We start from the raw sequence: 60,948 nt of genomic DNA on the forward strand, positions 1-60,948 counted from the left end.
ATCTTGCACAAAACAAGTGTACATTGTTAGCACTATTATAAACAAGGCCACGTCGTAAAACATGAAATGCAAATGAATCTCCCTGACCTTCCATTCAGTCGATTAAATCAAAAGTGCAGTGCAGAATGAACAGACGCAGCTCCATTAGTATCGGCTATTCATCAGCCCCATCTGATACACGCTATTACCATGACAAATCCATGTGGATGCTTGTGTGTGTCTGCACTACTTCGAAATCGATTCTAATACACCGGTGACTGGGCTGCGTGTCATCCCCTATTAATTTCACTATGCTGGCTAAACATGAGTTAAAAGTGACATCATCAAGCTTGGCTATTTTTCTTACGGCCCCCAATAAAAATGTCAATTATTGTTTGCGTGAAATTGCTCATTTAGAATTAGCAGAGACAATAAATAGTCTCTGTTTTTGTTTAATTTAAAAAGTTTATGTTGACTGTAAAATACTGAATAAATCATCTGTTAATGGGTTTCTCAAATTTAGGCGGTGCAGTTCATAAATTTCCCTCTTTTAGAAGCCAAGTGAAATAAACAGCCCGATTTAAGCTGTAATTATCTCTTTTAATGTCGACTGCAAACTTAAAACCACGTTAAAATTTAAAGCCGGACTGTTTTCCCATGGCCCTTCTACTTTTTGTGGCAAATATCATAAAGCTGCTATATTCCTTAAAAAGCAAAAAATACTTCCTGTCCAAATTCAATGTTCAGAGATTACAACAGAACTGACCTTATATGACCAGAAATGTTCTGATTAAACGAATCGGTTCAAAGGAATCATTCGTTTGCAAGTCGTTCTGATCACCATGTGCGTTCATACTGGCAAACTCGCTGTGTACAGTAAAAGGCAGATTCAACGAGCCAACTGCACAGCTTAAAACATAACAATGATGTAAGCCATGTTATTTTAAGGAACATTATCAAAAAAGTACTTGTATGAAAAAGAAACAATATTTATTTGAATAGCCGAGAAATACAGCTTGGAAAACATTAAACTGCCACTCTTCAGCTCCTCACTGTGCTTATCACGAAACAGCGCCTCCGTAGTGGTGTAATGCTGCAACTGCAGTTACAGATGACAGTGACTGCATTCAGTGTTTTTTTAAATGATGATTTCAGGAAACCTGCTTAAAAATTACAATTCCATTTGTAACACTGAAATGATTTTCTGCATTTTTAAATGCTGCATTTGAATTCTTTATGCATTTGAAATGCTGCTGTTGAATTCTTTATCGACACAATTTCTCTTTTTATCTACATCTTTAAAAACAAAAGCGTAAAAGATTGAAAAGAAACAGTATCAGCATTTAACAGTATGTGTCTCTGGAATCCAGGCTCAATTCTCATATTGTAGGCTAATTCTGAGATAAAAAGCATTCAAGTTTGATTTCAACCATTAATTTTGCTTTATTGTCCATTTTTGACAAGGCCTTACTCAGTCAATATTAAAGACATGTAAAAATGTTCTTCACACAAAGTAGGATGACTTACTATAGAAAACAGTAAATCACCAAAAAATTACTTTAGCTTGGGCCACATCTGTTTTCTTATTTCCTTTTTTAACACTCTCAAGGACAAAAATACACACTTTCAGACAGGTTTGTATGTATTTCGAGGGTCTGCCAAAAGTTAGTGTCTTTCCTGTTTTTTCCTCACTGTCTCCCACCATGCATTGCACTAATCTACAAAAGCAAAAATGTCATAGATCACGCTCACAAATACACCATGAAATGAAACTATTTTACGATGCATGAACTCCAGTCAGCAGTGACATTGTGGGATGACTCTCAGTCCCAAACACAGAGTAAGTACACTTCACTGTCATTTAATTATATAATGGTGAGCGTCTCTGAGCTCCATGTATCACCGGATGACCTTCGATTGATCTGACAGGTGCTCTCCCGGCTCCCACACCATGAGTGTTCTGGATTTATGGTGCTCTCACTGGAGCTTTTGTGACAAGGGCCGGATCCTCATTCCCAGTTAGATGGATTCAGATCTCCCTTTTACTCCCTTTACCTTTTACTAGCAAACATGCCTCGTTGGCCAAATGAGCTTTCACCACACGGCAAAGATTTTTAAAGAAAGGGTAAGATCATTCTGATAAATAAGCACAATCCAATCTTGCATACAGGATAAAAAAACATCTGGATTTCCATGGATGGGTAAAGTGGTTTGATCATTAATATGCAAATAGTTCTTACTGCAGAGGCAATACAAATTGTTGCCATGTTTTACTCACCCTGTCTCAAAGCATCCTCACGGAATATGACTTTCTTCTTGAAGAATAATGCAGTTGAAGTTATGATACCATCATTTTACTTCCAAGCGGTAGAATGGGAGTGAATGGGTGTTGACTTTTTAAAGCTCCAAAGAACTGCTTGACATGGCTCTGTGTTCTTAACAAAGGTCTTCTGAAGTGAACCGATGTGTTTGTTTAATTTAATATTCATATTGACGGCGCATTGAACATTGATGTCTAGCTTCCGTTACCCCCATGCTGCGCGTGAACCTGAGGCTTGTTTTTCCGGCAAATGGCGCAGGCATGACGTTAGTTCGTAGCCTTTTTTGTTTTTTTCCAAAATGACGCCGTCTCCTCTGCATGGGAGCTTTTGAAACAAGCATCAGTTTCACCCGCAACAGAGGGATAACCGAAGCTAGACATCAACGTTTATAGCGCTGTCAGTATGGATATTTCTCTTAAACAAACACGTCGAATGGCCTTAGAAGACTTTTGTTAAGACCACAGAGCCGTGTTGAGCAGTTCTTCGATCAATGGATGCACATTTTGAAGCGCCAAAAAGTCGAAGCCCATTCACTCCCATTCTACAGCTTGGAAGTAAAATGATACATGTTATTATAACTTCGACGGCATTATTCTTCAAGAAGAAAGTCATATTCAGTCAGGATGCCTTGAGGGTGAGTAAAACATTGGGACATTTTCTTTTGCCTCTGAAATGTACCTTTAACTGTAATTCAGCTAAGAACTATTTCACCCCATTTACTGCCTGGTTAACTGCTTTGTGAGTCGAGATACAGCATGCAAAGACAACAAAACCGTTTAGTCAATTTGCCCCTTTCTCTTTCAAAGACCCCTACACATGCACACACTGTCACTTTCCCCTAACCTTCTTCTAAAATAATGTTATCTGTTGCTAGACGGCAGCCGGCACCCAATCTGCATGTAAATGTCAAGTCATTTTGCAATTTAATGAGAAGGACAGAGAATCTCCTCTTTCCAAGCCTGTCACGGCTGAGGGACTTTCGTCAAACGCTCCCATCGATCTCAACCCACTCGGGCATCGGCGCAACGTAGGAGGGGTCAAACACCATCACACGCATCCATCACAACAAACATCCACGGCGGTCTGTAAAATGCCCGTCTTTTACCTTGCGGCTTTAATGAACACAGATGAATCGTTTAATGAATGTATAGGTGAAGCTGATAAGGGACATCAGTAGTGCCCTAGATTAAAAAAGAGCCTTATGAGCTGATTGTACAGACGTGTGAGATGGAGAATGTGCTATTTGTGTACTGTATGTATGAAAATTAACAACAGGGAATGATTGAAATGCGACGGATTTAAATCAAGAATGGAATTAAAATAGTTTAGGCTGAAATGAGATCATAATTTGAAAAACATCTAAAGATATGGTGGTATAACAAGCTGTGCCCTTGTTCTTTCCTGCCCTCGTTCTATGTACATATTCACTTCTAATGAGTTTGGTTAACTTATTAAACATTTAATTCTTATTTCCAGCTATTTCGTGATGCGCTTGTAACCAGGGGCGAGTCTGAGATTTCACCCTTAGGGCTCCTGAGTGAGATGCTGTGGCTCAGAGGAATATTTCTGAAGACCCAAAAAAAAGAAAGTTTGTAAATTTAAATCATGCCTTACTAACATTTTTTATAATAATCTGATAAAATGTGTCAGTAGATGAATATCAGTAGCAGCGAGTATTTTGTTTATTTTGTGATTTCACTGAAACGGTACCACTCTCATCCTATTCTTCTACTGAAGACACCTCACCTTAAAAATGAAATTCTGTAATTATTCATTCATCAAAATTTTGTTCCACACATATGAGCGCTCAAGTCAAACACGAAAGGAATAGTGACAGAGACATGACAGGGCACAACTTTTTAATGAGGTTGCTCATTCATATGAATTTCTGCTTTTTGAAATATATGTGTTGTGGAGCCAGTGGTGGCAGATTTAGAGGCGGAGTTTGGGGTGGAGCTTTATTTTTTATTTTTTCCTAATAATTAGTCCTTTTTGATTCAGGGCTGTTCCACAATTAATCGCGATTAATCGCATCCAGAAGAAAAGTTTGTGTTAAATAATATACTGTACGTTTTGTGCATTACGCATATTTATTTTGTAATTATAAACCCAAATAAACAAACAATATCTGTTTGTACATATATGAATATTTATACATAACTTAAATTATATATAAACCATTGGTATAAATAATGTTTATAGAAACATTTTATGATTTACCTCAAAAATAGCAATGTAAAAGTTTTAATAAAGCAATAACGAAGAAAAAGGTAATTATGAAAGAATTTCCATTCCAGGCTCAAATCCCTTTAATGGACAAACCTTAACGTTGAATAAAGGCAGGTAAGAGGAGGATTCAAAGTCAAATAACCTAGGATATCTTCATGCATTTGCTTTTATAAACCAACAGATTTGGCACAGAATTTTAAGGTTCCTGACTGTTGAGTTAATCACAGATGTTTAAGGAGGCTGTGAAATAAAGTGAAAGCCCCCCCCTCCCCCTAAATAGACTCATGGGCTGTTCAATACCTCCTCTGCCTCCGCGATTACCTGCAGAGGTTACACCGCATATTCTCCTCCGGTTCTGAGCGTGCCTGGAATGCAAGTCAGGGTTGACGCAAAGGATTAAGAGGCATGGACAGAGACTAGGGCTTGTGGAAAAGTGCATATCTTGGTCTTTTTTCTTCCTCTCTCTCTCTCTGTCTCTCTCTCTCTCCTCATATCTTTATCTACCTCCCTATCTCTCTCTCAGCGGTGGGGGCAGAGCATTGGATGTGCTGAGTTAGCTTACGGTAACGCAGCAGCAAAGTCTCAGAGGACCCAAGCTGTGAGGTCAGAACTCTCTTTCTCAAACAAACGGCATAACACTGCATCATTACCTCTGCTAATGCTGAGCCAGTGCAAAGCCGTCCTCCTCACACAGCTAGAACTGCAGCCTCACACCTCCTAGCTAGCAGCAATGTATGCAACGAGTGCAGCATTGAGTTTGAATTGGTCAGTGGACCTGTCAATCATGTTCATTGAAAATTCAATTTGCTGTCGTCCCGTCATGTAGTGTCAGTGTTGAAGTATATTGTCAATATTTGTTACATGCAAGTATGAATATATTTACTTTAAAATTCTGATTGTGTCTGTAATGACAAGCCCACTTTTTAGTAGCCAGTCACTACCAGTCACTTCAGTCAACCGTGAAAATATTTGTAAAAATATGTTTTATATTAAAATTTGATAGTACTATCTTGTAATGTGGCATTCAAAATGGCACCTCAAATGGCAGATCAGAGCAATACATAAAAATTTGGCCATATTCAAACGTATCACTCGCATCTGCATCACGGTTTTGAGATTACAAGCATCAGAGTTTACTTGCCATTTGACTTTCCAGACAAAATCTTTTGCCTTCAAATAAGTCCCAAGATGTACACCTATTGAAGAAAAAACATAATGTAAGTAAGAATAGAAATAGTAAGAAAATATGGTGTGATTTGTGTAAAGATATTTTGAGGAATTTAGGAAACCAAACAGTTCTGGGGCACCTTTGACTACCATTAAAAGTTTTGGTAGTGAAGAACAAGTCGAGAACTCTTGGTTGCAAACATTCTTCCAAATATGTTTCTTTGTTTTCAACCGAACAAAGAGAATTATACAGATTTGGAACAACTAGAGGGAGAGTAATTCATGACAGAATGATCATCTTTGTGAGAACTACCTCTTAAAGCAGATGTAACACACACAGTTTCTGCCAATCTCATATTAATCTTGAGTACCTAAATAATATGCATACTTTGTATCTTTGAAGCGCCTTTAGTTTGATCGCATTTATAAGAGACACATACATCGGATTATTTCCGAAAACAGGCGAGCCCTGAAGTAGTGCAGTGGGGCGGAATACAACACGAGCACACAATACATCATCCCTGAATAACTGTTGATTCACTATAAGTTTGTGTAGTTTACAAAATACACACACCGATTGACAACAAAACAGACATTTGACTTTTAATTCAATTACAGCGTGCGGTTCATGCCAAGCATCTTTCAGTGCTGGGACCGCTCCATCTTTCAAACGATTTGCAAATCCAACGTCATTTACAGTATGAGGTGCTAATTTACAGTATGAACACTAGAATCTTTAAATTGCAGAACATTTATAATATTACAAATTACTCCTGTGACTCCTCTAGGCGTGAACATGACACATTCAGTTCTTTCCAGTTGAAAAACTGAAACGATTAAAAAAACGCTGATGGCGTGACATGCATTTTTGAGTTGACCGGCGTGTCTGTTACTGTTATAAAGAAGTATCAATTCATTTCATGAACTCTTCCAGAAACTTTTTCCAGAAGTTGTTTTGATGACACACCACTTTGTGATTCACACTTCTAAATCCGAAAAAAACGTCTGTAGCAGTCCTCTGGTCTGTGCTTTCTTAATACTTCGTGAAATATTGGCGGTGAGACGTGACAGAAAGTCAGAAAATCTGCAAAAATACTGCTAAATCCTGTCACGCTGTTAGCAGTCACACTGAGAGACTACTTCCTGTGAAGGTGGGGGGGATTGTTGTACAGCTGTAAATGCAAGCACACGCACACAAGCCAATAACAAGCGCCGATCATTGCTGAAGACAGGCATGAATCTGTGGAGTCTTTAAGTGCTAGATTTACAATTACGTACAGACAAAAATTAATGACATAAATGACTGCCTCTTTTACATACACATAAACAATGTTTTATTGTGTTACAGTAGTTAGCTAGTAGTATGACAAATCAAATCAGTTTGATTCATATTAATTGTAATGCACAGTAAAAAAATGATTTGAGATTTTTTAAACAGAGTTATCTATTGGGGTTTGACCAAACTCCTCGAAAACAGTAATAGCATCAAGCAATAGCACAGAGGCCAGGTATATCCAAGGATAGTTAACGCACTTGATGCTGATGAAAGAAAGAAAGAAAGAAAGAAAGAAAGAAAGAAAGAAAGAAAGGAAGGAAGGAAGGAAGGAAGAAAGTAAGGAACAAAGAAAGAAAGAGAGAAAGAAAGAAAGAAAGAAAGAAAGAAAGAGAGAAAGAAAGAAAGAAAGAGAGAGAGAGAGAGAGAGAGAGAGAGAGAAAGAGAGAGAGAGAGAGAAAGAGAGAGAGAAAGAGAGAGAGAGAGAGAAAGAGAGAGAAAGAAAGAAAGAAAGAAAGAAAGAAAGAAAGAAAGAAAGAAAGAAAGAAAGAAAGAAAGAAAGAAAGAAAGAAAGAAAGAAAGAAAGAAAGAAAGAAAGAAAGAAAGAAAGAAAGAAAGAAAGAAAGAAAGAAAGAAAGAGAGCAGGCCTATTAAAATAATAAAAATAGATGTGTGGATAGAAACGAAAGGAAGAAAGAAAGGAACAAAGAAAGAAAGAAAGAAAGGAACAAAGAAAGAAAGAAAGAAAGAAAACAGGCCTGTTAAAGTAATAAAATAGAATTATGGATAGCGTGATAAAGCTGAAACATAGATTTTCATAACCCAGCTGTGCACAAAGACTTGCATTTTTAATTCTGTTAATAATGGGGTGTCATCGCTGTAGAAAAAAAACGCTCTGTTGTTAAAAACTCTATATCAAAGAAATATCATTTTTTTAGCAATCATCAACAGAGAGGGAAAAGGTTAATAACGGCCTGCGTTGATTGGGATTCCTTCAAGTGTCGCTTAATTGCAAGCTGTGTTCAATAAACTATTAATCAGACGTTGTGCTGAATAAAGCCCCTCCATCTGCATCACGCTAATTGAGTAGGAGGTGTCCCCTGACCGTTGGCCGTAAGAGCTGCAGCTCGAGATGGATGACTCTGTCTTCATGTGTGTTTCTATAAAGTATTGGTGGCTGTTGAAAGCCAGTAGCTTCTGCTGATATTTTGGGTACGTTTCAGGAAGCAGGGTGTTGTTTCCGCGTTTGTAACATCTGCTTACAATGTGCGTGTGGAGTTCAGATAAAAATAAGCTTAGATGATTCATTCGCTTCCGCCCCCGAATATCCGTTTTGCTAGCGAAAGCGTAGTAACGGAAAAGCTGTGTTTATTGGCACGTATACAATAAAGTAAATATGGGGGTTGTATGTTTTTAATTTGTGGGCTGTGTTTTCAAAATAGGCCATCTGTATTGGAATCAATGTTGAGTCAAGGCTCACTCTGGCTTTGCTATTTGTGTGGCACACTAAGTGCCTGTTCATATCGGTTACCGATTTTTTTGTCTTTAAAGCCAGCCCTGTAGGCAGCAGACAGCAAAATAGCTCACTAAGCTTTTGTTCTGTATGTGAGGAGTCTTCCTGTACCTCAACTGGCAGAGCGTTGCATGAACAGCGCTTAGGTCAAAAGTGCGACTCCCGGGGAATGCACTGTAAGTCGCTTAAGATAAAAGCATCTGCACAAATATAAAAAAATGTCAGATGTTAATACAGTGTGTGTGTGTACTTCAAAATCAGAAAGTACACAATGTTTGAAGGAACTGCTGATGATGCAATTGAAACTCCTCTGCTCTGTCACGTTCTAATCAGATAAGATGTCTATCGAGTGCGTACTGCCTATCTATCAGTCATCTGGGACATCCAGAACGAGCAGCAATTTTTAATCATCACTTTTCTGTCCATCTGTTCTCTCAAAAGTTGCCTGACTCTTGACTGTTTTCTACAGCATCCATTGCGTATAGACTTGTCACCTTCAGTGCGGAGCTTCTAGCCGGTTTTTGCCTTGTGCACAAGTTGTGCTGATGCACATTTGCAGCATCAACTAAAAGGTTATTTAAAAGACATAACATGCTATTTCTGTTTGAAAAAAAGGACTAGACTTTAATGAATATATTAATACTGGGACATTTTTTGCGATCAACAAAAACTGTACAACAGAGCCTTAACTACATAACATGAAATGAAAGGCTGGTCCCACAAATGTTTTTACGAGGTGGCTAATTCATATAAATTCTGTCGCACAAAAATTTATGATTAAAAACGGCATTATGAAGCCCCCCTAACCCCACCCCCTTAAATCTAACATCACTGGTTTGAAAGCAAGCAATGTATAAAAGAGGTAGAACAGACTTATACGAATTAACCTCCTCGTAACATTGTTATGAACTGTCGTGTGATTTTTTGGGAAATGATGAGTAAAAAGCTCAGTGACCAAAACCAGTGTTCAACTTTGAAAACAGATCACATTTATATTTATTTAATGATATAATGGCAATAATATTTGACCAAGTATATTATTAAACATCATTTAAAATGTTGTATGTTTATACATGTGTATTTGTAATGTTGGAATCTATTAATTTGTGTTGTGTGTATCTAACTTTCAATACACAGACAGAGTGTGTATGTACATTTATATATATACATTTCGGTGTTGTTTTTGTGTGTGAAATTCCACCTATAATCATTATGCAATCGTGTCATTCAATTGTGTCATTGGTGTCGACAGTAGCAATATAATGACCTGCGAATATATAACTCTGTAAAAATGAACACAGTAAACCAAAATGAAAATGTTAAAACAAACATGTTGTTTTGAGGTCAATTATTGTTCTTATAGACCACTCCGCAAGATGTAAACACTGGTCCAGAAGCGTTTCCGGTTTCCGTTTTTATTTATTTACTATTTTTATTTATAATTCTATTATTTTTAAATCTTTTATCATTAAATCTTATAGATATCCGTTTGACATTTTAAGTGTTTATTTATGTTCTGGTTGTGATTCGTTCAAACGTTTGTGTAATGAAACAGGAAATTCTTCTAGACCAGCGTTAAACAGCATTTATTACATCATCCGAAGTGGTCTGTAAGAGCTTTTGGTCATAAGGATCCTGAGACTGACATAATATCACAAACTGCATTAGTTAGACACATTTGTGCTCTCATCTACACATACTCACACAATCTCAAACATGTGCACAAATTATTATGGTTGACTCCTAGTTGGAACAGTAAATGAGAATTTTAAAGTGCAACTTCAGTAGCATTTTGTGATCTTGCAGGACTACACAATTCCTTACAAAGTGCCTTACCCCTTATCCCTTTAAGAATGCATTTTTTGTTGGTAATCCTCACAATTCATTTTAAAGCCAATGGCAACCTGGATTTCAAAACTCTCAGTTGTGTTCATGCACAAAGGGACTATTAACATCTTCAGACAATAAGCACATCACACAGTAAATTCCCTTAACATGAATTTTATGTTTTCAAGGTTACTTCACATGCCCTTCGGCAGTGTAATGCTCTCTTTCAATAGGAACTTGCTTCAACATTTCACAGCATGTTGATCAGTTTGAACAGACTGGAATGAGCTTAGATTTAGCTTTTAACAGGAAAATCTTAAAGGGAGTTATTCATTCCTTTGAGATCACTCTAAACATTAAAGTGTAATATTAGTTTGACAGTGGGAGACAAACATTACCATGTTTTCACATTTCTAGCAGTCAGATAAGAGCAGATCAGTAGAAGGGAAGGGTGCCAGCACTGTTTGGATACCAACATTCTACAAAATATCATCTTCAGTCATACAGGTTAAATGGCACAAAGATGATTAAACGATGACAGAATTTTCATTTTTGGGTGAACTATCCCTTTCATTCAGATAGGATTACAGGCCAGAATGCAGTATTGAGACTCTATCTTTATGGATGTTCAACAAACAGAGCAAGAGGACTCCTTTGGACTGAACTGCTGTACAGGCCTCGTGGGCATAACCAGATTGGAGTTGAAAGACAGCGAGGAAGGATGGTGGAACGAATAAGACCAAGACAAGAAAAAAAATACAGTATGTGGGTATTGAAGCCTAAATGGCTCTGAAATAAACCACATACATATGTCGCACTTAGTATTAGGAGATAATCGCAAATCAAGTCTCTATTGACCTTGGACATATGAACAATTTTTCCATATTTACATAACATTTTCCATTTTTGCTGTTTCATGAATTATTTTACATTTTTCCTAAACATAAACACACACATGCACATTTGCGCACACACACACACACACACACACACACACACACACACACTTTCACATTTTTATTGTAAATTGGGACATATAGATTTCTAGACTACCTGAAGATGTCCCCAAAGGAAAGATTTGTCATATTTAGCATATTTAGCTGGACAGTTATGTCCATAAACTACAACTAGGTATGTAGACATACACACGCATACACTCATAAACAAACAGCCGTGCATGTTTACAGGGCGAAATAAGTGCACAGTAATTCATACTAAACTCTCAAAGAAAAGAGCAGCAGGAGGGGATTCTGTGTAAAGTTTTTTTACTGAACCTTAAATATTCATGAATTCACCTTGAACAAACAAAAGGAAAAAGCAAAGTCCCCGAACGTCTGCCTCGTATTCTATCAGCATCTCTCGCTCCCTTTTAAGACCTACGTTCAACCTGCGCAGTCAAGTGTCATAGAATTGCCCTTGTGTTCCTATAAATATGTAAAAATACATATGCCAAAACAATTTGCATTCCTAAATAAAAATGCCAACACACCAGAGACATTGATATTAGAATATTGATACGACTCAATTTCCAAGAATGAATACCAGAAAGAATTAAATACTAAAGTAAAGGCACAGACATCAAAATGATGAAGCCATAAGCTGTCACGTACAGGTGGCATATAAAACTTCCCCTGTTGTACAGATCACTTTACAACCAAGACACCTTGAGAATCACATATCAGCAAATCCCCATCTGACAGAAACTGCTACACGACATACGGAGACGTTTTTCAATTACACCAAATTATACCTAATAAGCATAACACTTTGCCGTTCGATAACTTCTTAAGGTGAGCTAAAAGTGTAACTCTTTCTGACACTAAAGTCAGCAATAAAAATATCTGCGTGAATGTTAAGGCACCGCGATGCTGAAAACATGCCACTTACCTTAATTAAGCAATTCATATTTCCTGCATGGGCTTCCAGGGTGGATGTGACACAAAGTGAACCATCTCCACCCACCTGTTTCAGCATTCTGGGACCTTCACATTATGTGGGTGTACTAAATGGAGTGCATGTATTTGAGATCATGCATTTGTAAGCATATCTCTATGATGGCTAACTGATAAGATGTGAAGGGCCATACACTAGTTATACAGAATGCACGGACGATCAAGGGAATAGTGTGCACCGAAAAATTTGAATTCTGAAACATATGCATATCTTCACATTCAAGCTCATATTGATCATCATAACAAGACAAAATTACACAATAAAACAAGTAGTCCACATGAATTTATATTGACATATTATTATAAAAGACTTCGGAAGCCATATTATAGTTAATTTGTTATATTTTATAACAAGTAAATAATTATAAATGAAATGAAATATTCAATACTGTTAATAGTCCAGACCATAAAACAACAAAAATAGGTTATTAAAACTAAATGAGAATAAAATATTATAGGGTATAAATTTCTTCTGAAGCCATATTACAGGTTTTATGTGAGGAAGAGACCAAATAATGTTTATATTTTATACACGTATTACATTAATTAATTATTATATATATTTTTTAATTATTAGTATAATTATTACATTTTAAATAGGCCTATTCAATACTGCTAGTTGTCTAGTGTTGGGTACAATAAAACAAGGAATACTTATCAGGTTATTAAACTGCATACAATCAAATCATATATTAATAGTAAACGATTTGAAGAACTAAACCACAAATGTAAAACTGAAATAAGATTAGGCACAAAAGAATATATAAAAAACATTATTCATTTATTTTCTTAAGAAAGAAAAATAATAAAACTAAAATAAAACTAAAACTGAAGTAAAAACCTATACAGAAATAATAAAAAGAAATAATAAAATTACAGAAGCACATAACAATTGCTATTAATAAACTAAAATTAACAAATTTCATTAAAAAACTACCACGAAACTGAAAGTCAAACTCTTAAATCTCTAAACTCTTAAAGGGTTCATATGGCACGAATACGTATTTTTCTGTCTTTGGTGTGTTATAAGTTGCCTACTTAAAAAAAATGTAAGTATTAGAACAAAAGATTTTCTGTCTAAAAGCTAATGCTTAGCCACACCTCCCTGAAACGCCTCGTGTAACCACACCCCCACAAATCTACGTCAGTTCGTGGAACCTCATGTTCCAAATGAAAGAGGAGACACACGGTAAGTGGAAAATACAGCATTTTTTAACCTTAAATCGTGTATACACATTGCATTACATCTAAAACAAACGATAATATTAGTTTTAGCGATGTCATATGACCTCTTAATTTTGGTGCTCAGATCTTACTGGGCAGGCTTTTAAAACCTGAATATTGGTCACTGGTTTGCAACTCTTCTGAAGAGCTTTTTTTCTCCTTCTAACACTCTTGCTTTTCTCTGTCTCTCTTTAAGACAGGCCTCTTTGCAAACTGCCACGTCAACAGAAAGTGCGGTAACAGAGAGAGACGTTTTCTGTCTGTTTGGATCTTTGAGCACAGCCAACAAACCAACACTTAGCATACTGTTGTCTTGACGGGACACGCAAATACACAGCCCGTCAGAGGTCCACCAGCCGGCCTCGACCCAACAGCTGCGCTCTGCTGACAGGCTAACAGCTGCTGCCAGGGCTCACAGAGGAGAGCTATTGTTAAAGTAGCTTATTTCATTTCGAATTTGAGGTCAGAGAATATTGGGCCACGAGGAGTCCAACACCACACAAAACTACTGATGATGCTGTTCCAGAAGGACAAGCTGTTCACTGGACAGTAAAAAAAATGAATTACTTAAAAAAGGCTATTTGTAAATGTTTGCTTGTTAAAGTACTATTATCCAAACATATGAAATTATTTTTAGTTAACTATAAGTTGATTCCCCAAGGAAAAATGGAAGCATCCTGACCAATCCAAAACAGCAACAATGGCTTAAGGGCGGGGTTATGTGTTTTTGGCCAATTAATTCCATTTGTTACATCTCTCCTTATAATAAATGTGTTTAGTTTTTCTACTCCCTACCTTCTGTCCTGTCTATTTTGTCCTTTCGTGTTGGGACAGACTAACGCTGTGGTTTTCATTGGCCCGTTCAACTGTCAATCACTGACACATTTTGACCTCATCCCTGTGTCTTTACCAATACGGCGAACCACAAAGCCGAGAATGCCAGCACAAACATAGAAGGTCAGCTCATTTCATTCCTTTTTTGTATCCATTTGATCCGCTACTCTGTCCCATGTTTTTGATAAATGGTTAACATAGTTTTTTCATTCTATCTAACCTGGTAAAAATAAAATAAAAAATAAATTACTAGTGCAAGATTAGATCATATTTACAACATGAAGATAAATTATCCAGAAACACTTCCAGCAATGCAGGGGCTTTCTGTAGCATCAATTTTCTCTGGCCTGCAGACAGCGAGGTAGAGAACGCGACTGCATGAACTGCCAATTTGCTGATGCACCCCTTTAAATACCCACGTCTGAAAATCATTAATCGTTCATTAAACATCATTCGACAGCAGCCATTAAACGCAGTTCAATTGCAGCTCACTCAGCACTGATGCAGGTCGAAGAACTGTTTGTTTCGCACCGCGCACCGGTCCAGCAAATTACATTTTTTATATTCCTCTCATTTCTCACACTCTCATTTTTGTAGATTTGTGAAGGCAACAAGTTGAAGGGTAATTACCTCTTCATTATGTGGAGGGGAGAAAAGGAAAGAAAAAGATGTAGCCGTCTGTCAGCTGTCCTGGTCTGAAAGGTCAGTGGGAAAGAAAGGCCAGCGCTGACGTGTCCCGTTCAAAAACGCACAGCACGTCACGGGTCTTCATCACATCAGAGACAGTTCACTGCGCCGCTAACCAAACCTCGATTGCAATTCAGATTGAATCGCTTTTTGAATGGCATCTTTCAAGACAGTTAAATCTACTATGCAGAGGTTCTCACAATTATTTTAATGCGATCTAAATGACTGTTCTGAGAGGATCCACCAAAATCGCCAGTTAGCCGGGCTGTGACAATAACCAAGAAACAAACCCGTTATGCTTTCGGTATCCGACAACCTGCCAATAGCCGATAACTCTCGTGCAAACGATGCTTTTCTAATTACTATTATTGGGCTCTATAGGCTGGGCCAACACAGACTCATGGGAATTCGTGAACTGTAATCTATTAATCATTTCTTCGTGTCAGTCATCGTAACTTTTTCCGTGTCACCCTGCAGCACTTTCCATCTAATGTATTTTAATATGCGATATCTTTCATATGTATATACAGTATATCAACGCAATCTGGGAATTAACGGGAATTCATACCTATTTTACAAGGTGGTTCATTCGTGTGAATTCTTATTTCATTGGTATGTATTGTTACACTGTAAAAATTAAAACATGCTTTTAACTTAAAAAAATTTAGGTAACATTATTACACTTATTTATTTTAAGTATTTTTTAAGTATTTCTTTTTTGTGGAATTTACAAGACCCATGATTCATTTTTTACAGTGTATGATTAGACTTTTCCAGTGACGTTAACTAAAGGGGCGGGGTTGGGGAGCCATTTATCGTTGTTTTGCTACATCGTGAAACTAAATTAGCCACATTCCATGATATGTAACATCCACAATGTTGGAAATTTCTGCTGAACTTTAATATACAGTATATGTTTAAATATTTGAATTTGGACAATTTAGCAATAATTATTAAATGTGTTTTCCCAAATGTTTCTTTTTCTTACTTATGGAACATTGCAAATTATTTGTATGATGTAGAGCATCATACAAGGTGGTTGGAGGTCAGAGCCATTGGGGATGACAATGGGAATCTAACCTAGGGAGCCAAAAAGGCAAAAAACGGCCCTGGTGTCCATGAACACGAACGAATAGATTCTAAGTTTCGTGTCTATGCCACAAACTGGGTTGGCAGGGCGGATAATTAATGCTTCTTAGTTGATCGTCATCTTGTTAAAACCCCCTGACAGCTTTCTTAAGTAAATACAGTTAATCGAAACACACAGAGCGCTGTTAGGTAGGTGTAAAAAAAGATCAGGCAAATTTCTTCATTATCTTTTATAAAGACGTTTAATTCACTTAATAAATCTCATGTAGTTTTTAATTTAGATGAAGGCAAGAAAGATGGATTTAAAAAGCTAGGTTTAGAACAGCAAGATACGGCATTTATGTTTTTAGCAAAGGTAAAGCAGGGCACAGAGAGTTTATCTCCTTCTTACATTATCAGCAATGTATCTCAGAAGTATTACTGTAGATCTGTATCAGCTGGACCAAATTAAAAACACCGTCAAGGGCATGCTAGGGTATCCGTGTCTCTATGTGTGCGTGAGAGGATCCTTATCCTAAGCCAAAAAAAGCAAACACAAAATAAAAGACTAAAATGGTTTTTAAGGGAGAGTGTACCTAAATGAAAAATCTGTCATCATTATCCTCAAGTTGTTCCACACCTCTATACATCTTTCTTTATCTGCTGAACACAAAGAAAGATATTTGGAAGAAGGATTGAACCCAATCAGTATTGACTCCAATATTATGAAAAACTACCATCAATGGTGCCCCAGAACTGTTTGGTTTCAATTTAATTAATTCAACATATTATGACATTGAGATGATCAGATAAAATCCCTTATAGGCGAGAATTTAGGTAGAGAGGGAATTATTGTATGTCTTTTAAACCAGTCATTTTCTAAAGGTTAATTTTAGGTTAAGCATGTGATACTGTAGATGAACCTGTGCATCTAACATGGCAAATAGTTCACATAACAGAAAGCATCTAAACAAGTAACAGTAACAAAGGGGAACCATGGAATGTGCTTTTAATAATCAGCTGCAAGCAGCGATTCTTCTCCAATTTTAGGTCCCCACGGCCCCCCTTTACAGTACAAAGTTCTTTGTTCTTTTGAGACAAACTGGTAGTGTGTCTCACTTTGTACCAGCGGTGAACAGTAAATAAAACTCTCTTAGAATTGTGCCATTAATCTGTCCATACCTGGAGATCTGGCAGGGGACTGTTCCTCGGCAGCCACAGTAAGTACCTCAAATTGCAACCATCATTTGAGCCTTTATTTATGTCTCGGTGAGACAAAGAAAATCATGAAAAAGCTTTTCACACGCCGGTGATGTGACCGTACTACAGTGCCAATAGAATGACCCTATGTAGAAAACCTATTCATTATGTCATTTACATTCAAACAAATACGTTACCAACATTTCACGTAACCTGACATTTTAAGCCAAATCAGAATTAAAAATGATTAATGGGTTAAAATACTGCAGGGTTAACAGATGGTACTTTTCTCATTATTTTTACACGGCAAAATGCTAGATGTGCTACTTTACTGCTAAATCCAAATAATCTACCCCCAAAAGATTCTTGTTTCTGTCAAAAGAAATGGTTTGATCATCAATCAAACATGTTCCGAGAGGTAAATATTATTCAAACAAAATAGGTTGTTAAAAAATAGTTTTTTTATTGCAAATTCATGTGTTTTCGGATTCCGTTTGCTGATCCCACCTCAACTGTGTTTGTGCACTGTTTCGGAAAACTCAAAAACCGTGTCAGTAAAAATATGACTGACAAATGTTTATGTTTTCATCTCCCACATGTGTCCTACAGACCTAAACTACCCTGTGCAGAGGAGAGCTACATGAATGCAGAAATTCACTTGTCAAAAACCTCTTAAATCGCATTCGTGTTTCTAGCACCTTGTTTTCAGCCGAGACGTGGACTGATGGAATCTGAGTTATTTTTCAATTTTGTATCACCCATTTGGAACTGTGTTCTGAAATGTAGAAATTGTGTTCCGATGTAACTTGTTCACTTGACCGACACACAATCTGTGATTTCGCACCCTAGCTGCGAAATGCCTGGCAACAAAGACTGTACAATGACAGACACTGCAGGAGACGTTGGTTGATTGAACGGACCAACGAGCTGCAGAGAGGTCTATTGCCCAGTACTGTGCCCCCACCCCACTCAGCCCTACGAAGATGTGCCAGATTGTAGTGGCATGTGACAACGTATTCAGAAAATCGCCTGTCCCACCTGATGCCCCCTGATCATTATGATGACCCCCACTAACACTACAACAACACAATACCAGATGTGACCTTGTAGGTAGCTGCAACATGTCAAACATAGCACTTATGTTGCAGAACCGAGTTCAGATTTATCGTGTGTTATATTCTTATCCCATCCGTGGTCATTTGCATGAAAGGAAACTATAGGGAACCTACTATCCTGTTATATTTTAGCATTCCTATACTGTGAAAAATGGATCTCTCGTATTTTTTTAAAGCAACACTTGTAGTTTTTCGACCTTATAATAATGTCTCTAAACCGGACAAATTCTACCGCTGCTACTTGAGCAGCCTCCTAGTGGCTAAAACCCCACTCTGTAACTTTGGTGATCGATGCACTAAGCCCCGCAGTGTGATATGGTTTTCAAACAACGTTTCTGCATTCGCCGGTTTCATCAACATAATTCACAAATTCACCTGTATTGTGCTGCACAGGGGGAAGCTTATACAGTGACATTATTTATAGCACTGTTTACAGACAATTGCACTTATCAACCACACAGGGAACCGTTAGCAAACGTCTTATAGTGTTGCTTTAAAGGAGTAGTTCACCTTAAAAATGTACATTCTGTCATCATTTACTCACCCTCTCCCCAATTCTCTTGTAACCAATGCAAGTGAATGGGGGGCTGTTACCAACATTCTTCAAAATATCTCCTGTGCTGTTCTGTTTCCAACATTTTTCAAAAGATATGATTTTGTGTTCTGCAGAAGAAAAAAGTCATACAGTTTTGAAATGACAAGAGGGCATTTTGAAGGTTAAACATGTCTCCATGAGATGCTTTTTAGCTGCATTAAGGAAGTTCCCATCTATGACAGGCTTTACATTGGCTGCTCATTCTGGCCAATTCGTCCATTTCAAAAAGATTTTAATCATATTTTTGCAATGTAATAAACTAATTTAAAATGTTTAGCTAAATGTGTTTCCACAATTACACGTGACCACAAAACAAATCGCAGACATTATGCCTTCATATCGGTTTGTAAGGTCAAGAATTTTTTTTGAATAAAGTGATCCAAAATTAAATTAAAAATATGTTAACCTGTATATAAACTGTCTATATAAAATCATTTAATAGCCTATGTATTTGAAAATATATAGTATAATGTCGTATATTACAATGTATTGAATAATACAGAAAGATTGAAAAATCCCTATTGAAAAATATAAGAACTTGGTTCCAAAACATGAAAATGTATTATGTATTATTGCATTATATTTTCCAGTATTCCTATGTGTTTAGTTTCGTAAGGGTGAAGTGTATGCTTCACAGTTGGAAAGATGTTGATGCCAGATTAAAAAATGCTTTGCATTATGGCAGAAATATGAAATGTTTGCAGGCTGCAGACAAGAAATACAAATGAGTTTGTAGAAAATCACACTTAGGACATCTGAGTGAAAGGGAACACGTCTTTTTAGGAAATTTTTGTGTTTCTAAATTAATGTATTTTTCATAAAGATATTTATCGCAAATACACTTTTGATATCATTCCAATCATTGCATTTTTTCTAAATTTCTTAATTGATTTATAGCAAAAAGGGGCTAGTGAGCAACAGGCAAAGTAACATTTAAAAACCTTAGTAATTTTAAGTGAAGTCGCTTGTCTCCCTTTTCCTTTCACATCGATGTGGCATTGTTGCGGTTTGGACTTTGGCCCATTTGGCATTGAATGTTCTATTGCTAGATCACTGCGTGTGTGTAAAGGCAGACTATTGCAATGCTATTCTTTCTTGATCCAGCAAAACATTTAATAAAAAACGTCCAATATCCTCCAACATACGAGCAGCCGATAGTCAGTCCAGCAAAGTATTCTCTTTTGAAGTCTTAACTTTGTCTTAATACAATTAAATATTTTTGAAAACTGAAATACAACCGAATTTATGCCTTGAGTAACATCTTTACTGTCTTAATGATTTCCAGTAAATCCTTTAATAATTAAGACAATTGGTAGACTTAGATTTGTAGTTTTCCCAGCCTATTTATTTGTACCTGTGACTTTGATATTTCATTTCTGATGCATTCTAGCTGGCCTTGAGTTGCACAGTCACATGAGACAGATTTCTACGCAGCAAAGACTATTTGCAATGCATTTATAATAAATTACAATATTACCTCCCCAGCATAAAGAGATTTGTCTGCATTAAAAATAGCAAACCATACTCCAGGAACAAAGCTAGAGAAGGCTGTGATCCCTGAGAGGAATCCTCCTTATGGATTCCAAAGGCAGAGATGTTCTGCATGACTGTGCCATTGAACACATTTTATTTAACAGAAAAGAAGGGTTGATTTTCACTTTAAATAATCATTGGTAAGATCTTTTTAATTGGTAATGTAACATCATCAGTTTTCTAATTTGCCCGTTGCTTACAACAGTCAATTGGAATTGTAACTAGGCAGGCTTCAGCATTCCTGTCATGTTTTTGTTAGAGGGTTTGTATTGTTTGTTGGTTCGATTAATATTGGTTTTTAATGTCACGAATCACATTAAAGGGCTAGACCTAAAACACACAGGCCAACTGGTCAAGGTGCATTGAGGACAATCAACGTTACAGTTTGTCAGTAACAAATGGCATCCAGTTGAATGGTTATACATGACTGTTTTTGAAGCGTTATAATAGCAGGTCATAAAATATATCCTCAACATTTCTCAAGCCTTCTGGAAATGCATTTATCAATGAGAAACCAGTGGATAGCTGCCACACCGCCTCTGCTAGTTCGTGAAAGATGATTTGTTCAGGATTTTGCTGCTCAAGCTTCAACGGTTATTAGGTGGGACCAACAATTTCTTCAGTGGCTGCCTCACATTATTTGTTGAACATGGTGCTTCATCATTCATTTCCCCACCCTGCTCTGATATGAGATGTTAGAAAATCCCACAAGTTTCTCTATAGACACATTTTCATAACTAATGACAATAGGACTCGACAGACTAGCTAAAGACATATGTACTGTATATACATACACATATAGAGTACTGTATATCCTATTTTATAGTCCAAAACACACACTATGAGTCAAAAGATTAGCAAGAGATACATTAAGTTACATACATCCATGTTCACGTGTGTCAAATTGTATGTAAGATGTGAGTTTATTGTTTGTTTGTGGGATTTTGACCAGATTGTTTAATTCATATTTCTATTGAGTATTTGTGTCGAATTTATGTAAGAATTACTGTACATTAGCAGTATCTGTATGAGGTTTAAAGGTGCCGTGTAATTTTTTGGAGAATGTATTGACAGAAATGCAATAAAATATACATTACTTTGTCTTCAGAGGGATAGACCTTGCATAATGAAGCATTGTCTTTTTATTAGCTTAGAATGAGCTATTTCTATATACACCGCGGGTCCCTTACATAGAATTCACCATGTTGTTTCTACAGTAGCCCTAAATTGACAAACTGCTCTACAGAGCGCGTTTCGTAAATACGTAACCTCCTTCGGCTAAAAAGGAAAACGAAACAGCATCATTGTCTGTGAGGTTCCAAAATATGTTACAAAGTAAATATTTCAGTAATATCATGGATTACACATTAGCATTACTGGGAAAAGTAGTTTGATTTTTGTGATATTTTTTTATGTTACTGTTACTAATTTAAGTATGTTGTTTAAGTACGCCCATCTTTTGGTTTCACACTGCTTTATATTTCTTTTGTAAATGCTTTAGTAACAGGAATATTCGTAAAAATGGAACCATATGGTGTAATAAAGGCATCTACCAGCAAGGGCCAGCAAGGGCCAACAGGTACCATGCTAACCAGCCAAACCTTGACCTCTTGCTTTAACCAGCTACCATTGTAGTGCCAGTGAGACAAGAAGTGAATGCACTTTCTGACACTATCTCCCTCATTAGTTTCATATAGTCACACAGTTAACCCAGAGGTCGACAGAAGAAAGCGGCTGACAGGTGTCTGTCCTCTTTTTCTAAGTGGGGGCAAATGTAGCATCTGGTACAGAACTGCAAAAACTGGGCGACCAGGTCACATCCCATATGTTTTATACTCTTGTCTGTTTAAGGGTTTTCGGCAAAAAGGAACACTTAAATGTCAATGTTTTTTCCCCCACCAAATACATCTGTTTTTTCCTATTACCTTCTTTTAATTCTCTCTTTTCTTCATCTCCTCACATTCATTCTCTCTTATAAGCCTAGTACATGTTAGGCTACCAGGACTGTGTAGATACAGAAAGCACAATGCTGACCCAAGCCGAGCCATCCATTTATCCTGTCACGCCGCAGCAAACCAGACCACTATACCATGGCTGTTCTGTACACTAGAATGAGTCTCTCTCCTCTCCTCTTCTCTCTCTTTCTCTCTCTCTCTCTCTCTTTCTCTCTATCTACATCCAATTGTGTGGCCTAAACATTACGGTTGAGCGAACGACCTTGTGAATCTCAGAGCAACGAACATTGCCAGCACACCCACCAAACGCCTTCCTACACACATGCACCAAAACCCTTCTGTGCATTATTTATGCAGGAGACCATACACCGGATTAACAGAACGTTCCAGCTTCATCAAAAGACCAAGCAGAGAAAGATTCGCTATCATGCAGCCACACTCAACCGCTCCGACACAGAGAGAAAAAGCATATCACACACTCTCTGGCACACAGATCCAAAGAAATGCTTAAAGGGATAGTTCACACAAAAATAATACAAAAACAACTGTCATCATTAATTCTGAACGCACACGCGGTTATTTTCCTCAGAAAGCTTGTGTGAACTTGATTTCAACCAGTGCTCAAATATTTGTAATATTTTACTGTAAAAGGAGAATTTATCTAGAATCTAAACATAAATCCAGACATTTCAGCAGCAACAATATGAACAAACGATATGAGGTTCAAACTTAACTTCTGGTAGATCTCCGCAAACAATCTATAACTGTTGAGTAGTTTTAATGCATTATTAAAACGAATTAACATTGAATATAATTTATTACAGTTACTATACAATAAAATATGAATATAATTGAAATATGAAATAAATTGTTATATAATAAGCAAACACAGACCAGAAGTTAACTTCTGCCCAGCGCAAATCTGTTTCAAAGAATGAAAACACGTTTTGTTCGTCAGTATTTTACCGATTAGTTCTGACTTCTATCTCTTTTCTACTCTTTCTAAAAAAACTCTTAGCTCTATATACTGTGGTAGGCTATATGAGACCTCTTTTATTGCACTTATGCTTTTTGTTGTCCTTGTTGTCCTTGCTTCCATGTTCACCTCATTTTGATTCGCTTTGGATAAAAGTGTCTGCTAAATGACTAAATATAAATGTAACTATTATTTTGGGTGAGCAGGTTTCCCCCACCTCCGTTTCCCCAAACACGTGTTCCTTTTGCCTTCTCTATTTAACAAGCATGATTGGATTATAGACAAGAAATGAGTGACATCATGTTCAGCACATATTACGAATTGTAAAGGAACTTAAAGTCACCTTCGCACACAGTAAGCCGAAAATCCCCCTTCCCCAGTGTACGTAAGTTCAAACCACACCGCATGTTAAACGGCCCTCTGACGACCCTCTCCCTGAGGGACTTTTGACACCGGTCTCCGTGTGTGAGCGTGACACAGTCAAGGAGGGGGTAGGAGGAGTCGTGCCAGGGGGATTTTACACTGGGTTCACCCACTCGACTACTTCAGACAATGAATAAATAAAAGCCCTGCCTCTCATGCACTCTCATCCTAGATCCCCCTTTCATTTAATCCAACAGTGATTTAGAGAACGAGAGTGGAAGAGAGAGAACGGAGGGGAAGATTTCATTCATGCATTTTTTATGCATTTCTTTTTGTCTATAGCAGGGGCTGAATGGCTCTTTGCTAACAGTTAGAGAAAACCTTGCTTCGTGTCCTGTGGGTACATACATGATTGAGTTTGTGTGTGTCTGTGTGCGTGTGTGTGTGTGTGTGTACATGTAGACCGAACGTTGCAACGCTTAAACATTAAACACTTACAGCCACATCTTGTTAGTGCAAATGGGGCTTTTAGGGACATGAAACAACATTAACATCTTAAACACATGTACGCATGACATCTCCCTTTCCATTTTGTGTTTGACCTTTATCTTTTAGATTCTCGCACCATCTTTTCGAAGTTAAAGGAAATTTGTTTTGTTTTCTCTTTGTTAAGTGCTTTATTTGGCCCTGACTTTAGTTTTTCAGTCCAGAACTCTCTGACCACAGGAACACAGGCACTGGTGGGCTGAAAATCCACTAATTAGAGGGGAGGTCCAGTGAAGTAGATATAAACAAACACAATGTTCTGTGGAAGCTCGATTTTCTTGCTTTAATAGAGTTGTATGAGAACACAAACCATGCACCACATTGCGGTTAATGAAAATACAGGGTGAAAAAACATCCTTACACACACATATGTCAAATACATATAGACATGCATATTTACGTTAATGCGAACATTTTACAGATATATACAGGTATGTATTTAATATTTAAACTTTTTTTAAAACAATTCAATTGAATTATATGTGATAACCCGATTCTTATTTACAGTTTTATTTACATAAAATCATCCTACATAATGTAAAGAACATTGTGTAAAAAGATATCCCCTTGATATCTTTAATATTGAGTAAGGTGGTGGTGTCAAATAGATCATATTGAAATTAAGGTTTGAAATCAAACGTTGATGCTTGTGTCATTGTCACAGAATTGAATATGAAGACTTCAGCCTGGATTGGGTCACACGTTTTGATGTTGGCTTGCGTGTGTACTGGAAGCTTCCTTCACCAAAGAAAGTTTTATTCAAATCGTTATATAAAAATATATAACATTTATGCAATTATGTGACATAATTTAAAAGGATATTCTGTCCTCATTTATTCACCCTCATGCCGCTCAAAACTGTATATGACTCGTTTTTTCTGCGGAACAAAAATACGATATTTTAAGAAATGTGTCTGTGGTTTTGTGTCGATTCAACATGGGGACGATCTTGTTTGCTTGAATGTTCTTCAAAATATATTTTTTTGTATTCTGCAGAAGAAAGAAAGTCTTTCAAATGACTTGAGGGTAAGTAAAAGATGAAAGAACACCTGTTTTAACTAATACATAACATATGTCTATAGACAACTGATCACATGGGTGCATTACATATCCAATACTGTTAAAAAAATATATGTTAATGTTTTATGTATGCACTTTATTGTAGAGTTCATGTCTCAAATAATGTAACAAACAGAAATATGTTATTAAATATGCCCAAATATCAGATTATCTATTTAGGAAGCATTGATAAACACTGCGTTTATAGATATAAAATATAGTCTAGATAATCCAGCATGTCCCTGCATTTTCATACGTGGTTCATTCTAAAGGGACATGGGTGTATTAATTAAAATGTATCTTCCAATAACATGTCTGGACAACAGCACAGGGAGTTGTCACAATAACTCTTCTATTATTAATTATATCTGCCCGTCTTATGGATTTACCCCAAAGCTGTGGTCGGAGGTCCAATTGCACACGAGCGCACACACAGCCGAGGGAGATGTTGAGATATGTCTGGGCCAATAACTGATCCACTGCCCGAGGTACTGTTCACACCTCTATCACTCCTTATTCTCCTCTTAACATCTCCCTCCTTTGATCGTGTGCATCCCGCTCATTTTTGTATTTTTCATCTCACCCCTATAACTGACCAGCTTTCCTCCCCTCCATCGGTAAGACATAATGTGACGTGGCCATTCTTAATTAAATTATCAGAATGCAAGATAACACATCAAATTGGATTCATGTCTAACATGCCCAAAAGCGTACACGCGCACACATCCGTGCATTATCTCTCTGAGCATCTCTCCCCTGCGCAAAGTGCCTACACTTGTTAATCCTGACCTTAAAGACATGAGCGAGAGAGAACCTCTAATTTTGGTAGCGAGGAAAAAGGGCAATCGAACGAGAATAAGGAAACACCGCAGGGAGCCCGAAGCATGAAAAATGGATATGACGATTAGGATGAGGATAAGAGTCTCATTCTGTCTTTTACATTAACGCTGCCTTTATCTTTATACCACCACACCCCAATGTTCCTTTTTTACACTCGTGTTTAATCTTTACTTTTTTGTTTCAATAATTTCCACTTTCTTCTTTCCGAGTCCCTGTAGCTCGGATGGTAACGTAATGAGTTGGCAAAGCTAAGGAGGGGTGTGTGTTTACAGTTTTTCTCTAAAATTATCTTTAAACAGCAGACAGTGCCGGATTAATCCCAGGTAGTGGTAACTGGGATAAGAGCCTATATTATATATATATATATATATATATATATATATATATATATATATTACATCCCAAAGTATTTTAGATTACCAAAGTGATTACTTGGAATTTGAATGTCATTTATTTCATTTAAACATTCATATAAACTGTAACAGGCAATTCATGTAAACAGCAAGCTGTGATTCTCTGACTCTGACAATCTGCAAAAGCATCCTAAAATACAGTTATGCCCATAGGAATTTCAAGTAGATTTATTTAGTACTGTCCTGAATAGCCTATTCCACACAATGGAAGTTTACATGTAGTCTACTCAGAAGACATACTGACTAAATTTATACTTATTGCCGTCTTAAATCTTTATTGTCTATCGTTGCGTGAATGATCAACGACTGTTTTCATGTTTTGCGATAGTTGGTTACGACTGTCTTGTTTAAGTCATTTTAAAGGTAATTGCAACTTTTTACATTTACATTTATGCATTCGGCAGACGCTTCTCTCCAAAGTGAGTTAAATTGCTTGATACTATACATTTTTATTTGAGTATGTCCAATCCCTCGGATCGAACCATGACCTTGGTGTTGCTTACGTCATGCTCTGACCAGGAAAACTAGTATTTCAAAATTATTCTGAAGTATTTAGATTAAATTACAAAATTGGTGTAATCTAACGAAATACGACTAAGCATAGCATGTATTTTGTAATCTTTAAAGAAAAACATTTTACAAGTAACCTTTCGAGCCCTATATATATATATATATATATATATATATATATATATATATATACAGTATAATGTGTACTTGAGTATGGCGTTAAATCCCAAACTACTTTTATTCAATTAGTGTATTGAAAGTCACTTTGAATGAAATATATCTGTGAAAGGGTTTCCCGTGCTCTTTAAACAGGAAAGATGGAAAGCAAATGGGATTTAGAATATGCTATCCGTTCAATGGAATTTGCATTCATGGGCAATTTGATGTGAATGAACTGGTGCGTTCCTACACCCAAGCCAACATCAGCAGCACGTATGCTACGCAATTTAGTTCTCATTATAGATCCTTTAGGCCTTGGTCTCCCATTTATTCCCCCCTACACAATGCTTGCACCCTAAAATGGCATGATTTATTACTCTAAAGGCAAATTTAAAAAGTACACCCACAGTCTGATTTGGGTAATGTCAGCAACCGGTTTAAAATGAACCAAAAATGGTGTCTAATGAGCATTTTCATCTTGGAATATTTTGCAAAAGGGGACACGTTGTTGGACTTGTATAATTACTGCAAAGCCATCATTCATTCTCAAGCAAGCTAAAACACTTCCTTTGTGCAGAAAAAACATCTGCTCGGTGAGAAAACACGATCCTTTTAACACCTCGGCTCTGATTGTCAGTTTTCCTCAAAGAGCAAATTAAAGTTAAAACTTGAAGGCTGCCAAAAACGTCTCTGGAGTTAAAAAGTATGATTTCATCTCTTACATGACAAATTATTTTAGAAAAATTTTCAGGCAATACTTTTTTATTTAAAAAATCCTGTTATTTTAGGTTAATAATCTGAGTTCAAAAAAATCCAGCGAATACAGCGAACCTCATCGAGCACATGTGGCCTCTAGCTGTGAAACGGTGCCTAATTATAGATTAGAATATATTACTAAGATATGGCTTTCATATTAAATACTGCTGGGGTACAGTCATCATCACGATCGCCAATGTGTCATTTTAAAGAGCTTTTATACATTTCTGTTGCGAATTGCTTGGCACTTTATGATAGGACTGTTAAACAATGACATTTTCAGTAGACTAATCAAAAAAATTCATCAATGTTCACAAAGGCATCAGCTTTAAAAGAAATATTTTTTTGGTGCATCACTCTTAGATGTTGGCTGTTTAAAGCCACCAGAGGTTATTTTTCCACAGAAGCATATCCACAGTGGATTTACTCTGAGATTGTATGTATGTATATCTACTTATAGGTCACAGGGTGGAGTGAAAATGCTGCTCGAGTTGAACGCTTCTATTTTGACAGCAGCCCTTCAGCCCCTCTAGCACTGCATGTTTAAGCTCAATGTCGTGTTCCGCTTTCCTCTTTGGGCTTTCGAGCATCTGTTTCACTATCTGTATCACAGACTGAATCAGAGATTTCCAGATCAGGTCAGCTTTGGAGTGTTTAAGAGCACAAAAGATGTATGTATATATTTAGAACAGCTGTTTGGCATCAGTTGCGTGCTTTTTAAACGTAACGTTCAGTCATGGTCACTTATTTGAAATCTAACAAAGAAACATTAAATTAAATGTATGCTTTTGGTATATGCTTTTATTCAAACCAACAATAAATGTAAAGTATGCATTCTATCAGTATGTGTTTCCTGGGAATCGAACCCATGGTCTTTGAACTACCAGTTGAGTTACAGGACTGAAAGAAAAAAAGCAGCTTGCTTAAGATATTTTGACGTTCTGGGTTCTTGTAGCACTTCTAGGGCTGTGTGCTATCAGCACAAAGGTCATAAGGAACACGCAGACTGAGGAAATCTGTACATTTAATACAAGATGCTTTGGATAAAAGTGTGTGTGAATGTATGTTTATATGATGATCTAAGGAAGGACAGTTGAGGTTAAACATGTGTTTTTACTTGTTCGTGTATCTCTTGTTTTGCATTGTGAACACACAGGATGCAACACTGTCACAAACATGCCAACATCATCATGTGTACAGAGTGCAAAGTGTGCAAAATGTAAACGTCTGGTCAGTTTCTTTTGTCTCCAAATAGCAGCACAAACCACAAATGGCAAAAGGGTCTTAAAAATAAAATTACAAATTACAGGTAACAACAATTATAATTTTGACATATATGAATTGCTAAAGGTAAATAAATTAAAACACTTACATAAATACACTGGTATTCTTGCGTTTAATAATAATAATTGTACAATAATGCTGTGTAATATTTTTGTAGCATTTCTAATAACCACCCCATACTGTTAAAAATCATGGATGACAGTGATGTGATGCAATTAACATTGATTCTCCCCCACACACAGAGTATAACATAGATAGCAGCTGGCACAACCAGCGAGGAAATCATCTATTTCTTAGCTGAATGACATTGACATTGTCTATGTTTGACTACTTTGTTGTTAAGCTGAAAGAATGTCTGAATTCAGTCATGTGGAAATGGAAATTAACTCCGTAGGGGAGAAGAAACTTCACAGCATATCCAAATTAAGGTCAAGTTTTTATATATTTATTTATGTTTTTGGTGTCTGTGTGTGTCTTGATTTAAACTGAAGATGATACTAATTTCTCCTGCTACATTGTAAAGGCCACAAAACACATTTTATGGTGCACACGGAGAAATCGACAGTATTCTGCTTTCCTTTTTTGCCAGAGATTCACCGGTGCCATTTATGTACAAGTCTGTGAACCTTGACTGGCATCCCAGCTTCCGTTCTGAAAGATATTAGTCTCAAGTGGATTTCAGGTGGCACAATGAAATATGGACTGTCGGCTGTCAGAAGTGGTAGACTTGGTTGTGGGGCGCTTATAGATTATAGAAGTTATCCAAACATGTTTCTTTTAAACGCTGTTTGATACACAAAGATATGATATGAAATTCTTGCGACTTCACATGATTTATTGTGCTATTTGATCCATTTTTACTGTACTGTTACTGTAATAACCCTTATAAACTATTTATAATGTGGGTTTCTATTACAGTGAGGAAAACCACTTAAAAACAGTCGCGTTCAAATTCTAAGAGCTCCACCTTCTGGTTACACAGAGAGTGCCCATGGCTTGTGGTATTGCTTTTTATATTTCTAAGAAGACTTCTAATAAAACTACCATGAGATATATTTAAATCATTTCCATATTAAACTGGCTACTGTTGTAAGGAACAAAAACTGAGTAGTATTAGTAGATAATTTTGGGGCCAGTTCTCCTGTGTGTAGTGTCAACACAGTCAACATAATGCTGGTTTTATAAACCATAATAAACTGGGATCTAATCCAAAAAAGCAAGAACTATTATTAATTTATGGTTTATACTCATTAATGTGTCTTAATGAAAAAATTACACTCAATTACAACATATTATGATGGTTTAAAAAACATTTGAATGTTTATTTGTTTTAAATTCAAAATATGTGTACGTTTAGATTTGACAAAAGCTAGCCGACAGCGCCCCCCACATGTCACTAGTATAACTGCGTCAAAACCGACTGTGACCATAGGCCTGCCTATCTGTCTCTTCCAGTTTTGAACCTTAGAAATGATAAACAGTGCAGAAAGTAACAACAAATGTATATACCACAGGTAAAATAAACATATTTAGTTTATTCAGGTCTGAAACAATCGTATGAGGAGTGCATCAAACAACAGGTTATTGGTACGAAGAGCGTGCCCATCGTGTGCATTGTGCATTGATAACTCACTTTAAACTGAGTAATTGTTGTAAAATGACTGAACCTTAACTGGAATTTAATCGCCAGGCTAACAATGTTTTGTTCAACAATTGATATATGCAGTCTGTCTCATTTCCGATTAATGTGATGATACTGTACTGTAGAGAAGGTGTAAAGGACAGCTGCAGAAGCAGCATGCAAACAAATCAACTTTACCACAGACTGACCACATGAGCAAGCATTTACACCTTCACACAAAAACATCCTGCCTATTTCTCTCTCATATGCATTGAACTTGAATGGAAACATTTGTGGTTAAGATTATCTTTATTTCTGAGAATAAAAGACCCTTCGCCAAAAACACTGCTGATGAAATTATGTTTAAAGTTACACCTTTAAGGATCTCTGCAGCTTTACTGAGAAACCTACAGTAAAGAAAAAAAATATATACATACAAGATAATATAAGTCAGAAATATGATTAAATAAGAAAAAGGGAAACAATTCATTTATTTTTAATGTGCTTCTCTAGTTTATCAGGTAAATTGACACCAGCGTGCTTACATGTCTCATTGTGTTTGATAATTCAAAAGATGATGATTGTAAAAATGAGTCAGATAAAAGTTCCTGTCCTAACAGGAAACACGCTAAAACATACTGTTATTCAGGTCATCTCTGTTCATGATTCGCTTCCACAAACACAAGGTGATGCCACGGCCCACCATTTCAACAGTTGGTGTAAGACTGTGTGCATGAAAGAGAGACACAATTTCTATATATTGGAAAAAAATGCTGTCACCTGCGTACAAACATTTAAAATCAAACAAGAGACTTTGCGAGTCGTACACCCTTACATGGCAATGTCTCTAAAGATAATTATACGTAGGCTATATGCTGCATATACAAAGGGAAATACTTTTTCTTTACAAACTTAGATATGAAATTAGTTGTTTCAGTCAAGAGGTTTTAATGAAAATGGCACCTGAGTTCTTTTTAACCCTCAGATGTCCTGTAGCGTGTTCGTTCTGACCGGAGCATAAGTACTGAAGTCAGAACTCTGTAGTTGCTCTTTCTTCAGTCGCTTCGGTCTTCTGGTTGTCACATCCAAGGAGGCATAACACACATCATCATCACCCTGAAATAAACATTATTATTTCAGAATACGGAATACGTTATATATATATATATATCGGTTATAAAGTTATACTTCACAAGTTATATGTATAAAGTAATATTACTTTGTTCATATATATCTTTTATAACAAATTATGAATAACATATTGGACTACTTTCCCTAAAATACAGGAGAAACAATTGTGCATTTAATGTATACTGGAGTACTTAAACATGCCAGTGTGTTTGTGTTGTTCATACCTCAGGAATATTTCTACTTTTTACATTTTCTCTGTGATCAGTTCCACCACCTGCAATTTGTTAAAATGAAAACATCACTTTCTTAAATTTAATTGAGAGGGATTAAAAAATGGCATGACTAGCTTATTCCAAATACTGCTCATTGATAAAGGCATTTATTCTACATTTCAAGGTAAAGGTGAGAAGGAAGAAAATGTATTGAATGAGGTACCTGTAGTTTTCTTCTGACAGAGGCAGTACACGCAGATGGAGGAGAAGAGAACACACACAGGACAAACACTGAAGAGCAGCGTCCAGCAGAGAAAACAGTCTGATACAGGAGGAGGAGAGACGGTGCTGGAGGGTCCAGAACAGGAAGTTACTAAAAAAAGATATGTTTTTAAATAACTCAATTAATGAAAAATGGCACACAAAATAGTTTTCTTACCAGCAAGAGAGAGACGTGTTTTTTGGTTTCCATAATAGTACACATCAGCGTATGTAATTCCATTTTCATCTTTCTCTATCTTTTTCTCGTATTCAGCACAGTAGTATAGTCCCAGATCAGAGACTGTAATGTTAGTTATATGAAGATCATAAGAATTAATGTTGGTGTTTTTAAGAAAACTGAAACGTGAAAAGTTTGTTTCAAACATTTTCTTATGATCTATTATGAGAGAGGGTTGATGTTCATAAGAGCAGTTTCTTATCCATAGAATGATGTAACCATGAGTTAAAGGACGGTCACAGTAGAGAGTGATGTTGTCTCCTGGATTGACCTTCAGCTCGATTTCTGTCCCAAAGATTCCTCTGTGTCTGAACAGTAAAATATCTGCAACAAAAGCAGACTACTTAAAAGTTGCAAACGCAATGCAAGAGTATTCACAGCTATATTTATGTTAAGACGGATAGCTTAATATTTATTTGAATACTTACATATAAGCATAGCAAAAGGAACTCTGGATCTACCCATCTTAGCGAGTGTGAACAACTGACTCTGATGATGCAGATATCATCTCTCATCTGATTGGTTTACACAAATGGAAAAGAGACAATTGTTTAAACCAACCACAAGTGTAACTCTGGTTTGACTATTTTGTGTTTTTTTATTGGTTCACAAAAGCGGATATGCAGACGCATGCACAGAGGGAACATTATTTAAAGACAAAAATCTTTGTTTATGACGGATGTGTTTGGCGACATTCTTTGATTTCCAGATCTACTGTAGATAAGCACTTTAAAACATTCTTCCACATGTAATAAGTCAGTGTATCTATCTAAAGATCTATCTAACATGAGGGTCTTACTGTTTGAGAAGAAACATATCTATTTAGTCATCTGGAGGACAACATGAACCCTTTTGTTTTTAATGTGTGTCAAACTACAAAGCTGCCAGGCAACGAAATCTAAAGATACGTAAAGAGGAAACCCACAAGACTTTCATTGAGAGCACTTTTAGACACATATACAGTTTATCCGTGTCATCAGATTCTCACCTCATATCTCTTAGTCGGTCACTGACAAACACACCTTAAAATGGTTCTGTGGTTTACAATGATATTTTGTATCTTTTTCAAAACAAGCATCTTTTCTATAAGAACAATAATCGTATGTCATTTAATGGAATACACATTATAAATAATAACATTCCTGGTAAGTTTTGGTTTACAATGTGTTTGGAATGTAAATCATATCGTTTATATTTTATTTGGAAATTTTAATCTGTAAAATTGATTTTACTGATACACAATAAACTACTACAACTAGGGGCCATGAAGAGTTTCTCAAGACATATGTGACAGCGTGTGAGACCTCAAATATGTGTGTGCTTCTTGTTTGATAAAGACGTCATGAAGTGTACGTGCGTTGAAAACTGCCGAGACAAAAACTGCTTTCTTTCACTTACTGTAGAGATGTAATAGCTTGTAGGGGTGTGACTGTGAGGTTAGGGGTTCAGTGGTAGTTCCATCACAGTCCACTGGAGGGCAGTTTAGAATCGGAGTAAGTCACAGACTAATTTTAGGAGATGTGATTGCTTTGTGATCTTATTGCTTGTTTAAAAAGTGATATTCTCATAGCAAAACACAAATATATTGCCAGCCAAATGCTCAAAGTGCAAAATTTTTTTTGCTTTTGTTCGTCATGTGTTAAAAATATTACCAAATGGTCACAATGGTAAAATTTTAAGCACACGGACAACTGCCTGTAAAGTTAAATTTGACCAGAAATAAAGAAATTACTTGAGACACTTTACTCCATATGGGTAGTTGACGAGTGCCATGCGCCTTATGTTTTGACAGCAAACATTTAGAAAACAAACTTGTAATAATATATTTTTTCATATTATTTATATTTATATTTATCATATACAATAGAGAGATTTTTTTCCATTGTTAGTTTTTTTCTTATTATTTTTCTATACGTCAGGACACTTATTATTTTTCAAGTACTATTTACAGTATACACACCCCTTCAAATTTCCCTGGATATACATTTATATGTAAAATGTCTGCATTGTAGAAAGATCCACAATCAGCTTGTATGTTGCATTAGGAGCTGTCCAGTGTGCTAGGTGTACTGTATCTCTGCATACTATACTGATCTCTGCTTAAGTGTCTCAATAGGGGTCGCTATAACTCTTTTGTTCCATCTTGACACCGTATAAACTTGCCAAAGATTTCACTTTTCACAAAGAAATCTCAAATCCTAATGAAATGAAATGTACTTTTGGCTTATTCAAAAAAATAGATGCTATAAAAACCTTTTACATATGTGTTATGCAGAGGCTTACGAATCAAATCAGATCGAAGTAATGTGTGCTTATCATAAAACAACTAAAAACAGTTACACACATGAAACACACATGTTTAGGGCTTTTATCCAAAATAATGCGTCATGGATGTATTAAAAAAGAATACACGTTTTTGAGATACAACATATCTTATACTTTCTGTGAATTTAAATAAACAGTTCATTAATCTGACTATGAAACTATGCTTAAAAACACTATATAAGTGTTATAAAAACTTTAAAAGAGACTTCACATTCATATTTAAACCACCAAATATCTTTCCAATCAGTTGTTATGATTCCAGCCCATATGTGTCCCCTATTTTGAGTGACTTTGATGTCATTTCCTGTTCTGTGCCATGTTTGTAGTCATTTGTAGTTTTTCGTGTTGATTAGTCTTCAAGCTTGTTGCCTCCTGTTTAAAATTGTTTTGTAGTTTTCCTAGGTTCTTGTTCCCTGTTAAACTGTGTTTTTTCTTATTACTGCATAAAGACCCTTTTCCCAGCCTGCTTTCATTGTTACAGGACACTGACCAAAGACAAGAGAAAAACAGGGGTATACCAAGACTAATAAGGAAAAACTAGACACTAGTCACCATTAAACAAAAGAAGAAGAAAGGGCCAAAACATAAGTAAGTCTTTGGTAAACTTGACACATATATATATATATATATATATATATATATATATATATATATATATATAACTTGAGTATAAAGCTTATTTTGTTTTATACGTACATGAGCACAGTTATAATAACTGACAATTGAGACAACACACATCATGTTAATCTGAAACATCAAACCTTTTTATTTGCTCTGTGAACTTCACACGAAAAGATTTCTTCTGAAAATGAAAACTCAGACTCCACTATCCAATCCAGAAAAAAAGACTTAACACGTGGAATAAATATTCAGTTTCACTCATTATGTTATATGCTCATACCAGCCTCCATGTTGTGTATTGTATCTGGAGAAAGTTACTTAAGTAGGATAAAATTTTCAGTGTTCATCCCACTTATTAGAGTTCTAACCGCTAAGGTGTTAATGTTTGTCCAATAACCAAAAGAACCTTTTCTCAGTCATTTTAATGATGTTGTGCTTTCTCAAACATGTGAGAGTGTGAAGGTGCAAACACAACATGCGTTCAAAGCAACTCCACCACAAACTGACCACGTGAGCAAGCATGTATACCTAGACAGAACATCCTGTCTATTTCTGTCTCATATGCATTGAACTTGAGTGGAAACATTGTTGGTTAAGATCATCTACGTATATTACTGAGAATAAAAGACATTTCGTGCCAAGCTGTCAAATCGCCACAGCTGGAAGACAATAACATATCTGAGAAATCATTCAGCACTAAAGAATTAAAAGTTTTATTTTTGTTAATAGTGACCAATCTAACATTTAGTGATCCGAAATGTAAGCGATGCATTTATTTTTTATGCCATTCTGGCAACAAATTAATGTTGCCTCAGAAGTTGCTTTTAAAGGGTGTTCATTATGAAAATGAGTCAGATAAAAGTTCCTGTCCTTTTATGTAAGAAAAAAAACATCCTGGTATTCAGATCATCACATGTACATTATTAGTTTTTGCAAAGGGACACATTTAAAACAACATACTTAAGAATGGAAGATACACATAATCACGAACACACAAAGACGGTCAGAGGGCACGGCCCACCACAACAACAGTCTCTAAAAAACTCTGTACAGGCATTAATGAGTTGTACAACCTTGCAATCTCTAGCGAATGAAAATGATACTGTATGTAGGATATACTGGATTTAAAGGGATATACTCTTTTCAAACTTAGACATTAAATTAGTTGTTTCAGTCAAAATGTTTTCATGAAAATAGCACATGAGTTCTTTTTAACCATCAGAAGTTCTTTACTGTGTCTGTTCTGACTGCAGCATACGTACTTAAGTCAGAATTCTGTAGCTGCTTTTTCTTGAGTCGCTTCGGTCTTCTGGTTGTCACATCCAAGGATGCATAACACACATCATCATCATCCTGAAATAAACATTATTCTGATTCTTAATAAATCATATAAAGTACTTTGTTATTAAAGTATTATAGTTGGAATCTTTGACATATATTGCCCCTAGAAATATTTAGCTTATTTTGATGATATTATACAGTACTGTGTAGAAGTCTTAGACATGTTAGTTTCCCCCCCCCAAAAAGATGTATATCTTATGCTGTAGTGTATTATCAATTTGCATTTTTAAACTTTCTTTCGCCATTAATTGTAATATTCCAGTTAGATTTTTGTTTGTGCAGTGTGACAACAGCCAGTGCTCCACACGGAGATCTGGACTGACCTTTATCGAGTCGTGTCTATTACTACAGTAAGAAAGTGGAAAAAGTGAAAAAACTAAGACAGACTTAAGGCAGGAGAACTGTTGCAATGTCGACACTAGAAAAAAACTTACCTACAAGGCTACCGCTAAAACTATGTGCACGTGTATCTAGGACGAAAGCTGCTTTAAAAGCAAAGGGTGGTCACACCGAATATTTATTTGATTTAGAAGTTAATTGATAAAAAAAATCGAGTCATGACTCACGTAATATAATTTTCTTTTTTCAGAAAAAGAAGGCTGGTGAGACCGGATCTCTGTGTGAAGCACCGGCTTTTGTGACACCGCATACAAAACTTAACTTAAACATGAGTGTGTTTGTGTTGTTCATACCTCAGGAGCTTTTCTACTTTTCATATTTTCTTGGTGATCCGTTCCAACATCTAAAATGTGTTAACATGAAAACATCACTTTCCTAAATTAATTTGAAATAGCACATTCTACAGACTCAGCTGAGCCAAATACTACTAACTAAGAAAAGCATTTTATCTACATTTCAAATTGAGAAAACAAAGACAAGTAAAACAAAATTGTATGACGTACCTGTAGTTTTCTTCGGACAGAGGCAGTACACGCAGATGGAGGAGAAGAGAACACACACAGGACAAACACTGAAGAGCAGCGTCCAGCAGAGAAAACAGTCTGATACAGGAGGAGGAGAGACGGTGCTGGAGGGTCCAGAACAGGAAGTTACTGGCTCAAAAAAATAACGTTAAATATTCATTTATCCTTTTTTAAATAACTTCATTAGTTCTTCTCAAAGAAAGACAGTTACAAGAGACTTTGTAACAATGACAAAGAATATTACAACAACTGGCAAAAGTGTTTTCTTACCATTGAGAGAGAGGCGCGTTGTTCGGTTTCCATAATGGTATGTGTTCATAAAGCCGTTTTTATCATTAAATTGTCTTTTGTATTCAGCACAGTAGTATAGTCCCAGATCAGACACTACAATATTAGTAATATGAAGATCAAAAGAATTCATGTTGAGATTTTTAAGAAAGCTGAAACGTGGAAAGTTTGTTTCAAGCATTATCATATGATCGATTATGAGAGAGGGTTGATGTTCATGAGAGCAGTTTCTTATCCAAGCAATGCTGGAACCAAGAGTTAAAGGACAGTCACAGTAGAGAGTGATGTTGTCTCCTGGACTGACCTTCAGCTCGATTTCTGCTCCATAGATTTTCTGACTGAACAGTAAACCATCTAAAAGAGAAATAACCAAACAAAATAAACAAACAAGTAGCCTTACAATGCAAAACGAATTAAAAATAAATTTATGTTCAAATAAAATATTATTTAAAATGATAACAGTTGAAGAATTATATTTTGTCTTACATATCAGCGCGGTTACAGTAACTCTTGATCTCATCATCTCAGCGAGTAAGTCTGAATAACTGACTCGTGATATGTCAGCTCTCATTCGATTGAGTTGAAAGAGTGAGCAGTATATCAACCAATCACAAGTGTCCTCACTCAGTTTTAGTTTTGTTTTGTGCTATGTATTGGTTCACAGAATGAAGTCTTATCCCCTGTTACCAACAGACACATATATACACAGAGTGTAGATTGTTTAAAGACAAAAACGTTTGTGTATGATTGATACATAGTTCTATTTTCTTTGACTGAATGTCTAAGTCCAACATGTCGATGGTGTTTCTATGTTTATTTAAAAAATATGTGCTTTGCCTTTAACATGCAGTCAGCCAATATACCGTAAGGCCTATCATAAATGTCTTATTGTCTGAAAATATATTAGTCTATTAAATCTGGAGTTAATCTGGAGGACAGGGTCGTCTTTGTTTTGTTGTAAAGCTACAAAGCAACAAAATCTAACACGTCAAAACAGGAAACCCACAAGCATTAGTCCTTATGGGTTTAGGTGTTAATTTGAATTTATGTATTTTCCTGGGGAAGCATAAAATATGTTTACTGTGATTAAATAAAAATAAAAAATTGTATTCTAACAGATTTGATCTTGTTTGCACCTGTGAAACTACAAAACCATATTTTGTTGAAAGGAAATTATGTATTTTTTAATTATTAAGCTTACTATTGTGAAATGGTGTGATGTAAGCATACAGTTTTCAACAGATCTTTATGTACATACCCAATAATTATCTTTTTAAAATAACGTAATAGTTGAAATTAAATAAATTAACAAACAATGGTTAAAAAATAAAAATGAAGTAAATAATAAAATAATAAAGTATTTGTAATGTCTTCATTCAATCATGAATGAATGGTGCCATTTTGCTATTTTTCATCTTGACAACATTGTAGTCCTTAGTTTACAACACTTACCCAGTTTAGTCAGCACATAAGATTCAATCTTAGACTTCATGAAAGTTGATTTTAGCTTTTTTTTATTGTCTCCTATTCTAGTCAGGTCCTGCTTTTTAGATCTTTTGAGATTTAAGACTAATGCTCTCGGAGCATGCCTGAGAATTTCTGGAACACAACTGAGACTAAAACTTCACTGACTGTACACAACACACACAGTAGCTTGTTATGATGTACAAGGGTATAGCAGGGCTGATTTGTTGGATAGTTTCATCAGTCCCCTGGAGGGCAGTTCAGAAATTCAGAAAGCAGAAACCAATATAATGCTATTGCTGATATCTTGTGTTTTGCAATGGGATTTTTATTTATATATTTAAATGTATATATATCATACACGAAGTCCGGCCGGGCTCAGCACGAAGGAGCGACGTGGGGCCGCCTTCCCGTGGGCTCACCACGTGCGGGAGGGACCATAGGGGGTCGGTGCGTAGTGGATCGGGCGGCAGTTGGAGGAGAGTGCCTCGACAGCCCGATCCCTGGACACGGAAGCTAGCTCTAGGGACATGGAACGTCACGTTGCTGGTGGGGAAGGAGCCTGAGATGGTGAGTGAGGTTGAGAGGTTCCGACTAGAGATAGTCGGGATCACCTCTACGCATGGCTTGGGCTAACTCCCACCTCCGGCAGAGCTTCAACCAGATCCCGAGGGAGGCTGGAGACATTGAGTCCGAGTGGACCATGTTCTCCGCCTCCATTGTCGAAGCGGTCACTCGGAGCTGTGGCCGTAAGTACTCCGGTGCCTGTCGAGGCGGGAATCCCCGAACACGGTGGTGGACACCAGAAGTAAGGGAAACCGTCAAGCTGAAGGAGTCTTATCGGGCTGGTTGGCTTGTGGGACTCCTGAGGCAGCTGACAGGTACCGGCAGGCCAAGCAGACTGCTGCCCGGGTGGTTGTGGAGGCAAAAACTCGGGCCTGGGAGGAGTTTGGTGAGGCCATGGAGAAGGACTATCGACTGGCCTCGAAGAGATTCTGGCAAACCATCCGGCGCCTCAGGAGAGGGAAACAGTGCCCTACAGTGGAGGTGGGAGGCTGTTGACCTCAACTGGGGATGTCGTCGGACGGTGGAAGGAGTACTTCGAGGATCTCCTCAATCCCACCATCACGTCCTCCATTGAGGAAGCAGAGGCTGAGGGCTCAGAGGTGGACTCGTCCATCCCCCAAGCCGAAGTCACTGAGGTAGTCAAGAAACTCCTCAGTGGCAAGGTACCGGGGGTGGATGAGATTCGCCCTGAGTACCTCAAGTCTCTGGATTTTGTGGGGCTGTCTTGGCTGACACGCCTCTGCAGCATCGCGTGGCGGTCAGGGACAGTGCCTCTGGGATGGCAGACCGGGGTGGTGGTCCCTCTTTTTAAGAAGGGGGACCGGAGGGTGTGTTCCAACTACAGGGGTATCACACTTCTCAGCCTTCCTGGGAAAGTCTATCCCAGGGGACTGGAGAGGACAATACGGCCGATAGTAGAACCTCGGATTCAAGAGGAGCAGTGTGGTTTTCGTCCAGGCCGTGGAACGCTGGACCAGCTCTACACCCTCTACAGGGTGCTGGAGGGTTCATGGGAGTTTGCTTAACCAATCCACATGTGTTTTGTGGATTTGGAGAAGGCATTCGACTGTGTCCCACGTGGCATCCTGTGGAGGGTGCTTCGGGAGTATGGGGTCTGTGGTCCTTTACTAAGGGCTGTCAGGTCCCTGTACGGCCGAAGCAGGAGCTTGGTTTGCATTGCCGGCAGTAAGTCGGACTTGTTCCCAGTGCATGTCGGACTCTGGCAGGGCTGCCCTTTGTCACCGGTTCTGTTCGTAATTTTTATGGACAGAATTTCTAGGCGCAGCGAGGGGCCGGAGGGTGTCAGGTTTGGGGACCACACGATCTCGTCTCTGCTATTTGCGGATGATGTTGTCGTGTTGGCCCCTTCAAACCAGGACCTTCAGCATGCACTGGGACGGTTTACAGCAGAGTGTGAAGTAGCTGGAATGAAAATCAGTACCTCCAAATCCGAGGCCATTATTCACTTAAATATTTTAAGGAAACTTAACATAAAGTAATTTGTAATAAGTTATGTGTGGTAAGGCTATTTCTAAGTAGTGGTTATTTTTTAACTTGTTTGTTTATTTCTGTTTAGATGGTTTACTGTTCAACCCAAAAGTTGTTGGAGCAGAAATCGAGCTGAAGGTCAGTCCAGGAGACAACATCACTCTCATCTGTGACCGTCCTTTAACTCGTGGTTCCAACATTGCATGGATAAGAAACTGCTCTCATGAAAATCAACCCTCTCTCATAATAGATCATAAGATAATGTATAAATATAACTTACCACGTTTCAGCTTTCTTCAAAATTCCAAGATTCATTCTTTGGATCTACATATTACAAACATTACAGTCTCTGATCTGGGACTGTACAACTGCGCTGAATACGAAAGAAAATTAATTAAAGATGATAATGCCATTACATACACAGCTGATGTGTACCATTATGGAAACCCAACCATACGCCTCTCTCTCGCTGGTAAGAAAGTCGGAAAAGGGTGGCTTGCCCACTTCAGGTTGTTGGAGAGTTCCTTCCTCAAGTGGAGGAGTTTAAGTATCTCGGGGTCTTGTTCATGAGTGAGGGAAGGATGGAACGGGAGATTGACAGACGGATCGGTGCAGCTTCTGCAGTAATGCGGTCTATGTACCGGTCCGTCGCGGTGAAGAAATTTACCGGTCAATCTACGTTCCTACTCTCACCTATGGTCATGAGCTTTGGGTCATGACCGAAAGGACAAGATCCCCGGATACAGGCGGCTGAAATGAGCCTCCTCCGCAGGGTGGAGATAGGGTGAGAAGCTTAGAGATAGGGTGAGAAGCTCGGTCACCCGGGAGGAGCTCGGAGTAGAGCCGCTGCTCCTCCACATCGAGAGGGGTCAGCTGAGGTGGCTTGGGCATCTGTTACGGATGCCTACTGGACGCCTTCCCCGGAAGACCTAGGACACGCTGGTGGGACTATGTCTCCCGGCTGGCCTGGGAACGCCTCGGTGTCCCCCCGGAAGAGCTGGAGGAAGTGTCTAGGGTGAGGGATGTGTGGGCATCTCTGCTTAGACTGCTGCCCCCGCCACCCGGCCCCGGATAAGCGGTAGAAAAAGGATGGATGGATATATCATACAGTATATATTACATCAAATCAGTGTAGCATTTGGAGCTGTCCATAGTGCTGAATTCTTACTGATCTTCAAGTGTTTCTCACTTGGTTCTCTGGGGTCGCCAAGCCTGTTTAATTTTTGCTGTGAACTTATATGATTTCACGATATTATGTGTGTGTGTGTGTGTGTCCACACCAGTCCAAACCACCACGGGTATATTTGTAGAAATAGGCAATAATTATTTGTTAGGGTCAAAGCTGTCATGATTCTGTCTTCTCTTGTCTTGATTTTCTGGTCTGGGGAAGAATCATGACAGACCCACGTGTTTTATGTGGAGAGAAGCATGTTATTGTCAATCTGGACTTAATAGTCTCTCCAGTCATTAGTCTCATCATTTGGCCCCGCCCCTCTCGTTCAGAGTATAGCTTTCCTCCTGTGTCTCATTACCCACACCTGCCCATCATCATCTCCTTTGTTAGTTTCCTTATTTAATGCCCTCTTGTCTCTTGTCTATTGTCTTGTGCTCGTTGGTTGTACTTGTTCCCTGTCAAGATTATGTCAGTTTGATGTTCCTCATTCCCTTGTCTTTGTTTCTTATTCTCCGTGTGACTTTGTTTTGAGATAGAAGTTTGTTTTTACCCCCCCATGTGGGAAGTATTTGTTTTGAATTTTGTGTTTTGGTTAGTGTTTCCCCCCATTGTGAGTGTTTTGTGCTTATTTTATTAAAGTCTTAGTGTTTTACCCCTTCAGTACCGTTGCCTACACTTGGGTTATTCCTGTCCTAAATCACGACACAAAACTATAGATTTTTTTTTGTATGTCAAACATTATTAGGAAATAAAGTAACGATTGTGTTATATGAAGATAATTTCCCACCGTAAATATATGAAAACGTTTTTTTTTTTGAGTGAATGCAGCGAAATTGTGAACACAAATGACCGGAAACATGCCTACAAAGATTCCTTGATGCTGCCCGCTCTGAGAATTACCCACCTCAAGTTTGGCATCTATGTAAAGCTTAGAGTTTCAGGATAATCCACTCTCTACAACATAATTCCAGCAGTAAGCCAATAGAGAGCATTAAAACAAACCTGTTTCTTCATAGAAACGCCCTGATTCAGCGCTTTAAACTTCAAAGGCAATTTTCTCAACGTATTGCTTTTTTATGCAGCCTTCGATTCCAGATTTTCAAATATTGTCCTAACAAATCCTATGGACAAATCAATGGAAAGCTTATTTATTCACCTTTCAGATGCTGTATAAAACACAAATTCAAACAATTGACCCAAAAGACTGGTGTTGTGTGGTCACCTATATTTAGATATTGTACATGCATGTACAAGAATGTGTATGAGATGTGTATTGCATTGTGTCTGGAAAAAGTGGTTGCAAAGCCATTGCTCGTAACCACAAATTGTTCCAGTCCATCTTTGCACTCTATACCAGGAACTTGCTAACACCTATTAGTGCAGAGCAACAAACACAAAGTTGTGGTTTCCGGTTTCAACCCTATTGTAGCTGCTAAATATGTTTCTGTAGATCTGTTGGAGGAGTTTTGTGTGTGCAAAAGGTCGATGGATTGGCTGCAGGGATCGCACACTGACAAAATGTATAACTTGAATGCATTGTCATTGGCTTTTGATAAAAGTGTCTGCCATATGCATAAATGTAAATAAACTACTACTTGTGTCATGTTTATACATTTTTTAACCTAAAATGTTTACATGTTCTGTATTAGACATGACGAGTAAAATCAAATTCACTCTGGTCACTTTGATCACTTATCTACTGTTGTAACTTATTATCTGCTCTGAACTCGCACTTAATTTTTATCACTGGTCATCAGAGACACATGTTTACATTAAATCATGTTGGTTTTGTATATTGGTTAGAACCCGTTTTGGGGCATTGTTTTGCATTTTATTGTTTTGTAAGCACCAATCTTCACAAGTTGAAAATAAACAATATTTGTCCACATACTGTACATTGTAATACTTAATTTTGTCACAATTATTATTCAATTAAATAAAGAAAACAATGTTTAGTTGCTTTGCAGCTATGATTAAGTGTTTAAAAGACACAGTACTGTAAACACCATGCTGAACATATACACGTCCGTAACATGTTCTTGTACTTATAAAACAGATAGTGACAGAATAAACAAAAACGACACACCATCCTGGTCTTCAGAGAGTAACCCGATCAGTTTTTTCATCACATCAAATATTTATTCTTATAAAAAGAAGTGAAAATATGTTTGGATAGCCTCAAATTCTAAAAACAGAAATTCTATAAATTATTTTTTTCTCTTTTTATAAGCATTTGATTTAACTTTTTCAGTTATTTTTAGTACTTTTTGAGATTAACATTTGTATGTGATTCGTTCTTAGTTTTTGCACCCAAATATGTTCACTGTATGCTTGAGAAAGTTCATAACTGAGATAGCCAGGAGTGCGGTAAGCATTTATTATCGTTGAAAGCAGACTTTGTATAAACTGCAACAGGAGAATCAGATTTTAGGGATGAGCAGATGGTAGTCTATAAGTGACTTCAGAATAAAGGTAGAACTTTTCAGTCTTCCTCATTTCAGACAGATGTTTCTCTGTTAGATCCACCTGAAATTAGAAAAGTTGTTAAAATTGCCTTTGACTGTATAAAGATTTAAATTTGAGGGGATGTTATTAAAAGGCTACCTTTAAAACATTTACTGTGAGCATCTCTGCACAGTTGTCAGAACCTTAAAACAACCACAAATTATAAAAATGTTTGTACAATGAAAAAAGTCTATAATGCAATCCTGACATAAAAACTTGCACAATATTTCTTAATAATATTATGTGTGCAATCACTCACTGTATGAATTATGTTAATTAATAAAAGCTATTAATCCTCATACTGACGTAAAAATGAGTATAAATATGTACCTGTAGTTTTCTTCTGAGAGAGGCAGTACACACAGATGGAGGAGAGGAGAACACACACAGGACAAACACTGAAGAGAAGCGTCCAGCAGAGAAAACAGTCTGATACAGGAGGAGGAGAGACGGTGCTGGAGGGTCCAGAACAGGAAGTTACTAAAAAAAATAATACTTTTTTAAATAACTCAATTAATGAAAAATGGCACACAAAATTGTTTTCTTACCAGCGAGAGAGAGACGTGTTGTTTGGTTTCCATAATGGTACACATCAGAGGATGTAATTCCATTTTCACCTTTATCTATCTTTCTCTCGTATTCAGCACAGTAGTACAGTCCCAGATCAGAGACTGTAATGTTAGTTATATGAAGATCAAAAGAATTAATGTTGGTGTTTTTAGGAAAACTGAAACGTCTAAATGTTTCTTGGAAAGTTTTCTGATGATCTATAATGAGAGAGGGTTGATGTTCATGAGAGCAGTTTCTTATCCATACAATGATGTAACCATGAGTTATAGGACGGTCACAGTAGAGAGTGATGTTGTCTCCTGGATTGACCTTCAGCTCGATTTCTGTCCCGAAGATTATTTTCTGACTGAACAGCAAAACATCTGCAGAAGCAGAATTATTATATTCAGACAGTTATATTTCTGTTAAGACATTAGCTTAATAAAATATTTAAAAATGTATTTTAGATATTATTGTCTTACATATTAGCGCAGCGTGAGTGACTCTTGATCTCTCCATCTCAGCGAGTGTGAATAACTGTGTGAAGGTTCACACCAATGAAAGTTTGATTTGGACATGAAGAGTGAGAGTCAACCAATCAGAAGTGCTGGTGTGGTTTGGCTGTTTTATGATTTTTAATGGTTCACAAAATTGTCTATAACATTTAAGAAGCAGACAAAGATGCAGAGAGGAAACATTATCTAAAGTCAAAAGAACTTTCTTTATGACTGATATGGTTACCATAACTCTGATTTGATTTCCAGATCAAATCATTAAAGATAATTTTCTTTCACACACGCATTAGCCATCTAACACCTATCACGAGTGTCTTACAATATGCAAAGAAACTGATTAATTTAATCAAAGTTCATCTGTAACACCATGATTCGTGGACTACTTTGTTTTGTAAGTGCATCAAACTACAAAGCTGCAAGGAAACAAAATCTAAACCCTGATCACGCAATGAAAGGAAATCCACAAGGTCTCTTTCAGACCACAATTACTGTTTATTCACGTCATCAGATTATCTCCTAAGATCTCTTTGCTGATCACTGACAAAACATTTCCAATAGCCTTGGGTGTTGGGTTGAGTCTATATTCGCCTTAAAATTGTGATTTTAAATACACATCTTTCCTATAAGAGCATTGATTTCATGCAATTTCATTAACTGTTTATTAGAAATACAATTATTTATAGCATGCTGGTTTTGGTTAGGAATATGTTTGGAATATGTTTACTCTTGTATTTAATATAGAATCGAACTAATATAGATTTAAATTATACGAAATAAACTTCAACTAGAAGAAATTCAAAAGCAGTTTTTATCTTCTAAAATCTCCCTACACCTGCATAAAAGTATGTACGTAAACCCAAAACTTCAGAGGCAACTGTTCCTTCTTTGACTTACTGTGTAGATGTAGCAGGGGTGTGACTGTGAGAACAGGGGTTTTGTGGTAGTTCCATCTTAGTCCACAAGAGGGAAGTTAAGAATTACTAACAAACTTTAGGAGACACAAAATGCCATAGTTGTTCTTGCCTAACATGAAATCATATTTTATTGTCCGATTGCTCTTATAGCAAGATAAAACCAAACATTTTAAGAAAATCTATGTGTCGCTGACGCTGGAAAGCATATTCATGCATTTGTGACCTCAAGACAACCCATCACGTTCTCTAATAAACTCCAGACTTTTGATAACACCAAGAATAACTAAATCCTCCAAAGGGGCTTTCTCATACGTAGCACCTAAACTCTGGAGTAGCTTCCCGACACTATTCGGGGTCAGACACACTCTTTCAACATTTTTCAGCCAAGCATTCACTTAATTCAAAATATGCTTAATAAAACAATTATGAACAACACCTACTCTGATTGTTCTCTTTCTGTCTTCCTTCCTCACCAGGCCAGGCCCAGATGATTGTTGTATGCCCATCCCTAACTAACTCCAGCTCCAGCTGAGCCTCCCGTGCAATCCTCCTGCGAGTGTCATGATTCTGCCACATCATGTCATGTTTCTCTTGGTCTAGTGGCAGGATCATGACAGAACCTCATGTTTAATGTAGAGAAGTAAGCTGAAGAAAATTTACTTAACTAGGATTAAACTTTAGTGTTCATCCCTAAACTCTAACCCATATAGGCTATTAATGTTTTATCCAATAACCAACACCCATTTCTCCATAAATGTAATGTTGTGCTTTCTCAAACATCAGAAAATGTGAAGGTGCAGACACAGCATGCAAACAAACCAACTGCACCACAAACAGACCACATGAGCAAGCATTTACACCTTCACACAAAACATCTCATAGCCTATGCATCAAACTTGAGTGCAATTTTTTTGTTAAGATTACCTATATTACTGAGAATAAATCACAATTCGCAAAGACTCACGGCTGGTGAAATTATGCAAAAGTAACACAATTGAAGAAGATCGCAGAAGCTTTACTGTGAAATCTTTGACCTGCACAAAATAATTAAAAGTAAGATTACTTCTGTTAATTCTTATTTATAATTTAAATCTTATGTATAATATTTGATCTTACATTTGCAAAGCAAAAACAATTCATATATTTTAATGCACTTATTTTAAGACACTGATTCTCCCTTTTTTATTTTATCAAACAAATTGACCTACGTATGATCAAAAGGTTCAAAAGGTGCATATCAAAAAAAGTAGTCAGATTGTATCTAATCTAACATTTTTAAAAGCTACAATAGATATGAAATTAGTTGTTTCACTAAGATGGTTTTAATGAAAATGGCACATGTTTTCTTTTTAACCATCAGAAGTCCTGTACTGTGTCTGTTCTGACCGGAGCATAAGTACTGAAGTCAGAACTCTGCAGTTGCTTCTTGAGTCGCTTCGGTCTTCTGGTTGTCACATCCAAGGAGGCATAACACACATCATCCTCATCATCACCCTGAAATAAACATTATTCTGATTCTGTATCAATAATAAAAAGTGAAATATATATATTTTTTAATAAATTAAGCCTTTTCATTTATTAATAACGCTAGACAATTTATGTCTGTAATCTTCACTGTATTACTCAACCATGCAAGTGTGTTTGTGATGTTCATACCTGAGGAGTAGTTCTACTTCTTTTGTTTTCTTTGTGATCAGTTCTACCACCTGAAATTTGTTAAAATATGAACATCACTTTCTTAAATGCATTTAAATAGACGAATGACTAGTAAATTCGGTGCACTGGTCCAAATACTGCTGATTGACAAATGCATTTGCTTTCAATTTTAACGCAAAAAAAGTAAAGAAAGAAATTGTATGATGTACCTGTAGTTTTCTTATGACAGAGGCAGTACACGCAGATGAAGCAGAGGAGAACACACACAGGACAAACACTGAAGAGCAGCGTCCAGCAGAGAAAACAGTCTGATACAGGAGGAGGAGAGACGGTGCTGGAGGGTCCAGAACAGGAAGTGTCTTGCTCTAAAAACAGCATTAAATGTGTCTGAACAAATCTTTATGAATAATTTGATAAGATATATTCAGAGAAAGGCAGTTTACATGAGCATTAGAAATCAAAACGACAAAGAATGTTATAATAACAAGTGACAACGATTTTTTCTTACCAGCGAGAGAGAGGCGTATGGTTTGGTTTCCATAATGGTACACCTCAGCTGTGTATGTAATGCCATTATCATCTTTAATTAATTTTCTTTCGTATTCAGCGCAGTTGTACAGTCCCAGATCAGAGACTGTAATGTTTGTAATATGTAGATCCAAAGAATGAATCTTGGAATTTTGAAGAAAGCTGAAACGTGGTAAGTTATATTTATACATTGTCTTATGATCTATTATGAGAGAGGGTTGATTTTCATGAGAGCAGTTTCTTATCCATGCAATGCTGGAACCACGAGTTAAAGGACGGTCAGAGATGAGAGTGATGTTGTCTCCTGGACTGGCCTTCAGCTCGATTTCTGCTCCAACAACTTTTGGGTTGAACAGTAAACCATCTTAACAGAAATAAACAAACAAGTTAAAAAATAACCACTATTTAGAAATAGCCTTACCACACATAACTTATTACAAATTACTTTATGTTAAGTTTCCTTAAAACATTCAAGTGAATAATGACAGTTGAAGAATTGTAATATGTCTTACATATAAGCGCAGTAACAGTAACTCTTGATCTCTCCATCCTAGCGAGTAAGTCTGAATAACTGACTGGTAGTGCATCAGCTCTCATTCGATTGGTTCACATCAATGGAAAATTGACTTAGAAGTGTGAGGTGTATCGACCAATCACAAGTGTTCTCAAGTGTTTTGTGCTATTTATGGTTTCACAGAATTAGACATTAAGTCACAAACACAGAGAGTGTACTTTGTCTGAAGACAAAAGCTTTTGTTTATGACTGAAACAATAGCTTTATGCCATTTTCTTTGACTGTTTATCTGACTCCAACATGTACTGTAGGTAGTGTATTTATGTTTATTTGAAAAATGTTGTGCTAACATGCAAGACCTTTCATAAATATCTTATTGTCTCAAAAAAAATGTGTCCATTAAATCAAAATGAATCTGGAGGATTATAATTCCTAAGGTTCTTTGTTTTGTTGCAAAGCTATGAAGCAAGTAAATATTACATGTCATAAACCGAAAACCCACAAGTTATAAGCACGCCCACTCATCAGACCACGCCCCCAGATAGCCGTCCCTTTCTGTTTATCCCTGTTCTCAATCCCGGACTTTTGAAGACTACATTACCCATCAGGCACCGACGCACTTCACCCGCCATCTTTGATTACACATTTGTCACACCTGTTCACTGGTTGATGGTCACACTATTTAAGTCGGACTGTTTCACCTTGTTGAGTGTTGTTGTATTATGTTGTTTTGTAACGTTTGTCCCGTGATATACTTGCTACTGAGTTTTTCTACCCAATTACCTCGAGACACTTCCCTGAGAAAGAAGTAACTATAATCCTTGTTGTTGGTGGACTGAAAGGGTGTGACTTCTGAGTGTACTGACGTGATGTGACTTCTGAGTGTACTGACATGACGTGATGTGACTTCTGAGTGTACTGACATGACATGATGTGACCACTGAGTGTACTGACATGACGTGATTTGACCACTGAGTGTAATGAGATGACGTGATGTGACTTCTGAGTGTACTGACATGACCTGACGTGACTTCTGAGTGTACTGACATGACATGATGTGACTTCTGAGTGTACTGACATGACCTGACGTGACTTCTGAGTGTACTGACATGACCTGACGTGACTTCTGAGTGTACTGACATGACATGATGTGACTTCTGAGTGTACTGACATGACCTGATGTGACTTCTGAGTGTACTGACATGACGTGATGTGACTTCTGAGTGTACTGACATGACGTGATGTGACTTCTGAGTGTACTGACATGACGTGATGTGACTTCTGAGTGTACTGACATGACGTGACTTCTGAGTGTCCTGACCTGACCTGACGTGACTTCTGAGTGTCCTGACGTGACTTCTGAGTGTACATGACATTACCTGACGTGACTTCTGAGTGTACTGACATGACCTGACGTGACTTCTGAGTGTACTGACATGATGTGACTTCTGAGTGAATGAATGGTGCCATTTTGCTGTGACTTAACCCTTGCAGGCTTAGTACTATCTAATTCATAGGCTGGGGTGACTTTTTCATCTTGATACCATTGTAGTTAGTTTACAACACTTACCCAGTTTAGGCAGCACATATGAATAAACTTTAGACTTCAATAAAAATGTATTGTAGCTTTTTAATAAATGTCTTCTATAGACAGGTCCTGGTTTTCAGACTATTTTAGACTTAAGTCTAAGCTTTAGACTAACAGTCTCGGTGCACGTGAGAAGTTTTGTATACATCCTGGCACAGATTTCGGGTCTCTTAAAATCATTGGCGCCCCGTGGCCAGTGCTGAAACTACCACTAATAGTACTACTTATTCATCAATATGAGCTTTTTCCATGAACCTTACATTAAAAAAAATTCACTTCACCGACTGTACACATGCAGAAGCTTGCAATGATGTACTAACATTAACTAATGTACTAATGAAGTACACTAACATTAACACCATAAAGTATATTGTAGTATTTTCTGTATAGCATTGGGAGCTGTCCATTGTGCTGAATTTCTACTGCTCATCCTACTTAGATCCTACTGCGTATCTCTTCATAGGTCACAAACTTTCTTAGGCCTACTTAATTTAAGCTGTGAACTGGTAAGAAAATAAAATCGGCTACTTGAGGTTATCAAGGAGAGGAACAAGATGTGTATGTGGTGTCAATGACTGATTCCTGTTTTGTTTCTATCCATTGTGTGGCTTTCGTTTAGTCTTTAACAACGGTGACCCAGTTAGCGAAAAGTCTTAAACGTAATTCTGGTATCATGACCTTGAAAGTTTCAACCATTAATTTCACTATGATTTCAATCTAAGATGTTCTTGTATTAAATATATTATGGTTATTGTTTAACAGAATGTTCTTTACATCATGTAGAGACAGAAAAAAAAAGACTAGCTTGGTTTTCACAGGCAGGGTCACTATGTATATTTAGGTGCGTACATGATTGTACAAGAATGTGTATGAGACGTGTTTTGCACTGTGTCTGGAAGAAGTGGTTGCAAACCCTCTGCTTCTAACCACAAAATGTTCCAGTCCATCTATGGACTACAGCAAGTAGCTTTTCTGTAGCTCAGTGGTTAGAGCCAAGGTCGTGGGTTCGATAAGCCAAAGGCATAAATTTAAGTACTAGCTAACACTTACTAGTGCAAAAACAAAAGTTGTGGTTTTCTCCTTCAGCCTGTCTCTTCCTGTCTCTATTGTATGTTAGAGCTAAATGTGGTCCTGTAGCTCAGTTGGTAGAGTATTGCTTGCACAAAAGATCATGGGGTTTGATCCAAGGTCCACACACACTGAAAATATATAGCTTGAATGCACTGTCATTTGCTTTAGATAAAAGTGTCTGCCAAATGCATAGATGTAAATAAACTACAGACTTGTGTCTTGTTTCTGCATTTTTATAACCTAAAGTGGTTATGTTGGCTTTATAGACAAGATGATTAAAAGGCAGGTCAATGATCAACATATATTATATTTTGCACATGGTCGGTTTTTTATTACTGAAAACCATGCGCTCACTGTAGATAGTTAAAATAGGGCCAATCTGTTAAACAGGGTTATTTTTGAGTCTAGAGGAATAGTCTTCATACAACAAAACAGGAAACCCACAGCTCTTTCATTCTGGCCACTTTGATCACACTTAACATCTACTGCTGCAACATATTATTTGAACTTGAACTTGATTTCTTATCACTCTTCACCAGACACACGGTTCCATTAGATTAATGTACTGTACATGGATTATTCCAATAAATAATTAATAAATAAATTTTTGCTATTTAGCTATGATCAGGTGTTCAAAAGACACAGTACTGTAAACCCTTTGTCCACAATACTGAGTTATTACAGGTCCTTAACATGTGTAATGATGCAGAGGCCTTGCAAATCAATTAACAGCAATGTACTTCTTAAGAAACTAGTGACAGAATAAACATGAAGAAAACATCATCCCTTTCTTCAAAGAGTTTTCCCAATCAGCTTTATTGTCATCACGTCAAATATGAATTCTGTATTAAAAAATTGAAAGTTTTATGGAAATACTCTAAATAAAACTTTTGTATTTTTATTTTGTTCAATTTAAAATACATTTACTTCAATTATCTTTTTGTGACTAAAAAACGTATGTTGTACATATTGCTTGTTTGTGTAGTTAATGTTCAATTTTCAATAAGGCGGAGATCTGACACAGCTCATTTGTGCACAATTTCACGATCATTTGCGATTTATAGATTTCACATCTGATAGAGGCGTGTCGTGATTCTGCCTCATCATGTCATGGCTTTCTTGGTCTTCTGGCAGAATCATGGCAGGGCCTCATGTTCTGTGTGGAGAGAAACATTGTCGGTCACAACATTATATGCGTTTTCTCAGGTCTCGACTTTGAACCAGTGTTTCATTCTCAACACCTGTCCCTTGTTTATTATCCTTTGTTAGTCTCATATATAATGCCATTGTGTCTCCTGTCCTGTACGGAATTGTTTTGTAGGACTGGCCTGTTTGCAAGTGGTCCTGTTGCCTTGCCGGATTGTCATCTAGAGTCCTTGTTGTGTTTTGATGGTGTGTTATTATTTAGTCTTGTCACTGTCGTTTAAAAGCGTAAGTCTTGTTTTCCCGTATTCTTGTTTTGCCCCCTCGTGTGAGTCTTTTGTTTCAAGGTTTGAATTTTGGTTATGTTCCTGTTTACTGCCCATCTTTTTTTTTTTAATCAGTTGTGCAGGAGAGTCACATCTTTGTATAGGGATCGCCGTGTATAAGTGACTTCAGAGTAAAGGCAGAACTTTCCAGTTTTTCTGTTTGATCCACCTGAAATGGTTCAGAACTGGCAGTTACTGGCTCCAAATTGTAGTGATGTTTTAAGTTTGTATATTATAATCTAGCCAAAATGTGTTCTTTTTATAGTTATTCAGTTATATAAATAACTGTCAATACTATAAATGTCTTACCAGTGAAGGAGAGTCGTGTTGTTTGTTTTCCATAATATTAATTCAAGTCATCTCAGCACAGTAGTACAGTCCCAGATCAGAAGCTGTAATGTGTAGATCTTAAAAATCAAGGTTGGGGTTTTGACAAAAGCTGAAATGTGGGGAGTCTTCTTCATACATGATCTATACAAGAGGGGGTTGAAGTTCATGAGAGCAGTTTCTTATCCATACAATGTTGGAACCACGAGTTAATGGACGGTCACAGTAGAGAGTGATGTTGTCTCCTGGACTGACCTTCATCTCAATTCTGTCCCATAGATTTGTCTTTGAATGAACAGTAAGACGTTTGCAAGAGCAGGAAAAATCGATCGATCGATTAAAAGGTGATTTAGGTCCAATGCAAAAGCAATCACACTTATAATGTTCACACAATAGCTTAATAAAGTTGTTTAAAAATTGTTTCAATCAAATTTGTCTTACATAAGTGCAGTGAGAGTAACTCTTCATCTCTCTCCATCTCAACAAATGTGAACAACGGACTCTGATGATGCAGATATCAGCTCTCATCTGCTCACACCAATAAGAAATTGATACATATATATGAGGAAACCCACAAAGAGTCAACCAACAAGAGTCAACCAATCACAAGTGTAGGTGTGGTTTGACTGTTTTGTGCATTTATTTGGGGCTCAAACAAGCTTAAAAAAGACATGCTGCTAAATCTAATACCTTTTAACAAACAGACACACATGCAGAGAGGGACTTTATGACTAATATGGTTATTATAACTCTGATTTGCTTTCCAGGTGTAGATTGGTATGTTGACTTAAACCTTTTTCTTTCTCATGCAATCAGCCAATCTAACACATATCATGACTGTCTTACGGTTTGAGGTGAAGCTGATCCATTAAATCATCTGTATCATGATTTATGAACTACTTTGTTTTGTTATAGTGCATCAAACTACAGAGCTGCAAGGCAACAAAACGAGGAAACTCACAAACTTCTCATTCAGACCACATTTAGACACATTTACTGTTTATTCACATAATCAGATTCTCACCCCAAATCTCGTAAAGTTTATCATTGACCACCAAGATTAAATGTTTCCATTAGCCCTGAGTGTTGGATTGAGTGAAGATTTGCCTGGGACACCATAAAATAGTAATGTGGTTTGAAAATAACATGCTAGTTTGTCAGTGTTGTTCATACCTCAGAAGTATTTCTACTTTTGTGTTCTTTGTAATCAGTTCAATCTGAAATCTGTTAAAATAAGAACATAACATACTTAATTGCATTTGAAAATCTAGAAAGTTAAAATAGTACACATCGGAATATGTTATTCCCTTTTCATCTTTATCTTTCTTTTTCTCGTATTCAGCACAGTGGTACAGAGATTTGTGGAGCCACGAGATATAAGACGGTCAGGGTAGAGAGTGATGTTTTCTCCTGGTTTAACCTTCACTTCGATCTCTGCTCCATAGATTCTTCTCGGTCTGAACAGTACAACAGAAGCATAGAAAATAAACTGCTTAGATGTTGATCTTCAATGCAAAAGTAAACGCAGTTATATTCATGTTAAGACAGATAGTTGAATGAAATATTAAAAACAAAATGTTTTACATATAAGCACAGCAAGAGTAACTCTTGATCTTTCCATCTCAGCGAGTGTGAACAACTGACTCTGGTACTGGAGATATCTCTTATCTGATTGGTTCACACAAACGGGATATTGAGTCGGACACTAAAAGAGTGTGAGGTGCATCAACCAATCACAAGTGTCGCTTTTTTTCGGGTTAACAAAATTGGACATGTTTATCCGTCTTATACTTTTCAAACAAGCAGACACACAGAGAGGAAACATTTAAAGACAAATACATTTGTTTACGACTAATATGTTTACCATCACGTTTCTGATTTCCAGATGTAGACCCAGATGCAGATAGAAGGTTCTGCATTTCCTATCACATGCAATCAGCCAATCTGAAACCAATCATGAGTGTCTGAGTGTTTGAGAAGAAACTGATCCATCAAAGTTCATCTGGAGGCCCATAACTCTTGAACTACTTTGTTGTTATAGTGCATCAAGCTGCAAGGCAACACAATCTAAACACATGAAAACAGGAAACCCACATGCCTTTGAGACCACTTTCAAACAATTACTGTTTATTCACGTCATCATATTTTCTCTTCATATATCAGCTGATCATTGACCACCAAAGACAAATGTTTCCATTAGCTTTTGTGGTTTGGCTGATATGGTTTGTATAATTTGTACTCATAGGCTGGTCACACACTTGATGGTTTCAGGCAGAGTTTGTGGCCGATTGGGGGGACATTATGATGTTTTATTATGTGTCCATTCTTTATTAGACATGAAATTATTTTCGTTCAACTAGTTTGTAAGCTCTTTTAAAGTTTATTTTGAAACAACAGTATCAATGTCACTACATTTTGTGCATAAAATTGCGGTGTTTTATCTTATTTTTCTACTATTTACCTCAAATTTGTACCGTACAGCCCTTTGGGGCTGGACCCTGCAATTATATTAATAACATTTTTACAAATGCAATGGGGTTTCAGGACTTCATGCTTGGGCCCCTAAAGACAAAGGCACAGTAGTGTCACGGTGTGTGGACAGAACCCAAACGCAGGCAGCAGAGTTAAATAACAAACTTTATTTAAACAAAAGACCCTCGATGGGGAGAACATGATCTAAAACAAGACAAAAATGTAAACTAAAACTTTCCACAAGGGGAACAAAACAAACAAAGTCCTTTGAATAATAAATCAACAAAATCCACAAACTTAGAACAGGAACAAACACGATAATCCATAGACAGGAATAATCCAACAAGGTGACGTGAGGAGGTAGATAATGACAAAATGACAATGAACCGACAAGGGACAGAGGGAAAACTGGGGCTTGATAAAGGGAAAACACTAACAAGGACTGATGACACAGGGAGAGTGGCCACAGGTGACAAGGATGAAACACTAAGGGAAAGCTAACAGGAGGATTGCACGAGGCAGGTGAGGGGACTGAAACACTAAGGGAAAGATGGATCAGGGCTGGAGACAAGACTAACACTAATGGACCGCTAACCGGGGAAACAAGGGGGCGGGACTAAAGGACGAGACACTGGAGAGAGAGCATGGCTTCTCAAACCAAAACAATGCTCTTTCTCCACACAAAACACATGGGACTGACATGATCCTGCCACAAGACTCGAAAACCAAGACAAGGAGAGGCAGGATCATGACAAGTAGGGCTTATTTTTGGGGTAGATCCGATCCTTATCCACTGGAGGGCAGCAGAGTTATTAGTTTTGTTTTCAGTTTTATTCCTATTAATATTTTATTTATAGTTTTCAGGAAGTTAAATGAAAGTTACATGCAGTTACATGAAAGTTGAATTTTTATCAACCTAATTATGTGTTTTTGTCATTTTGTTATTTATTTGTTCATTTCTATATTGCGATGTAAGTAAAAAAATATTTCAGGTTTAGATTTTTTTTCAGTTGTTAATTTCAGTGCCTCAACTCATTCCGGTTTATTGCTAAGGCAAAGAAATTCTAACATTTACATGATGTAATACTTGCTAATTTATAGTTTTGTCCATATTTACGCATATAATTACAAATTAATCTAAGACAATGTATATCACCTATCTCATTTGAATGCACATATTAAAATGTGTTAAAGAAATTCTGTATCTGTCAGTTGTATTTATCATTGGGAGCTGTCCAATGTGCTGAATGTCTACTGATCCGTAACACACGTGCTTCTCGCATGTATCGCTGGGGGGCGCCATGCCATCTTAATTTTAGGTGTTTACTGATGATTTCCCTCTTCGCGGTCTTTCCTGCCAAACGAAAATTAACTTTAGGTAAGTCAAATGAAAATTACCAAGGGCATTATTGCATTTGACCACAAGCATACATTTTCTGCTAATCTAGAGTGCTTTAAACCAATTTTCCATTTTGTGTCAAAATTTGTTTTTTTATGTGTTTTAGAAATAAACACATTTGTTTGGTCATGCCAGCTACATTGACAGTCAATGCCTATTAGTTTAAAGATTGTGTATTTAGACTTAGTAATGTATATTTGTATGATTGCGTAAGCTTTCAAGAGTAAACTGTATCTAACATGTTCCAAATAGGGAAAAAACTTTTCGCCTGTAGTTATCATTCGTGTGTAAATTCTAAATGTAACTTTTGCTTTTATAAATGTTATACTGATGTCATTACATTGCAGAGATGGGGTCCCCTTAAAATTGGGGACCCAGAATTCTACAGATGTTGGTTGCAAACCACAAATTGTTCCATTTACATGCACAAAGCAAGCACCAGCCAACACTTATTAATGCTCGGTTATAAACACAAGGTTGTGGTTTCCTGTTTTCTCTGAGAACTACAAACGTATCTGTGGTTTCCATTTGCTTGATGTGTTGTTTTATGATGGTTAAATTATTTGGATTAAAAAAACAAAAGTGATGCATGTGTCAAAAATAAATACTTTTGATTAAGACTTTTGATTATTATTCACAGAGTTATTTTTACTTTTTGGTGACTACTGTTTAGCATAATACATAGATGTGGTCAGGTGTACAATGCACATTTTAGGTGTCTATATCTCACTAATCTGACAATAATAAAAATAATGATGTTAAGTTTATTCAAGTTTAAAAGAAGCCTTCAAAATGTAAAGTGGTCTCAAGGACAGACAGGTTACTAAAAGATCAAAGCGTGCGTTTTATTGTTAATGGTCACAGTGGTCATAAAACAGGAAACCCACGGGTTTGTCTTTCAGACAACTTTGAATGCCCTTCACATCCATTGCTGCAAAATTGTCTGGTTTAAACTAACACTATATTACCACTAAACACTGATCATCAGGCACACGTTTCCATTTGCTTATATGTAGCTTAGGGTGCTGTTCAGAATACATTTTTGAACAACGCTTAAAAAAAATTACATTAAAAAATGTTAAACGTTTTTGCAAAAACAGCAATGAACAATGAAAACAAAGTTTAGTTGCTATAGGCTACAACTGACTTGAAGATTATAAGCCTTTTTAGTCCTTAAACATGGATCTAAGCACACGTACGAATTTCTGATCTAAAGACTTTGAGCCTCTAGCTGAAGCATTTATACTCAGCAGTCATGAAGTTTAGAAAGTGTCAGTCCATCTAAAACCATAAAAACTAATAAGATTAAAATTCTACAACAGATTGGCATGAGTAAGCAGTTACTACAGTACTGGTGAAAGCTGGGTTTGTATAAACTGCGCATGGGAGAGTCACATCTTGTCACGGGGATGAGCAGATGGTAGTAGTCTATACATGACTTCAGAGTGAAGGCAGATCTTTCCAGAATTTCTCATCTCACACCGATGATTCTCCTTCAGATCCAGTGGCGGCTGGTGAAAAATATTCTCGGTGGGGCTGTGCCATACTTTTTTTGTTTCCGTAACCATCGCAATAATATTTAACACAAACTGCAGGACAGCAGTGCTCAGTGAAATAGTCAGTAATTATTTAATGCCAATATTAAAAAGTTGAGGCATTCGTACACAAAAACATAAACATCATGATGCACAAACACAAGCCTTTTATTTGCATTTAAACTGAACTTGTAAACAATTGACTATTTCTACATATAAGTAACATCTTTTGGAAAGGCTGTTGGTGCCATTGGTAGTAAATAGGCAACACAATATGCATGCTGTCAGAACAGAGTGGAAAGTGGACAATAACATTAAATTATTATAAAGTTTATAGGAATTCTTACACTGTATAAAGGATGTATAATATAGAAATGGATATCAAGTGGCTGAACTCAAACCTTTGACTGGAAGAATTGCATAAAGTATTTTATGATCAAACTAAATGTAACTAATTGTTAATGTGCTCCAGAACTGCAACAATTAATTGATACAAAACATATAAACATATATTGCACGGAAAGCAAAATAAAGCATTAGCATGGGTGCACCCAGCTAGCCAAGCCTTCCTGGTGTACCAGCTACGGGAGAAGCCGCGCATATACTGCTTCCCTTTTTCGCTAGCCTGCTGTTTGATTGAGAGGTCAGGTTGATCTGGGCCCAGCTCTTTCACCCGAACTTTCTCTCAAACGGATCTTGGAAGAGAGATTTCACCGAGTTAGGGTTGGGTCTTGGAGGAGTAACGTCCGCGCTCGCCATTGTCGTTTAGTAAAAATGGCGCCCCTAGAGCCCAGTCCTTATTTTATCAGGGCTTGGGGCGATAAAATGATCGCCCTTCTTGGATTCTATTTAAGAACGCTGATTGGCTAAATTT

At 37.0% G+C, this 60,948-nt stretch overlaps 4 protein-coding genes across 4 annotated transcripts; all 4 read right to left on the bottom strand.

Moving 5' to 3' along the window:
• Nucleotides 1-30,672: 30,672 nt before the first annotated feature.
• LOC306897741 (uncharacterized protein) lies at nt 30,673-33,306 on the bottom strand (the record flags this gene model as incomplete). Its single annotated transcript, XM_079462732.1, has 5 exons — nt 30,673-32,115; nt 32,355-32,404; nt 32,566-32,715; nt 32,782-33,165; nt 33,270-33,306. 5 exons carry the CDS (start codon nt 33,304-33,306, stop codon nt 31,981-31,983), a joined length of 756 nt encoding a protein of 251 aa, XP_079318858.1. The 3' UTR covers nt 30,673-31,980.
• A 3,173-nt stretch (nt 33,307-36,479) lies between these two features.
• Nucleotides 36,480-38,912, bottom strand: LOC306898120 (uncharacterized protein). Its single transcript, XM_079463376.1, has 5 exons — nt 38,826-38,912; nt 38,322-38,693; nt 38,031-38,180; nt 37,821-37,870; nt 36,480-37,140 (listed from the first exon to the last, which is right to left on the bottom strand). The coding sequence occupies exons 1-5, from the start codon at nt 38,908-38,910 to the stop codon at nt 37,006-37,008; spliced, it is 792 nt and encodes a 263-aa protein (XP_079319502.1). The 5' UTR covers nt 38,911-38,912; the 3' UTR covers nt 36,480-37,005.
• Nucleotides 38,913-45,331: 6,419 nt separating this feature from the next.
• On the bottom strand, nt 45,332-46,708 carry LOC306897371 (uncharacterized protein). The gene is made up of 5 exons (XM_079462035.1): nt 46,569-46,708; nt 46,086-46,469; nt 45,868-46,017; nt 45,637-45,680; nt 45,332-45,558 (listed from the first exon to the last, which is right to left on the bottom strand). Exons 1-5 carry the CDS (start codon nt 46,603-46,605, stop codon nt 45,460-45,462), a joined length of 714 nt encoding a protein of 237 aa, XP_079318161.1. The 5' UTR covers nt 46,606-46,708; the 3' UTR covers nt 45,332-45,459.
• A 1,803-nt stretch (nt 46,709-48,511) lies between these two features.
• Nucleotides 48,512-50,258, bottom strand: LOC306898200 (uncharacterized protein). The gene is made up of 5 exons (XM_079463487.1): nt 50,212-50,258; nt 49,680-50,063; nt 49,381-49,536; nt 49,172-49,221; nt 48,512-49,009 (listed from the first exon to the last, which is right to left on the bottom strand). Exons 1-5 carry the CDS (start codon nt 50,246-50,248, stop codon nt 48,872-48,874), a joined length of 765 nt encoding a protein of 254 aa, XP_079319613.1. The 5' UTR covers nt 50,249-50,258; the 3' UTR covers nt 48,512-48,871.
• Between the last annotated feature and the right edge of the window lie 10,690 nt (nt 50,259-60,948).

Source organism: Barbatula barbatula (genome assembly GCF_947034865.1).
Source record: "Barbatula barbatula genome assembly, chromosome: 8".
NCBI classification, from domain to species: domain Eukaryota; kingdom Metazoa; phylum Chordata; class Actinopteri; order Cypriniformes; family Nemacheilidae; genus Barbatula; species Barbatula barbatula.

What these genes read in the sequence shown, in the direction of transcription:
- LOC306898120 (XM_079463376.1), bottom strand. Translation starts at nt 38,910, where the DNA reads ATGAGAGCTGACATATCACGAGTCAGTTATTCAGACTTACTCGCTGAG. An exon ending in CTGTCCGAAGAAAACTACAG is followed by an intron (nt 37,871 to 38,030) that starts GTACGTCATACA and finishes AACACATTTTAG; the next exon opens with ATGTTGGAACGGATCACCAA. An exon ending in AAAGTAGAAAAGCTCCTGAG is followed by an intron (nt 37,141 to 37,820) that starts GTATGAACAACA and finishes TGTTTATTTCAG; the next exon opens with GATGATGATGATGTGTGTTA.
- LOC306897371 (XM_079462035.1), bottom strand. Translation starts at nt 46,605, where the DNA reads ATGGAGAGATCAAGAGTCACTCACGCTGCGCTAATAT. An exon ending in AACACGTCTCTCTCTCGCTG is followed by an intron (nt 46,018 to 46,085) that starts GTAAGAAAACAA and finishes TATTTTTTTTAG; the next exon opens with TAACTTCCTGTTCTGGACCC. An exon ending in CTCTCAGAAGAAAACTACAG is followed by an intron (nt 45,681 to 45,867) that starts GTACATATTTAT and finishes GGTTGTTTTAAG; the next exon opens with GTTCTGACAACTGTGCAGAG.
- LOC306898200 (XM_079463487.1), bottom strand. Translation starts at nt 50,248, where the DNA reads ATGGAGAGATCAAGAGTTACTGTTACTGCGCTTATAT. An exon ending in TACTGTTACTGCGCTTATAT is followed by an intron (nt 50,064 to 50,211) that starts GTAAGACATATT and finishes ATTTCTGTTAAG; the next exon opens with ATGGTTTACTGTTCAACCCA. An exon ending in GAAGTAGAACTACTCCTCAG is followed by an intron (nt 49,010 to 49,171) that starts GTATGAACATCA and finishes TGTTTATTTCAG; the next exon opens with GGTGATGATGAGGATGATGT.